Genomic DNA, 68716 nt, shown 5'->3' on the forward strand with positions numbered 1-68716 from the left:
AACTTCAAAATGACGCTTGCTGCCTAGGCCCCCAGTTTAGGGGACTGGGATGGTTGTGTTGTACTGGGAGATGGGGAAGACTGTTGGAGTTCTGGGGGCCGATGGGGCATGTGGGGTTGGGGTGAGGGGCATCTCCAGCAGGCAGTGGAGATGGTTTCTATGGATCTAGAAGCTGTACTTTGGGGACCACGATGGAAGCCATGGCGTGGCTGAGATGGCCCCAGAGGGGTGTAAACAGAAAAGCCCAGGCAGTGCGCTGGGGAACAGGTGTGGGAAATAGAGGCGGAGGAGGGTGCACCTGCTTGGAGACCAGGAGGAGCAGCTCTCGGTAACCTGTCAGTCGGAGGGTGGCCTGTGGGGAACGCGGGGAGGGCTCTCGGGGTCCGAGGGCTGAGGGTCAGTAGGGCCAGGCTGTGCTCAGTCTCTGGGTGCGTCTGGGGCACAGAACCTGATCTAGGGACAGAAGGAGAGCCCCTGATGCAGAGAGGGGCCCGCACTCCACATCCAGGGCTTCACGGGGATCTCCTGGGAGAAAATCCCCTCCCTGTGCCCTGGACTTGCCCCCATGGAGGCTTCTGAGCCTGAATTTGGCTCTTCCAGCAGGATGGAGGGAAGTGACTGGAACTGAAGCACGGCCCGAGGTGGTGGGCGGAGGCAGCTGTGCTGGGAGCCGGGGCTGGGGAACAGTCATCAGCGTCTGTCTGAACTAGCCCCTGAGAATTTGACCCCAGAGCCCAGTCATTCTGGAAGGACCGTGCCAGGCTGGGGACCAGACTCTAGTCACCAGAGACTGTCCGGAGCTGGCCACCCCTCTTCTGACAGCCCTAGGGTGTACTGCTGAGCCTGGGGCTGACCCAACGCAGGCTCCAGGGGCTCCCGGCGCCGCCTTCAGGGGGACTGCTAGGACACCCAGGGCACCCACTTTCACGGGTTTCTTTTTTTTTTCAATTTAAAATTTAATTAAAAATTCTTATTTCTGTAACAATTTATGAAGTGCTAAATCTGTGCCAGATCTTAGACTACAAGCAAAGACTTAGAAAATGTTGCCTATTATTTTAATAAAAGGTTAAAATTGTTATGAAGACATATTAATTCTGAAGTTATAGGCATTTGATGATATAGCCCAAAGATTCATAAAGCAAAAATCAAAAGCGACAATTATAAGGAGAACTGACATGTTCACCATCATTGTGGAAGAGTTAACATACCTTTCTCAGGAGCTGACAGATCAAGTGAGACAAATAAAAACAATCTGTAATGATATAAAAGATTTAAGCAGCAAAGTTAACATCTTTGATTCATCAGACATGCGTGGAATTCCGAATATCTGCACATTTATGAAAACAACGAACCTCGTGCTAGGTTCTGCATAAAGCAAGAATCAGCAAATGTAAACGAATCAGTTTGATGCAATCCATGTGCTTTGATGAAAATACCATTAAGAAAATAGTAAAAAAAAAGATAACGATCTTTTTCCCCAGCATTTGGAAATTAATAGCACACTTTCAAATAACTCGTTGATCAAAAACACTAATGAAAATCTTAAGATGCTTAGAACTAAAGCATGACAAAATATCACGTATCAAAATTGTAAGCTGGGGTAAATGTTATGTATACTTTACCACAATTAAAAAAAAAACTATAAGTTGCAGCTAAACTAATATTTGAGGAAAATTTATTGCCTTAAAAGCTAATATTAGTAATAAAACAAGGCTGAAAATTCATGAACAAAGCACTCAAAACTGAGCAGTAAAATCAGAATGATAGAATAAACCCTAAGGAAAAAAGAAAATAAGTAATAAAGATAATAACAGAAATTAAGTGGAAAGATTATACAGGAGAAAGGATAAATAAAGCCCAAAGTTGGTTCTTTGAAAAGATTAATAAAATTAACAGACTTGGGGGTCGGTTAAGAACAAAGATTGGAGGCAAAAATAATCAATATAAGATGAAAGGAAGAGATATAACAGAAATTTTAAAGCAGAGATTAAAAAGATATAAAGTAATACTAGAGTAGCTTTATATCAGTAAATTTGAAAAACCAAGCAAAATAGAAAAATGCATTAAATATTTTTATAAAAATATATAAAAGGTGACTCAAGAAGTAATAGAAATTCCAAATAGTCTTATATGCATTAAAGAAATTGGTTTAGTAGTTTAAAGTCTACCATTGCTTCCTCCCACATAATCCAAAACCAAGCCCAGATGGCTTTACAAATATTACAAAATATTCAAGGAGGAGATAATTCCACATTATCCAAACTTCTCTAAAAATAGGAAAAAGTTACATCAACTCATTTAATGAAACTAGTCTAACTTTGACCCCCCCAAAAGACAAAGACAAGGTGAGAAAGGAAAATTACTAGCCAGTCTCACTGATGAACATGGGGACCCCTGCATCAATACTGGTGATTTGAAGCCAGCAGTGTATAAAAGGCAATCACCGTGACTGCGTTTGTCAGGGTATCATTTAAGCTGCTGTAACAAAAAGGCCCCAAAACTCAGTGGCTTAAAGAAGACAATGTGTATTTCTCTCTCACATCCAGAGGTGAGTGGATCCCCCAACATCCAGGATCGCACCAGAATTTCTATTTCCTAACTAGTGGGGAGGGAAAAAGATGTACAGGACATGGGGCATAAGCCTTCAAGGAGATGACAATGGAAGTTGCACTCACCACTTCCATTCTTTCTCCCCGTGTAATCATGGGGCCACACCTTGCTGCCAGGGACACCGAGAGATGTGGTCTTCAGCTGGGTGAGTGTGGGGCTGGCTGCTAGTCTTGGAGCTCTGTTCTTAAAAAAAAGAAGTGGAGAATGGCTGCTAGGGGACAATCAGCAGCATTCCCCACAATGACTAAGTTAGGTTTACGCAGGAACACACGGGTAAGTGAACATTAGGGAATGTATTAATGTTGTTCACAGCATCTCCATAGATACAGGAAAAAAAAAAGCATTTAATAAAATCAAACACTTATGATCAAAACAGAACTGTTGTTACTAAAAACAGCATGGAACCTTCTTTAATTGATAATAATATCTGCCAAGAGTCTATATTATATTAGATGTTAAAACACTGGAAGCATTCTTTTTAAAATCAGAAATATGCAAAGATGCTCGCCATCACTGATTCTATTCCACCCAGGGAAGTACATTATAAAGTATGTTATAAACAAGCCAAAGAAGGAAGAAATAAAACTGTCATTTTCCACAGATAAGAGTGTCTACAAAGACAGTCTTAGACTTGTTAGTAGCAAACTCTCTAGATAAGTTATAATTAGAATTTCCATCCAGGTGGCCATATTTTTAAGTCCAATCTGCAACGTTTGACATTTTCCTAAATTTAAGCAACAGAAAATGCAATTTAAGAAGGTGTTAGTTACAGTGGCACTGAAAGTAATAAGGTATCAAGGAATAAATCTTATGAAAAATGTACATGACCTTTCTTGGGGGAAATTATAAAGTTTTATTGAAAGATAGAAGAAATATGACATATTAAGGGGTAGGAAGACTGAATATTACAGTGATGTCAATTCTCCCCAAATTTGTCCATAAATTGAACAGAATTCTAATCAGAATTCTGACAGGGTTTTTCTTGGAACTTGACAAGCTGATTCTAAAACTGATACGACAGAGAAAATGGTCTGTGACAATTGTAACAGTCGTGAAAAAGTTCAAGAGAGGAGCATTTGCCCTGCAGGATGTAGAGACCTGACATGGAATTTTGGTAATTAAGGCGGCATTGTGCAGGCTCAGGGTGGACAAATAGACCGATAGACAGAGGAGAAGCTGAGAATAGACTCCCACACGTATAGACACACTTGCCGTGAGACAGCTTGGCTCAGTGGGGAAAAGGCAGGCAGTGCTCCTCAGTCAATGGTGCTGGAAAAATTGGTCAGGGAGATGATAAAATTAAATGTTGAATCTCACAAAAATGGAAGAACTCCTATCTTACCATGCCTTAAAATCCAACCCAAGTGTGTAAAGACCTGAATATTATGGAAAACAAAACTTTAAAAGCCTTAGAAGAAAATGGAGTAACACATCTTTATGAATTTGGGAGTAGGGAACAATTACTTTCGTAAGCAAGACTCATTCCAGAAGCACAGGCCATTAGGGGATAAATTTAAATTAGATGACGTTCAAATGAGAATTCTGTGTACTAAAAGTCACAGTTGATTAAAAGACATCCCAAAGACTGGAAAAAAAGATTTGTAACACATATGACAAATTTGAGTTTGGAAATCAGAATATAAAAAGAACTTCTCCAAAGAGGTATCAGACAGGAGAGAAATGAACAAAAGAGACAATTTATGGAACAGGAAACACAAACATGCAATAGATACTTGCAAAGCTACTCGACATCACCAGAAAGAAGTTAATGTAAATGAAAATCACGAGATGCCAATTCAAGCAAGTATAAAGCCTTATGAGGCCAAGCGCGGGCGAGGGTATGGACCGCGAAGACCCCTGAAGAATGACTTCTCAGTCTATATTCAGGTGCAAGATGTGAGTGTCCTACAGCTCTGCTGTCCCACTTCTAGAGAAACCTCACCTGCTCCAGGAGTCCACAAATATTTGCAACAGAACTGTTTGTAAAGCAAACATCGCCAGCCTCATGCATATCCATCAACAGGAGATTGGATAAATGCATTTTGGTATATTCATATCAAGTGATATTACACACAAGCAAAAATAACTGAACTGGAGCTGTCAGTTAAACATTTACCAGCACACTCCTTGGTGGAGACTGTGCTTCTGAACCCTGAGGCCCGTGGGGGGAAGGTGGGGGCTGACTGATCTGAGTGGCCCCTGGATGAGAAGTAAGACCTCTGTGGGCACAGTCTAGGGAGGCAGATTGGGCTGAAAATGAGGAAGGGTGTTCCAACAGGCCCAGCTGCCCAAGGATGGAAGACTGTCTCCTAAGGGAATGATTTCCCCGTCATTGGAGATATGTGAGCAAGGGCTGGGCGGCTGCTTTGTGGGCAGTGAACCAAGTGTTGGATACCAATGGTACAAAGGCAGGGTTGGATAACGATGGCCTTTATGATCCTTCCACGCATGCCCAGAGGCCCCGTGCTTCTGTGATTCAGTGAGTTGGCAAAGTGTGGTTAAAGGAAGATAGGACTGGATGAATAACCAAACTGTGACACATCCCTGGACGGAACGCTGCTCACTAATGAAAGGGGATGGACCACGGCACATGCAACAGCACAGAGGGACCTCAAAAACGTGCCGAGTGCAAGAGGCTGCATGCTGTGTGATTCCATTTATGTGAAATTTGAGAAGATGCAAAGTCATCTGTCATGACGGAAAGCAGACCAGAGCTGCTGTGTGCGGGGGTGGGGGTGGGGGGCTGGGCTGAGCAGGGGTGTGAGGAAACTTTCCATGGCAATGGGAATGTTCTGGAATGTTCTGCATCTTGACAGTGGTGGAGGTTTCATGGGTGTGTATTTCTGTGCAAACAAATGGAACTGTACACTTTAAATGGATTCATTTATTGTATATAAACTATATCATAATACAGATATTTTTTAAGAAGAAGAAAAAGAAACAGTGAAGAGGACTGGACAGGAGGCCAGGGCTGTTGCATCTTGGCTTTGGTCTCAGAGACATGGGCCTCAGTTTCCCCATCTGTGAAATGAGGGTATTGAATAAGGAAACCTATATTTACTTCCAGTGTGGTGGCTACAAGTGTGTCATCTGGACAAGTCCATGAGCCTCTCTGGGCCTCGGTTTCCTCATCTGTAAAATGGGGGAATAATAGAGCCGTGGTGCACGGCTTGGCCCCGTTCAAGATGCTGACAAACTTCAGGGCTGGCGCTTGAAAGAAGCTTTTCAAGAAGATAAGGTGTGTTTGAACATGTGACGATTGACATATACAGAATAGAGGTTTTGGCTTTCTTTGCCCCTTTCATGGCGGTAGCAGGGATGAACTTTTGAAAAGATGCCAAATATCTGTAACAGCATATATCTGCCCCATAAAAAATGTCTGTAGAATTCAATTCTATCATTTAAAATCGTTTTTCTTCCAACCAGCCCCAGCCTGAAGCTTGACACAGTAACTGGATTGATGTAGTCTACAACTACCGTAAGACAACTTTGTTGATCACTTTAATTTTAAGTCCCATTTCTTTTGACTGTTTTAAAAATTATATGTTCCAAGGAATCCTTTTAAAAACTTTATGTGCTTACAGTTTTTTTCTATAATAGATCATTCTAATGATTAAGTTTGGTCCCTTTGACAAATCTATGGATTCCTAAGGATCACGGAGTTTATTTGCAAAGGGCTTGGGGGACTTTTGAAGAACTGTTCAATACTTTGATTATGGTGGTGATTGCATGTGTCAAATTTGGGGGTGAATTTTACTGAACGTAAGTTCTACTTCAATAAACGACTTTTAAAACTTAAAAAAAAGAAAACAGAGCCACCACTGACCAGGGCTGAGAGCAGCGGTCGCTGTGCTGGAAGCACCCTGAGATTGCTACTATCCTTCCAGCCCTGAGGCCACCGGCTGCTGTCATCCAGCCTCCCTCCCCATCTTGTTCCCCTCCTGACCCTGGCCTCTCCTCACAGCCTGAGGGCCACCTGCAGATCCCAAGATGTCCTGTGAGCCCACAGGCCCTTATGTAGCTCTCCTTACAGGTCACCAGTTCTTCAGGGGCAGCTTCTGGTCTCCTTGTTTTGTAACCACTGCAGTGCCAAGCCCAGAGCTAGATATTCAAGTGGTGCATAATCAGTGCATGCAGAATGAAGGAAGGAGTCTGGTGGCTGTAAGTCAGCGAGAATTTTTCTTGGGCTGTCCTGGAAGTGGCCTTCTCAAGATGGAGGGCAGGTACAATTCTAAGGCTGTCGTGGCTGTGTACGGTTGGGTAGGTTGTTTACTGCACAAGGAATCTCCACCCCAGGCGGCTAATGGGGAATAAAATCCAGTACATATATCCCTTAGCAAGTCATGTGACCATATTCATTGGCTGTATCTTCCCAAAGAGGTGCATTATTCTTTTTTTCTTTTCCTTTTTTTTTAATGAACACCTTATTTTGGAATAGTTTTATATTTACAGAAAAATTTCAAGGACAATAAGAGAGCTCATGATATCCTTCACCCAGTTTCCCCTATATTCACAGCATTTACATAACCAGAGTGCATTTGTCAAAACGAAGGCATTAACCTTGGTACAATACCGTTCTCTAATTTTAGATTTGTCTTGGACTTCACTACTTTTCTCACTGACTCCTGCTCCAGGATCCAATCCTGGATCCCACATTGCACTTAGTATATTGTTTTTGTTAGATTAACACAGAGGTTGCCCTTATGGGATCACAGCGGTTGGAAAAAAGAATGTGGATGCAGGGGGAGTAGCCAGAACAAGACCTTAGGTGGCCTGTGAGGCGCCCAGGTGGGTCACCAGGGGGACACTTAGCCTCCTGACCCTGGCCAGGCGCTGTGAAGTGCTCCCCACTATTTCTGCTCAGCCCATGCAAAGCTCAGAGCAAACACATCAAAATTATTGGCAGATCTTAATCACTGGCTAGCCAAAGGTTGGAGCAGGTCCTTGGGGAGGCAGCATTTCCCTTTCTGCAAACCCTGCAGCTTGTGTGGAAGCTCTGGGAAGGCTGGGCTTGGGTGCTCCCACCATGGGGAGTGGGAGGGGCACTGGGCGCCCAGCACACCCAGCACTCCGCACTCTCCTGCCAGTGTCCCAGTTTGTCCTGAGGGAGTCTGGGGTGGGTGACCAGCGGCTCTGCCCATCCCCTCCTCACCCCTCACCCTTGAAGCCGGAAGGGTGCTGGGCATGGGGGAGCCATGGCAGCGAAGAGTAAGACCTAGGTGAACTTGGAGCCCCCTGCAGAGACACAGTGCCTGCTCAGATCCGGAGTCTCCCTGTGGCTGAAGAGGGGCACTCGCCCTCCCCACCTGACTGCAGAACTCAGGCTTTGTCCCCCGAATGGCAGCTGGGGTGACAGAAGAGTTGGGAGTCACTTGGCCCCGGAGTTGATTTCAGCCTGGGCAAGTCTAGTGAATCAACTGACTTCTCAGATCCCGTTTTAGCATCGTTAAAATGGACACGGTTCCTGAGCAAGTGTGCCCGGTCCCCAGGGCTGCCTCCAGTGGAGGGCCGGGCTGGCATGGGGCACTGCCTGCCACTTCCCTTCTATTTCCCCTTCTCCATCAGTGCACACAACCCCCCACTCAGTCCCTTCCTGCCTCATCACCCTCCCCCTGTGTCTCTCCCATCCTTCCACACTCGGGGGACCCACACTGACCCCTCTGTGACTTGCTCAGAATCCCTTCTGGAGTGCCCTCTCTCTGACCCCAGCTTTCAAGTGCTGGCTTAAATGCCACCTCGCAGGCCCCAGCTCACCCTCTGTGTAACTCTGAGGTCCCCTCCCTGTCAGTCCTCCGTGGTCCCCCATCACTTCCTGCCTTGTTTTGTGGACACCTGTGATGAGCCTGTATCTTCCCAAGGGACCGGCTACAATTCCTGCATCCTGGACTCATCGGCACCTGATACCGTGCCTGGCACACAGTAGGTGCTCATTAAATGCTTATTGCTTAGAACTAAATTCTCGGAAGCCTCAAGTTCTTGGAGAACAACTCTGGCCCCGTCCATGGAAGTGAGTCTCCCGCTGGTGCTCCAGAGCCAGGATGTCTGTAGGGGTGGCCCAGCCCAGCCCAGCACCTGAGGGCCACCCCACCCTTGAGCTGTTCTGCCAGACCACATGCTCCGCCTTCTGCAAACGGCCGTGGGGGCAGCAGCTTGGGTAAGTTCCCCTTCCGCTTCCTCCTGACTTCTGTCTCGCTGCTGCTGCTCCTCGGTCAGGGTGCCTGTCCAGGCTCTCATCACCCCCGGTGCCTGCAGAAACGCTCCGTGCCCTGAACTGTCACCACCACCGCCCCTCAGGCCTCGGACACGATGCAGGCCATCAAGTGTGTGGTGGTGGGAGATGGGTAGGTACCTGGCTGGACTTGCACACAGCTCCCTCCTGGGGTAACCCTGAGACCCCCGCCCCGGGCAACTCTGGGGAAGCCCCCTGCCCTGCAGATATAGGAGTCCCTGGGAGGCAGCCGGAGGAAGGGCTCCCTTTTTCTCTCAGGGCCCAGAGAGAACCCCGGGGGTGAGCTGAGAACAGCTCCACTGTTGCTGCCTATCTCACCCCAGAACCTGCCAGGTGGAGGGTACAAGGACTGTGGTTGAGGGTGCCTGGGGCCGCTCTCTCCTGGATCCTCAAGTCTTCTACTCTGTGGATGCTAGTGAGGGTGGGTCCCCAGGCTGACCTGGGCTTTAGTTACTGGCTTTAGTTACTGACTTGCACTGCTGTGTGGCCTTGGGCAAGTCACACTGCCTCTCTGAACCTCAGCTTGGCAGTCTGGGAAGAGGTCCACGCTCTCAGGGTTGATGTGGTGTCACTTGAGATGTTTGGAGCGGCTGTCCTGCATGTACACACATACTCAATAAAGGTAGCCTCCTAACGTCAGCCTGCCTGGTTGGGGAGGATGTGTGGGGGATGAGGAGCAGAAGGGGGAGGGGCGTGGGACACAGAGCTAAGAAGGAGCGAGGGGGCGGGAGGGTGACTGTGGGGTCAGTGCGGGCCAGGCTGGGCTGAGGGGCCTACTCAGCTGTCAGATCTCAGGGACAACCTCAGGTTGTCGTGTCCCACTACAGACCTCAGTTTCCTCATCTGTAAAATGCCAGGTTCAATATGCTAATCTCTCCAGCCTCTCCAGCCTGGCCAGCAACGGTGTCTTGGGGTCCAGCCCCCAGGTACCTCCTGGGGTTTCCTGTAGGTGCAGCCCTGGCACCCCAGCGTGTTCCAGCTGGGCAGGCCTCTTATCCAGCCCTCTCATCCTACAGAGGGGCAGCCTGAGGCCTTGAGACTCGATTTTCCTGTCCTGGGGCGGGCTGGTTTATCAGGCAGGCCTCAGCTGATTCTGATGCATGGCTGCCCGTTATCGGCCCGCCTGCCCAGCCCCGCTCACTTCTGCTTTGTATCTGATCTGAAGAGGGGAGGGCGGAAGCCAAGGGCAACGTTCCAGTTGTTCAAAGTTACCTTGGTGGCAGGCCCTGGGGAGGGGTGAGGAGGAGAGGGGGCCAGCCCCCTCTGAGCAGGAAGTGACAAAACCTGGTGGAGCAGGGGAAGGCCCAGAGCTACCTGCACCCCCTCCCAGCCCAGCAGGCTGAGGGTGAAGACAGCACAGATAATGGCGGCCATCCCTAATTTAGTACTATGTGTCAGACCCTGGGCTGAGTCACATTTTCTTTTCCCACAAAGCCCAATATTAGACCCATTTTACAGGTGGAAAAACTGAGGCTCAAAGAAGTTAAGCAATTTGCCAAGACTTCACGGGATTTGAACCCTGGTCTCTCTGATTCCTGAGGCATAGGGAGGTTAAGTGACTTGCCTAAGGTTGTACCACTACTGGGTAGGTGGTGAAACAGGAATCTGAATCCCAGGGGAGTGATGGCAGCACCCTGGTCAGGCACCAGGGGCCTGCGGCCTGGTCCATTTCAGCTGGCCTCCTGGGCACCTCATGCTCTTAACCCTCTGGCCCACATCCATGTCACCTGGGGACAGCCTATTAAAAATACAGATTCCCAGCTCCACCCCACACCCATGATCCAGAATCTTGGTGGTAGGACCCCGAAGTCTGCCCTTTAGTGAGCACCCCAGAGAAGTCTTCTGACTCCCAGGTGTGAGAAGACGGATACAGGGAGTCTCAGATGGGGACACAGAGGCCCAGAGGGGTGGACTTGGGTCTTCCCTGAGGACCGGGCTAGGGAACCCAGCAGGTGCCCAGAAATCTCGTGGTGTCTCAGGCAGGGCCCGTGACAACTGGCCTCTCGAATTTCCTGTCTTTCAGAGCCGTGGGCAAGACGTGCCTGCTCATCAGCTACACCACCAACGCCTTCCCGGGAGAGTACATCCCCACTGTGTGAGTTCTGAGGGCAGGCTGGCTGCTCAGAGGACGGGGGGTGGGGGGGACATGCATCACCAAGCCCACCCTTTTCAGGCACTTCCTGTGTGCCAGGCGTGCGTGCGTGGGCACTTGGGGTCGTGCCACAACCAGTCTGTGCCCGGCACAGCTGCCTGCTGATCCAGTAACCAAAGCCAGGATGGTCGCCGAGGGCTCCCAGGGGAGCGGAGCGCTGGCCTGAGGCAGCGCAGGGTAGAAGAGGGGCTGGGTCTGAGGAGTGGCAGGATAGGGGTGGGGTGGGTGGAGGAGGAGGTAATTGAGGGCCTTGACACAGAGAGCCGAAGTGGGGCACACGCGTGTCCCGGGGGGAAAGGGCAGTGCCTCCTGGAGGCCAATCGGAGGCCTGCCCTCGTGTTGGGTGTGGAGGCAGGGCTGTCACCTGACGAGTCTGTTCATAGGAGAACGTGGGTGTCAGACTCAGGGAAGGGTAAACCGCAAGCACCAGTCCCTCCCTCACCAATGCTCAGCGGGCCCCCATCCCTCTCAGGACAGCCCCCCAGCTCTGTAGCTCGGCATTCAAGGCTCTGTGGGACCTTCTCTGGCTTCAGGGCTCAGCACTTCACTTCCTGTTCTGTCTGCTTCCCGCCCCCTGGTCACCAAACGCTCCCTGGGCATTTCTACCTCAGGGCCTTTGCTCCAGCTGTTCCCTCTGCCTGGAGGGCCTTTCCTTCCCGCGTCCACATGTCTAAGAGCTCATGTGCCCCCTCCTCCAGGAAGCCTTTCTGACCCAGCTGGAGGGAGTCTCATTCCCCAGAGTGACTTTGTCTGATCTTTCCCAAGACCATGAGCTGATGGAAGGCAGGGGCCGTGCTTGGTTCTTTTCAGGTCTTCCCACTGTCTTAGGAGAGTGTCTTATGCACAGTGTAATCTACACTTTGTCTTATACACGATACACGTGTTTTGAGTTAACCTGAATTGAACATCATGGGGAGGCCCTAGAAGGACGGATCACAGCTACCATCTATTGAGTGCCTACTGTGTGTGGGCCCTGGATGAAATGTCACACACGGGTCACCTCGTTTGACCTCACGGGAGGTGGGTGTTTTTATACCCAGGGTGCCCATCGGGGAAGCTGAGGTTCACAGCAGCTTGGGGGCCTGTCCCCTAGGTGGGCTGGGCTCCCTCTACTTACAAATCTCCCCGGGACACTGATCCAGGCTTCAGTTGCCTCAGGGACCCCAGCCTGAGGAAGGAGAACGGCAGGCAGCCAGGAATGGGGCAGAGAAACCTGAGTAGGAAGCCTGGGAAAACTGATTCCTGCCCCAGTTCAGTTCCCAGCTTCCCAAAAGGCCTGGCGCCAGGGCCCCCCCCACCCCCTGCCCTTATCTGCACACTCACCATCAGCCATCAAACATTTCTCAGCACCTTCCAGCGCCGAGGGAAGGGAGGCAGGTCCTGCAGAAGGTCATCGTCACCAGGGCTGTGCTGGCACTGCCTGTGCTCCTGTCTCTGCCTGTCACAGCAGGGCTGGAGACCCCCCTGACTCAAAAACCTTAGACCAATCGCTTCCCTTCTCTGAGCCTCAGTTTCCCTTTCTTTAAGAGGCGGTGTTGGGCTGAGAGACGCTACGCTCATCGCCTGGGCGCCTTCTCTGTGCAGGGAGAGGGGAGGCGAGTTCTCTGGGTGCAAGATGGCAGGACTAGAGGGGCCGGGGTAGGGCCAGTCGCTCTCAGCAACCTGGAGAGACTGGCCCCTGGTGGCCCCGAGTGGATTTGGTTTTCCTGGGCAACCCTGCAGATGGACAGAGAGGACTCTAAGGAGTTGAGTCGGGGAGAGGGCTGGCTTCTGGGTGGGCACAGCACCCCACAGTCTGAAGGGTCCTGCACTTGGTTTAATGCTCTAATGTCCCCATCCTGAAATTCTCTTTTGTTGGTGTTGTTTTTTATTTGTTTGCTTTTTTTACTGAAGTATAGTTGATGTACAATGTTGTGTTAGTTTCTGGTGTACAGCACAGTGATTCAGCTATACGTATATATATATTCTTTCTCATTATTAATTATTACAAGATATTGAATATAGTTCTCTGTGCTATCCAGTAGGACCTCATTGTTTATCTATTTTGTACATACTGAAATTCTTTTTTTAATAAGGTTTTTTTAATTAAAGTATAGTCAGTTTACCATATACTGAAATTCTTAATGTTTGAACACGGGGCCCTGCATTTTTGTTTTGCATCGGGCCCTGCCCAGTACGTGGCCAGCCCTGCACCCCACCCTCTTTGCCTTCCCTACAGAGTTGCTCAGTTCTGTACCAGCTGCTGCAGGGCCTGCACCCCTGTGACAGGGAGGGGAAATAAGTCACACTGAGCCCTCGGCACTGGAGGGTGGCGGCAGCCGGGCAGAGTAGAGTTGGGGAAAGCAGGCAGCTCGTGATCTCTGGCACAGAGATAAAGGTCCAGAGAGCGCTGGGGCCGGGGATGGGACGGTTTGGTGGGGCCAGGAGATGCGGGCTGGAACAGATAAGAGGGAGAGCTGGACTCAGCTTGCTGTGAGGGTTGGGGGATAACAGCCCGTCTCACAGGCGGGGAGACCGAAGCCTGCTCTGTGGATGGTCCTGTGCTGGGTGTTGGGGATACAAAGACCTGGCAGGAGACCCTGCTCTCCGGTGCCTGTGACATTGGGGGGGAGGTCCTCCCTGACCTGCCCTCCTTTCTTACCATCATTCTCAAACGGAAGCCCAGCTTTCAAATCAAAAATTAGATGGAGCCACATGTTGACCCAAATTCCTCCCTTAAAAGCCATCTCTTAGCCATTCCACTCTGGACTCCCGGCTTCCTCAGGGACCAGACCTGACAGCCTCCCCTAGGCCGCTGCGCTCCCCACTTCTCCACCTAGTGCCCTGTTCAGGTATCCCCTCCCTGACCCCCACCTCTGAAGCCGCTCCACCCTCTCCCTGGGCCCTGTCCATCCCTCCCCCCTCCTGAGGGTCTGCATAGCCAGTCCTGATCTGACTTCCCCTGCTGGGATGGGAGCTCCATGAGGACAGAGCCCTGGTCTGTCTAGTCCACTAGATCAGCGCCGAGCACACTGAGGGGGCTCCGAAGTGACCCGACCACCTGAGCATGCTCCAGCCTGCCCTGAGAAGGTGCTGGAACCCAGCCACCAGCAGGGGCTCAGCTCTGTGGGGCTTCTCTCTGGGAAGGAAGGATGCATGTGGTTAATTTAGGTCAGATCAGCTGGTACTTAGTTTTCACCTTCCTTTGTAAACTGGCAAAGCAAGCAATTCCCATAGACAGGGTGCCCTCCAGCCTCTCGAGCTGGACGCACCAGGGGTCCTGCCGAGCTGCCCTGCTGGCCTCCCGACTCCCCTGACCCTGTACTCCTGCCACCAGGCATGCTGGCCCCGCACTGTGTCCAGCTGGCTCAAGACTCCCCGCTGCTCATACACCCTTTCTGTCCCCTCGAGCCCTATCTGGGGCCCCTCTTCGCTTCCCCCATCTCCTCTCTGTAGGAGCCTCCCATGGCTCTCCCGGCTTCCCCTCTCACCCTTCTCCAAGACTTCTCCGGCCACCGGCCAAGAGGGCCTTTTCCTAAATGCAGAGCTAATCACGTCACCTCCCTGCCTGGATGGATCCCCACTGTCTGGAGAACCCTGACCTTGAGACAACAGTGGTCCACGCCCCACCTGACCTGTCAATCCTCCCTGGCCCCCAAGTCACCAGACAGGCACACCCCCTGGTCTCTGTGGTCTGTGAGTGCCTTGGCGGGGGTCAGGTGATGCCTGGTGCTGAGCCCCCTTTCATGTCCCCCATCCCCCTCCTCCACTCCATGCCAGGCCTGCAGCCCTGGTGGGAGGAGGGGGTGCAGAAAGAGGCCACACGGACTCTGGGTGAGAGCACTCCAGCCGTGTGGCCATGAGCACTCTCATGCCAAGCGTCTCTCTCAGGCACTGGATCTTAGTTTCCTCATATGTAAAACGGGCACAATGATAGCATCCTCTTCCTGAGCCCACTGAAACCATCTCAGTTTAAGAAGATCATTGAGCTCCCTGCCCTCTCCATGGCTCAGGGTCAGCCCCCACACCCTGGCTCAAATGCCACTCAGTCCCCAGCCAGGAACTGGGAGTGATGCTTCCACCGTGGGCTTTTCTGAACTGGGTAACAAGATCGAGCCCTGGCTCTGCCACCAACTGATTATGAGATCTTGGGCAAGTCCCTTCCTGTCCGCGAGCCTCGGTTTCTCATCTGGAAAATGGAAGTAAGGGTTAGCCATGGTGGTGGTGTCAGGTTCCTCTGGTCCTGGCTGCCAGAGGGTCTCCGAAGTAAGGGGGACACCGGGAGTTTTGGATCATTGTCCCTGCAGTGACCACTCAGGCTCTGGCAGCTTGTCCCCTGGGGAGGGGCCAGGGATGGGATGTTTAGGGATGAGAATGCTCAGCTTCTCAGCATCTCCCCATGGGGTGGCTTGAACATCCTCTGTCCCTGGATCCTCCTAATGACCCCAAAAGATAGGGCATTTTTCACAGTGAAGAAAGCGAAGCTCAGAGAAGCTGGGTTGCTCACCCAGAGTCACACAGCCAAGATGAGGCTTCACAAGGAATTCTCTGCTCTCTCCCAGCTCTGGGTGGCTAACCCCAGGCGAATGAACCCTCCTGCAGTGCATTTGTCTACTTGCTCTCTCACAAATGAGTGTGCAGAAGGAGCCAGGCTCAAATCCTAGCTCCTCTCCTTATGAGCTGGCTGGCTTTGGACAAGTTATTTGACCTCTGGGGGCCTAGGTTTTCTCAACTGTCTAATGGGAATAACTTGAAGTTCTTTTGTCTTGGGTCACATGGTCCCTAATGTATGTATGAAGGTCCCTGGACCTCTGCCCAGCCCCAGAGTAGGTGCTCAGTGTTGCTATACCTCCCAGAAATCAGCTCTTTCCCCATTGCTACTGGAGGTGGCTTGGAGAAGACAGATGCTTTTGGCTCAAGGAATCTTGGGGGGCTTTTTGGCGCTAGAATTTCAAACTGGACATTAGAGGAAAATGTTTCTACATCCTGAGCTCATCCCAGAGGAGTGTTTCTGGCCAAAGCCAAAAAAAACCTCAGGCACTTCTTTTCCCATCATGCCCAGTGGTGTCTCCCTGGACAGCTCCTTCTATCTGAAATCCCACGGCGATATGAGTGGTACCCAGAGTAGGTACACAGAGCACCTACTATGTGCCCAATGCCATGCTGGCCTCCAGGGGCAGTGAGGAACAAGCCAGGCTTGATGTCTGCCATTTGGGTGCTGAATTTACCAAAGATTTCTGAGTTGGGATTGGGTGGGGGCCCCGAACAGGCTGGGGCTCAGATCAGTCTTCCTGGAAGAGGTGACCTTGAAGTGGGCTAGACTGGGGATGAGTAAGAGTCAGCCTAGCACGGCGAAAGAAGAAGAGTGGGAAGTCAGGCGTTTGCAGGAGCTTTCCAGGCAGGAGGGAGCAGGGCCATCTGCGGAACCAGGGCTGAACGGGCACAGTGTGTTAAACACGTCAGACTGCCCACTCTTTTTAGGGGTGGGTGCCTGTCTCAGGACAGATGTCTTTGGAGTTGCTCTGAAATATTAGGGCTTCTGCAGCCTGTCACTGAGCAGCATTCTGTGAGGGCTTCGTGGAGAAGGTGGCACCCCAAGGGCTTCAGTTCGGTTTGGTTTGACTCCGATCCACCTACCCTCACTAGGTGCCAGTCCTGAGACATCAGAGGTGAAGCAGACATGGGCCCCGCCCCCACAGAGCCCACAGCCTGTGGCAGGAAGGAGACACACTAAATGTTGGCTCATAGTTGAGTCAAAGCAGTTGCCTGAGGGTGGGGACGACAAGCTCTTTCCAGGTGGGGGACAGGGAAGGAGGTGACTGGGAGTTTTCCCCACAAAGGAGGGACTGCTTGGGCAGGGTTTTGAAGCATGAATAGGAGACAAAGGTGACAAGGGGGTGAAAGGGTGTTCCTGAGAGGGGCACAGACAATAGCAAAGGCTGGAGAGTGCGGAGGACCACGTGGTCTGGGTACAGGCAGGGGGCACATGGTGAACAAGCTCAGGGAGGCAGGAGGGGTGAGCCTTACCTGGAAATGGAATGGCTTGGCTGGTGTGTGAGGGGAGGACTAGGAGGAGAAGGTGGAGGAGCCTGAGGTCTCAGTGGCCCAGCTTAGAGGACAAGGAGCAGGGCCTCCGTGGGTGACCTCAGTGAGGAGAGAGAAGGTGGTGGTCCCCAGCCCATCTGTGGCAGCGCAGCTGTGGCAAGGGGCAGGGAGCACTGGATGTGGAATCAGATGAAACTGGCTCCTCACTTAGTTTGGTTGCTCACTGGCTGTATGGCCTTGGGCCAGTCACTCTACCTCTCTGATCCCAGTTTGCTCTTCCAGAGTATGAACCAGCTTCTCCCTCTTAGGGATGTGTGCAGTGAGAAAACTACTGGACTGAATTCAAAAAATCTGGAAGCTTGTTTGATTGCCGCGGAGGCCTCTCTGGTACCAGCAGGGAGATTTTAGCATCTGCCCCACCCTATCCCTTAGCAAGAGTCTTTCCAGTATGTGCCAGTGCTATTTCCCGAAATCTTCCATGACTGACAGCTTTTGGCACGTGCTCAGGGTGGGCTGGAAGGCCAGGGGAATTAACACCCCAGGACATCCCTCTGTCAGTGCGTGGTGGAGATGGTGGGTGAATACCCTGGCTCCCTCCTGCATCCTCTGGGGGACGCCCTGAGCACAGTGGCACCAGCAAAACCTAGTTCGAGTCCCTCCATGCTCTCCCCCACCCCCGCCAGTAACAGCTCAATAGCATGTTCTATATTGGCTGCTGTCCCTTCCTCTTCCCCACTCCCTTTCCTCGGCTGCCCGGGGTCACTTCCAAATAAACCACTTGTACTGCTTCCTCATCGCTGGGTTTGCTTCTGGGTGACCCCAACCTAAGATGGGGATGAACACTCATTCAACAAATACTGGGTGACTAGCCACAGCGTCCAGCCTAGGAGGCAGGTAAAGTTTATTCTCATCATGCCTTGGTGGGAAAGTTGTACAGCCTCGAAAAATCATCTCTCCCAAGGATGAGTAAGGGCAGAAAATAGCTGATGCTTGCTTAGCTGTGTGTAAAATTATTTAATGCAATGAATCAGTATTTCAAAAAAAGAAAAAAGAAAACCCAACTGCATAATGCTGTGTGACTTGGGTCCTGTTGTAGCCCTTCTCTGGGTCTTGGCCTCTGCTGTAGGACCGTGGACTGCAAGTCCTCAGACTCTGGGACTGGAGACTGACCCTTCTGCCTTGCCTGCTCCCACAGGTTTGACAACTATTCAGCCAATGTGATGGTGGACAGCAAGCCCGTGAACCTGGGGCTCTGGGACACGGCTGGACAGGAGGACTATGACCGCCTCCGGCCGCTCTCCTACCCGCAGACGGTATGTTGCCCCACCCCGTCTTTGTGGTCTTGGCCTTTGCATTCCTGTTCCCTCTGCCTGGGATGTCCTTTGCCCAGCTCCCAGCTCGGCCTGGTGAACCCTGACCCTCTCCTTAAGGATGAGCTGGAGGAATCCCTGCACTCCCTCCCAGCCCTCCATCAGCCCCTGTCATCATTCTGCCCATCTGTCCTCCCAGCCCCTCTGCTTTAGGGGCTCTGGCACCACCTGGTTCTCAGTGAGTAGGGGAGGCAGATCCTGGACAGGGACCCACTAGGGAACTCAGGATGGTGAGCCCTGGGGGTGCTGGGGTGGGGAGGAGAGAGGTGGGTACACCTACAGTTGGCTCTGTGGCTGCTAGTTTCTCCCTTTGGGATAGGGAAAGGGCTGGGGCTGGTGATCAGACGACAGGGTAGTGAATGTCTGGTGAGGAGTGTGGATTCTGGAGTTCCAGATAGCAGACCCTTTAATCCTTATAAGCCTCACTTTTCCCATCTGTAGAATGGGGCTTTAGCAGTGCTGCTACAGCGGTGTGTGAGGGTAAACTGCTTAGAACAAGCCCTGGCTTTTAGGAAGGATTGTTCCTTCCTAACAAGCAGCAGCCTGGTAGCAGAGGCAGGAAAGGAGTCCCTTCTCCAGTGGATCCTCAGTACCCAGCATCCCCCGGGCTATTCCAGCCCTCAGTGGCTGCCCAGGTGTGGGAGGGCCCAAGGGGGATGCCTCCAGACCTCCCTTTAGGAATGACCCTTGCCTGATCCCCCAGGATGTCTTCCTCATCTGCTTCTCCCTCGTCAGCCCAGCCTCCTACGAGAATGTCCGTGCCAAGGTGAGTGGGACGGAGCAGGAGCTTGGGGTGATGGAGCAGGTGACCCTGAGGGAAGGAGCATGGGAGGGAGGGACTGGAGCAGCGATGGTATGGGCAGAGAGGGTCCTCCGTGCCAACAAGGGCTGGTGTGGGGCAGGGGGACTCAGGGGATGAGACTCAGAGTCTCAGCGGGGGCTGATACATTGCACTTTGCTTTCTAACTGTGTCTCCTCCCCTCCTCCCACATCCTCATGCCTGCCTCTTTTCTCTGCACAAAATCTGGCCTCCTCTTTTCCTGCAACCACATGTCCTGGGCCTTGCACACGTCTCTTCTCACACCCTCACACCCCCCCCATCTTTTTCCAACTTGGTGCCCCTCTTCTCCCCCACTCTCCCGCTCCCCTGCTCCCTGCATGAACCCCGCACCCCACTCCCCGGCCCAGTGGTTTCCTGAGGTGCGGCACCACTGCCCCAGCACACCCATCATCCTGGTGGGCACAAAGCTGGACCTGCGGGACGACAAGGACACCATCGAGAAGCTGAAGGAGAAGAAGCTGGCGCCTATTACCTACCCGCAGGGCCTGGCACTGGCCAAGGAGATTGGTACGAGGCTCGGGCTCAAAGAGGGGAGCTGGGTGCAGGGGGAGCCCCGACTCTGCCTGGTGGTGATGGCAAACACAGGCTTCAGGGCCAGGCTGTGAGCTTCCCACCCTGGCCCTGCTGTGGAGTAGCTGTGGGACCTGGGCGGGTCACTTAGCCTCTCTGTGCCTGTATTTCCTCAACAGTGTCAGTTCTGGGTGGTTGGGAACATTAAATGAATTCGTACCCAGGAGGTTCCTAGAGCAGCACCACCCATGGGAAGCACTCTGAGTTAATTATTATTAGCAGTATAATCCATAAGCAGGTGTTGAGATGAGTGCCTTTTGACAGACAGAAGCAGGGGTGTGCTGTGGTTGCACAGAGCACCGGGGAGGCTTCCTGGAGGAGGTGCTTCTGCTTGGGTTTGAAGGGTAATGCCTTTTCTTCTGCCTCCTTCTCGTCTTCCTTTCCCGACTCCCACCATCCCCCAGCCCCCGCCCCAGCTTCTCAACCCAACTCCTCTTTGCTTCTTGATCACTGGGCCACAGAAGTGTAGTGGCTTCTCAGGGTCACGCAGCTGGTAGGTGGCAGAACCAGGATCTGAACACAGGACAACAAACTACTGGCTTGGGGGCCTCCTCGTGGTGGCTCAGGGCTGCCTGCACCATGGAGGTGATGACCGATGGGTCTGGCCTCTTCCATGGCGTACAGGCCTGCTGTCCTTGGTCAGGCCCTAACCTGCCTACAGCCCAGGGATGGGACACTTGTCCAAGAGCCTGGGACCACCAGCTGGATTTGGCCACTCTGAGCAGCGACCTGCCTGCCCAGGATACTCTGTCTCACCACAGGGTCCCGCAGGCCCAGGGTTTGGCCCCCGAACTAGTTGGGCCTTCCCCAACCCATCCCTGCCCCAGCCTTACCCTTCTTCCTTCCGCCGGAACTGGGAGGGCCCTGGGGACTCACATCTCTTCACAGGAAGAGAAACCGCAGCCGTCACCTCCCCCTTCACATGACTAGCCCAGTGACATGGCCATCTGTCCCAGGAGCCCCCACTGCTGCTTAAACCCCGGCCCTAGGCCCCATTTTAGGGGCTCTGGCTCGCAGCCCCGCTGGTCTTTCCTCATTAATGCTGGGGACTGCACGCCTGCCTGCTCATCTTTCTGACCAGCCTGTCCTCTCTGGACTCCTTCCACCCAAGACAGTGACTCTCCAGCTGCATCTGATCCTTCCTTTTTAAAGCACAGGATTTGGTATAAGACAGGCCCTGGAAGCCTGGATTCTGCTCCCAGCTCTGGCACTGACTGTCTGTGTGACTTCGAGCCAGTGGCTCTCCCTCTCTGGACTTCAGTTTCCCCATTGACACAAGCCAGCCTACACACTCCCCAAAGGTCCCTTCTCCTCCGTGAGGAGATGACTGGGGGGGTCCTGCCTTGGCCCCCAGCCAATCCTTCCTGCAGCTGATCCCAGGTGGGGATGGGGCAGGGGAAGTGACCTTGAACTTGCCTCAGACCAGCCCAGGCCAAGGGGGAGCCTGAGGGACCTGCGGGCTGATGAGCAGGACAGCTGCTTCCTCTGCCCACCAGCCCAGGACGATGATAAGTTGTGGGGCAGCTCTGATCCCAGCTGCTAATCATGGGCGGCATAGATTGAGCACTTCCTGGGTGCTGGGCCCGTGCATTCTCCCACTTCACTGTCATAGCAACTATGAAGGAGGGACTCTCACCACCTCACTTTACAGGGGAGGAAACTGAGGCTTAGGGAGGAGAAGTTACTGTCTCAATGCCATCCAGCCAGGATGTGGCAGAGTCTAGACTCGAACTCGGGCTGCCTGGCTCCCTCAGTCATGACTGAAATCATCTGTTGCCCCCACAGATGAGAGACTGAGGCCCAGAGAAGGGGACTGGCCAAAGTCCTGGAGTGGCCAGGCCCCCAGTCAGGACCCTTTCTCTGGACACCACTGAGTCAAGAAGCAAGAGGGTGGCAGGTGCCAAGGAGTACGCAGTTGGTGGGTGTGGAAGGAACAAGTGGTCACTGGCTAGGGTCCCTTGCAGGGAGACAGTGGCCAAATGCCCAGTGACACCCTTCTGGGCACAGAGGGTAATAGTGACGAGACTCCTGGCCCCAGCTGGGGATGCTCCGCTCCTGCCAAATGAGCCCTGAGACCACTGCCCGTGCTCCCCGGTGGAAGAATGTTCCCACAGGCAAGGGGGACATCCAGTGTGGGACGCTGGACAAGTGACATCTCCTCTGAGTCTCAGTGTCCTCTTCCTTGCCCCACCCTTTCCTTCTCCCAGCCCCAGGCATTGGCGGGCTTCCCTGGTCCCCAGGCTGCCCCTCCCTAGAGCCTGGCTCCCCTCTCCCAGCTGTGTGTCTCTGGGTCCAGGGCTTCCCCTCTCTGGGCCTGTTTCCTCACCTGGGACGTGGGGAATCATAGTATCTCTTCACAGGGTTGTCGGAGGCGCCCAGCTCAGTGCCTGGCAGGGAGCAGGTGCTGATCACCGTCCATCTGCTTCCTTCTCCCCAGCGAGGAGACATAGTTTCCCCCTCTCCCCTGGCCCTCTCCTTCCTCTTATTTCTGAAATCAGCCCCCAGGCCTCTCTCAGGGGGATTTTTTTGTTGCTCACTTCAGGGAAACTGCTTGGGTTGTAGTGAACACAGGAACTCACACAGATTCCTTCCAGAAGGCCATGGAACACTGGCCCTGGGAGTCAGGGCTCAGCTTGCCTTTCTCGCTGGCTGTGCCCCAGGCTCCAGCCTTGAATGGTCACATGGGAGAAGTCTTGTCCCCTCCTGGGGGAAGGGGGGCTCCCTAGTCCCCATTCTTCTTGCTGAGGGCCCCCAGCCACCTCTAGGGGGAGGGGACATGTCTAGCGTGTGACTTTGGACAAGCGACTTCTGAGCCTCAGTTTTCTCATCTGTAAAATGGGGTGATGCTAAGGACCAATTAGGTGACATTTGGAAGGGCCTGGTGCGTGAGCCGTGGGTTCCTCAGGCCTCCCAGGGGAAGCGTGGAGGTAGGTATGTGGCGATGTTCTTGAAGAAAGTGAGGTGCCCATAGGTTTAGTCACTGTAGCTTGAGCTCCTTTCTTGCCAGGAAAGTATCAGAATTCCTGCTGCCTTCTGCAAACTGAGGGCTTCCCTGCCCAAGAAAGACACACACCTGCTCTCATGGGTCTTAACTTCTCCCTCTGAATTCAAGCTCCCCATTTCAGACATGAGGAAGCTGGGCCCGAGGGGTGAATACCCTGCCCTGAGTGACACTGCCCAGGTGGGCCCCACAGCCTGGCGCAGTGATGTGGCTTGGGAGGGGGCTCTGCCCGGCCCTGACCCAGGCCCCTACCCTCTTTCTGCCCTGACCCAGACTCGGTGAAGTACCTGGAGTGCTCCGCCCTCACCCAGCGAGGCCTGAAGACCGTCTTTGACGAGGCGATCCGCGCTGTCCTGTGCCCCCAGCCCACACGGCCGCAGAAGCGGCCCTGCAGCATCCTCTAGGGGTGAGAACCCCTCCCCTTCGGCTTCAGGACCCTCTGTCCCCTCCCCCGCTCCCCACACCACTTCCCACACAGAGCGGGCTCCAGCTGGGAGGGAGGCCCCTGCTCAGGGGCCCTAAGTTTCACTGGGATGGCATTTAAACCAGGACAGATGAGGGAGCATCAAAGAGGCGTCAGTTTCCCCATTTCTCGGATCCAGTCCCGCTCTGTGAGCCCAATTCCCAGAAGGAAGGTCCAGGGTCTCAGAAAATGCCAGGAAACCTGAGCCAAGGCGTGGGGTCAGTGAGCTCCCACTCCGCGTCCCTGCAGGAGGGCGGGAGGACCAGGGTGCAGATACCTTGGCCCCTGCCCTTCAGGAGACCTGAGCTGAGCCAGGAAGGCCTGACACCCATATATAGGGGTGAAGCAGGGCAGCCTGAGCTATGATGCTGCTGGGGGCAGAAGATGGGTGGGTGTGGGTTGGAGGCAGCCACAAGGCTTCCTGGAGGGGGGACAAGAAGAATGGAAAGGATTTGGCAGACCTTGAGCAAAAGCTGGGTGTGGGCTGTGGATTCTGCTTGTCCCCAGATTCTTACTGCCTGCCTATCTTCCTTCCAGGACGTACCCAGCCCTCCCAGCCATGGGAGGTGCTTCTGACCCTTCAGGGCCCCCAGCAAAAGCCCGACGGCACCCCGACTGGCCATGCTGTCCCCTCCCTGTGGCGTCTCTTAGCAGATGGCTTCAGAGCTTGGTTGATCATCTTCTCTGTGCTGGAGGCCCTCTGGGGCCCGAAGGGTATGAATTTGTAGGCGCTGCATCCCCATCCCCTCATGCTCCTGCACTCCCAGGGGCCAGAGGGGAGCCCCAGGACCCAATAAACCACCCCTGCGTTGCTGCGGTCAGACGCCCCCACATAGCATCATCTACCTGTATATGCCTTCCATCCAATGCCTGAATCCCCTCTGGAAACGTCGGGCCAGATGGTTGCCAGCCACCACTTGTGTATGTTCAGGGACAAGTCTCTCCCTCCTGAGGCAGTTTACTCCAATATCGATGGTTTTTCTTGTCTGAAAGTTCTCCTACTGAGCTAAAATGTCTCAGCAGTTTACTTCTCTGGTCTTAGTCCTCTTTTGGGACAACATAAAACATTCATATTTTCTAAAATGTTTGCGGGCATCTGCCCAGCCAGTCAAGAGGCTGGGTCCGGCTGACTCCTGCCATCTCAAGCCTTTCTGCTCCACTCACAGGATCCTGAGCTGCATTTACTTGTGAGAGTCTTAAGACTTTCAGACCCTGCCAGTCAGGACTTTTGCCATTGCAAATAGAAACCCAGTTCAACCTGCTTAAGCAGAAAATAAATCTATTGATTCAAGGTTGGAAATATCATGACTTCAGGTATAGCTTGATCAAGGGGACTCAATGGTGTCATCAGGGCTCACTTTCCTGTACCTCTTTGCTCTACCTTCTGCTGTCTGGTTCATTCTTAGGCAGGTGACTCTTAAGGCTTCATCCTTCCAGGTTCAAGTTCAGTTTAAAAAAAAAAAGCAAGTGTCTGCCGCAGGCTAAGTTCTGATTCAGGCTCACTCTGATTGGACTAGCATAGGTCTTGGGCTGTCCCTTCAACCAATTATATTTGTTAGGAAGATGCTGTGGTCCGATTGGTCAAGTCTGGGCTACATGCTGCACAGAGCAAGGAGTGGAGGCAGCCCCGCGCCAAACCACACACTCTAGGTGAAGGGGGGGGGGGTGGCTGGGTCTGAAATGGAGACTGAGAACCTTACCGGAATTTGGGAATCTGGGTGTTAAGCAACCAGAAACCCCCAGTCGCCACTATTGGAGGTCCCAGGAAACTGTCTGAACGGTGTAAAGACGCAATGCCGGCCCCAGCAGGCCCTAAGCACAGGCAAGTTTCTTTAAAAGAGAGATGAGGCTGCGGTAAGGACTTAAGAAGTTCATCCGAAAGGGTCATGGTACCAGGTGTGGAGCCTGTCCCACCTCAGTGTTCACTAATTCATGAGTGCCAGACTTTCCCATCCTGAAGACGATTACGCTTCTCTGTCTGAGCTTCATCCATTCATTCAACACAGGTTTACTGAGCACCTGCTCCTTGCCAGGCACTCTTCTAGGTGCAGGGGGCCAGCGGTGCACCTGAACTCTTGCCCTCAGGGGCTGCCACTCTAGAGAAGCTAAAAGAAAGGAATGAAAACAGAGATCTAAGACCCCGTTCCTGACAACACAGAAGTCCCCCAATTCCCAGCCAGGGAAACACTGTGGGCTTCCATTCCCCACTCTCCCAGAGCTCCCGGCCACCTCCACTGCCCTCCTAAGTCCTGAAGTTCCAAGGCAAGACCTCAGCTTATTTGCCTCCCAGGAGACCCACCCTCTTGAAAGGGACAGGGTGCAGGGGGAAACCCCAGGGCCTTTCCTGGTCTCAGCTCAGACAAGATCGTTGTGTTTTTAAAGTTACTTCTCCTCTGAAACAAACCAAAAATCCACTAACTCTCCCCATTCCCACCCCCATACACACACACGACACATGACACAGACACAGATGTGTAGGGGTCAGACCCCATACATTAATATGTTCAGTGTTTAAAAGCCCCAAGAAACCCCTTCCAGTGGGCCAGAATAGAGGAGAGCCTCTCTGCTCCCTGCTCTTCTGGGGCCTTGAGATAAATTGAGGACCCTCCTGGTGGCCCTGAGGCCTGGCCACACCCCACCTCCCTCTCTCCTGTGCTCACACCTGCTCTGCCATGTGTTTCTTCCACTGAGCCCACCCCAATGGACACAGTCCTTGCTCTATACCAATAATAATGTCAGTAAATAAATTCTCTCACCATTGCGTGGTCTCACTGAGCACACACGATCTCATTTAATTCTAATGTAGGTACGAGCTGGTCTGGTTTGTAAAGAAAGAAATAGAGGCACAGGAGTTAGAGCTCGGCTCAGTAAAGCAGACACTGTACTTTTCCACCCACTACCACTACTCCCATCCTCCTTGCTAACAGGACCCTAGTTTTGTGCAGAGCAGCAATCTATCTAGCCCCAGACACAAATATTTGTTTTCCCAGGCTGCTTTGCAGCTGAAGTTCCAAGTTTGCACAGTTCTGGCCAACAAGACCAGAAAATCAGCTGGAATCAAAAAAAGTTTTTGTTTTTTTTCCCATAAAAAACGATAGAGCCAGCCAATGCTACCTTTTGTCCTGTCCCCTTCCCTGATGAACACTGATGAGATGTCTGGAGCTGCAGCAGCCACATTATGAACCTGAAGCCACAAACTTGAAAATACAGCCTAACATGTTAAGAATAGAAGAGCAGAAAGATAAAAAAGCCTGGATCCTTCCCAACTTTGGTCGACAGCTGAACAAATGCCAATGGCTGCCTTGTTAAGGCAATAGAGTGAAAATGAAACCACCTATCTCTTTATGTCACTGTTAGTCAAGCTTTCTGTTACTGTTAGTTGACAGCAATTATAACTGAGATTTTAGGACTCCTGGCCTAGTGCTCATTCCATTGTATCATTGTGTCCAGAACTCACTGGACATGGGGTGAGTAACTCGTTTCTGCTCTGAAAATTGGCTGAGGACCAGATCCCCTTTAGGTAAGAAAGAAAAACCTTGAAGGAAGTGGGTGAGGGGTTTTGAAACAGGAAGAAATGTTAGTTGTGGGCAGGAGCTGACAACATGATGATGCTCACTCATTCGACAACAGCCACTCCCCAAGCACCCACCTAGTGCCAGTCCTGGGCTGGGTGGCAGGGCTTGGGTGCATTAGATTTGGCCCCTTGCAATAACATCACTGCCTGATGGGTGAGGAAAGCACCTGCCAGATAAGCCTACTTCATTTGGGGCTCTCTGTCTGGCTTCTCCATGGGCCTTCTCCCAAAGCAGAGGCCTGGGGTCCCCCTGACTTCTCCCATTCTGTCACCCAGCATTCATTGGTCACCAAGCCTGGAAAATTCAGTCTCCCAATATCTGTTAAACCCAACCCCTCATCTGCCACTGCTGCTCCTGGCTCTAAGCCTTGCAACCATCCCCTGGACAGTAGCTACAGTCTCCTCACTGGCCTCCCTGCCTCCACTCTCCCTGCCTATACTTCAGCCTCCTACCAGGCAGCCTGGGGGGTCTTCTTCATTTAGAAACATAATTATGCCACTCAGATGCTACAGTGTAGGGCCACCATGATCCACTAGTACCTGCGCCTAGTGGACGCTGGGATAAATGTTTGTTGTTTATATAATTGAATAAGCAGATGAAAGAATGGACTTTAATGGAGAGAGAGACCCAACCAGTCTAGTGACCCAGCTGAGCCCAGCCTTCCAGCATTCTCACCCAGGCACCAGTCATATGCATGAGCCATCTTGGATGTGCCAGTGCAGTCGAGTCCCCAGATGACTGCAGCCCCAGCCAACAGCAGGTGGAGCAGAAGAGCCACCCAACTGAGCCCAGCTAACTCACAGAATCATGAGAGATGATACAGGGCTACACTGAAACAATGACTTTTCTGGGGCCAAAGTCTCTGCTGTCTCTTCCTTTGACCTCTTACCCCTCCTCCCTACACTCTTAACTCCCTCATTGCCCAAGAAATAGTCATCCCTGGGGACATCTGACTATCTAGGCCTTGTGGGATGTGGGTGGCAGGGCAAGGTAGGCTCTGGGGAGGGTGACAGATCTAGGATAGTTCTAGAGACTTCTGAAGCCTTTGAAGAAGTGAAAGGATGAGCAGTCATCCATATAATCTAAAGTTCAGTTCAATTCAGTTCCCATGTATTAACAATACACTCTATGCCAAGTGGTGCTTGGAGGCAGGGGTGAGACCCAGCCGTCTGCTCCCCAGGGGCTCAGAGGCTAGTGGGAGAAACAGACGTGTAAATCAACACCTGCCATGGGGTTTGATCGACATACCACATAAGTGCATTCAACAGAAAAAGGAAGAGATGCTGGCCTCAAGGTGCCAGGTAGAGATGTTTCCACCCCCTCACCCCTGGCTGAAAAGCAGCCCAACAAGAAGAAGAACATGAAACAGAAACACAGACTCTCGTCTTCAAAGAAAGCCGGAGACACCTGTGACCCCAAACCACAGCACAGAAGCAGGAAGAGCAGATGGAGGGGTGGTAAATGATTTAACAGAGCCTAGGAAAGACAAACCTAAGTGTCTGCTGTTCTGTGGTGGATGGGGTGGGGGCTTGGAGATGGGAGAGATGCAAACCTACTGGCCTTATGGAATCCTGGGGGGCTCTAAAGTAGGGGATCCAGACACAACAGATGGTGAGGCAGTAGCCTGGAAACAGAGGGGTTGTTTGGAAATCTATTTAAGGAGTACTTAGACTCCCCGGGTCCTCCCCACTATGCTAAGCAGCCAGGCAACCACCCCTTCCTAATGGGGGTAGGGAAGTCCAACCAGAGAGTTCTGGACCCAAGGACATTAGCTACACATCAGGTTGGGGTGAGGCCCCAGACTGATTCTTGGGGATGTGGTAGACTTAATTATGCTTAGCAGGTAATCACTCTCTCCATCCCCTACCTCCAGGGAGGAGGGTACTTTCCCACTCCAGTGAGGCTGTCTTGGCCATGTGACTTGCTTTTGGCCAATGGGATGTTAGCATATGCACCACAAGGACAGACTTGATGCACTTGCACCATGTTCTCTTGTGCTGACAAAAGAACAAGCCTTGGTAAACCTGCTGGTTCCAAGCGTACAAAAGAAATAGGGAGCAGAGGTATCCAGCTGACCTGAAGACCTGCAGCTCAAAGGAGATCAGCCTAGCTAAGCCCAGCCTAGATCAACCAATCCCAGCTGACCTGAAGTTGTGTAGTGAAATAAATGCTTATTATTGTGCACCACAGAGATTTTTGTGGTTGTTTGTTACACAGTAGTAGCTGACTGATACAGGGGGGTTCAGTGAAAATCTGAATACTTAACAGACTGTCTTCAGCGCCTTTCCCTGGCCCAGTTTAGGAATGCTACCACCCAGGAATACACTCATCCCAGACAGGAAACTGGGGACAAGATCCAACCACTCCAGTGAAAAGTTTTACAGATGCTGACATCTGGTGACACCTGGATGTCCTTGACAAAACATCCAGCTGTACCTACAGAGATGTCCACTATTTTGCAAGCCCTGCCTTCCTACATGGAGTTTCCAGTCTGATTTTTAATGCTTCATTCTGAAAAATGAATGGAAGGCAAAAGATGGCTAGTTAATTGAGGAAAGCCCTAACATGAAAGAGACCCAGTCAAACGAAGAACAAAAGGAACTAGCAAGAAATAGAGACAAGGCAGTAATCAGAAAAAAAATTTTTAAAGAAATCATTATTGCTATCCTTACAGATATAAGGAAACGTATTATATCCACAAATAAATACAAAATGCCATACTGGAGGAATAATCAGGAAACAGAGAAGAGCTCTTAGAAATTAAAAATATATTGATTAATTTTTTTAAAAATGGAAGAGTTGGAAGATAATAAGAATAAATTTCATCTCAGAAGAAAATAATTCTATCTCAGAAGCTAGAAAAAGAGTAAAATTAAACAACAAGAAAATTAAAGGATTAGTCTAGGAGGCTAGTAGTAAAATAATAAAAGTTCCAGAAGGAAATAATAAAAAAAATCTTCTCCAGAACTGAAGAACACATCTCTTCAGCTTCAAATAGTTCACTGAGTTCCCCAAACACTTGGTGTTGGTGAGCGGAACATGACCCAGGCATTATAAAATGTCAGAAATGTAAGGATAAAGCAAAGATTCTAGAAGCTTCCAGAATAATGAAAAAAGCTATCTAGAGTTACACACAAAGGATTGAAACTAAGAATAGGGCTAGAAACCAGAGACATGGATGGATGTCTTCCACCCTCTAAATCAAAGTCTAGCTTCTCAACCTGGAATTCTACACCCAGCCAGGCCATCCACAAGGGTGAGAGGAGAATGAATTTCAAACATGCATAATCGCTCAGGAAGTTACTGAGGATGCACGCCAACAAAATAAGGGAATAAACCATTAAAGAGGAAGACGTGGGATTCAGGAAACTGGATGTAACACAGAAAACACTGAAGGGAATCCCTGAACTAATGGTGGAGAGAGAATCCCAGGGTGTCAGCTGCGCCCAGGCAGCGGGGGACTGCGGGGACAGACAGGAGGAGTTTAGAAGTCTCCAAGAAAAAATTATCCCTGAGGTTAGCCCCCGGAAATGCCACTGTGAAGTTTTTATGAAGCCGTAGGTGTGTATGGAAGTAGTCCAAGAAAACGAAGGTATTTTTTTAAAAATCTAAGCAAATGAAGAAATGAGGCAATTATTAACCCCTGGCTGAGCAGGAGATAATATCTACATTGCATTAATAATGGAAACATTGAATATGCATTTAACAGAAAATTTGTTATTTTGAGAGGAAGAGGAAAAGGGACCAGAGTGTGTAAGAAATCTAAAATCCTCATCTACCATAACAGGAAGTCAGTAGATGATGGGTAAAATTGAGGATCTGAGAGACAGAGAAACAAACCCGATTTAGCAAAATGGAGATAAATACAAGGAGAAGTAGCTAAGAGGGTGAATATGCCTCTGGGACACGGGGTGGGCCAGGGCCTTGGGAGGACTCCTGTTTTTTTGCTCTTCTAAGTCTTTTTAGCACTATTGGTTTTTAAAGCTTATTTGCAAAGAGTACTTTGAGAAAAGCAAATCAAAAATAATTTCATTACAGATAGAAAGGAAGCCCAGAGGAGGGAGTGGCAGAGAATGAAAAGGCTTCAGAGAAAGCTTCCCTGAGCAACTGATGCCTAAAACTATTGAAGGATGAAGAGAGGGCCAAGGGACAGCCTGTGCAAAGGGCCTGGGGCATGTGTGAAGTTCAGCCTGAAGGCCAAGGCAATTAGAAAGAGATGAAGGGTGAGTGTAAAGAGAAGCAGGCAAAGGCAGCTTACATGGGTACCCAGCCATGGGAGGGATTGTGGATTTCATTCTACAGCAACGGGTGGCCCTAGGATGGTCTCAAGGAGGAAGCAACTGGTGTGACTTATTCTTAACAGACTCTTCCTACTTGCTGAGGAGGGGGTGAGGGCAGAAGCAGGAGGACCAACAAGAGGTGATGGTGGTTTGGCCCAGAAAGGAGGCTCCAGGGATGGAGAGCAGTGGACAGGTTAGAAAGAAGATTTTGAAGTAACAGCAATGAGGCTTAATGCAGAGAGAGGCGGGCACCAGCTGACAGGAGTTTCCTTCGTTTGACCTTCACATGAAACTTGGGGGCTGGGTGGGAATGGGGGCACATTATACTGAAGAAGAAAGTCTGCAGAGGAGTTTCACAAAGTCGTGCTGCTTGACTGAAGCAGAACTGGGGCTCAGACTCACCTGCCCAGTCTGCTAACCCACCTCCCTCGAATGCAGGAGGTGTCCCTGGGAACTGCTGCTGGGAAAAGGGGTTAACTAATTCTAATTCCCAGCAATCCTATGCAGTAGGTGTTGAGGATGAGGGATGGAGGCTCAGAGAGGTTAAGTCACATATCTAAGATCACACAGCCAGTAAATGGCAAAGCTGAGATTCAACCCCAGCAGGTGCCAGCAGGGGCTGATGAACCAGAGGACGTCCTTAACAGGGGCTCCAGTGACGGAGCCCCAGAGGCTGGGCATGGAAGGCTTTTTGGCTCTTCTCATCTTATTTGAGAAGAAAGACCTCAGCCTCACTAGCTGAGTCCCCAACCCTGCCCTCCAGCCTAGGCATTGTTGGGGCCGGGAGAGGTGGGAGGAAGTTTGGCCCTGGCTCTCGGGATGGGAGGAGGCTGAGCTGCAGCTCCTGGAAAGCCACCTGTCTGATGGCAGAGGCACAGTCATTGATCTGGGGAAGCCCTCCAATCTGAGTGTAGAGACACAGCCCTAGTCTTGAGGAGGCCAAGGTGTGATGGGGGAGACATAGCATTGTTCTGAGTTGGGGAGGTGGGCCCAGCAGCCCCTCCAGGACACTAGGCAGAGGTTACAGACTGAGGGGCCAGGTCCAGGCCTGAGAGTAGAGGCTCTCACTCCAGGACCTCAACGCCAGGCAGGGCGGGACCACCCCACGGCTCCCAGACACCCAGCGACACAGCACCCCAGAGTTCACAGGTATGAAGCTGCCTTTCCTCTTTCTGCCCCGCCATCCCCAGGAGGAGGGCTGATCAGGGGCCCCAGGGTCACTTCTGCTGGGCCAGGTCCCTGGGGCGGGGGCTGGTGTCTGACTCAGATCACACCTCCCCCAGCCTGATGCCCAGGACCCGTCACCATCTCTCCAGCCTCCAGCTGACATTCAGCAGATCACAGCCTCCCCTCCTTTGCCACCTGGCAGCTGACCATCCATCCACCCTCTTCTCCTCATTAAATGTGCGGTGCCGTGCTGGTGCCAGGCCTGGGGACACGGAGGGGAGACCCACACAGAGTCTGCTGTTCCGGAGCCCACAGCCTAGAAGAGGACACGGCTGAGTCTTGCTGAGCCTGGATTAGAGGCCGTGTGGGGCTTGGGGCTGGGGGGGTGGGTATCCTGGAGGTCCAGGGGAGAGGCCTAGCTAGTCCAGGGCAGGGGAATTTTCCAGCAGGAGGCTCTCTGAAGGAGGACTCCTCACGGATGGGGATGGAATGGGGTGAGAAAAGTGTCCCAGGCAGGGGACACAGACTGTGCAAAGGTCCTGAGGAGAAGCAACACTTTCTCACCAGTTCCTGACTGGTGAGCCTTTGAAAAACAAATCAGGTCACGAAACTCCTCTGCTTGCACCCGGAGGGGCTCCCAACACTCTGAGCCTAAGACAACAAGGCCCTCCATGGCCTCGGTGGTCTCCCCACCTCCCTCCTCTCTCCTGGTCTCCTCCTCGTCCCTCAGATGCACGCTGGTCATCACCTCAGTGCCCAGCACGGCCCTTCCCGATCTTCCCAGATATTTTCTCCGTCTCTCTGACCTCCTCAGAGAGGCCTTCTGAGGTCATCCGGCTGATGAATGAATGATAGATGAAACAAATGAATGAATGAGTGAGGCTGGGTGTGCCTGGAACACAGACAGGTGAAGAAAATGAGCAGAGGAGGAGACATGAGCAGGTGGTGAGGCTGGGAAGGTGTGAAACCCCTGGGAATGCTTCAGGGGGGGGACTTTACTCTGAGCTGCTGAGAAGCCCTGGAGGGTTGGGCCGGAGAGGGACAGTGCCCCTGAAAGCCCCCTCACTCCCAGGAGCTGCCTCAGAGCCCAATTACTCCTCGCAAACTTGTGCAGACAGAACCCTGATGCCTGGAGGCAGGGCCTTGCCAGAGAGATGGACGGGGCAGTGGGGAGGCAGGGAGGGGGGCTCCAGGTGGAAGTGGTGTGTCCCTCCCTAGTCCTACTGTGTGCTGCAGCAGCCAGAGCACCCCCTCCGGAAAAGCTGGATTCCCTGCTCTCTGAGGGCCTACCACATGGCAGCCCTGGGGACCTACTGACACAGTAGGTCCAGCCCTGGTCCTAAAAAATGGCTCAGTACAGAAAGGGGCTTGGATGGTGCCTGGCACACAGTAGGTGCTCAACAAAGACTCATTTCTTTTTTCCCTCTGTTCTCTGATTGTTACCTCCTTTGCCTTTCTGTGGGCAAGGTGCTTCAGAGCACACCTTTGGCACAAAGCCGTCCCACCTCTCCACTCACTAGCTGTGTGATCTGAGTAAACTGCTTGCCCTCTCTGAGCCCCAGCTTTCCCATCTGAAAACCGGATACACTAACTCTGCTGATCATAGGTGGTGTGGTGGCCATGAGGCACAGTGATGTCCTTGAAGCAGCCGGCTCCGGGGGAGAAGGCTTCATAAAAAGGCTGCCATTACTAATTGACTCTTAGGCGCTTATAATGCTCATATTGAAAGAACTTAGGAGTGATCTAGTCGACCTCCCAAAGATCCAGATGGGATAACTGAGGCTCCGAGAGGAGACAACTTACCCACAGTCACACAGCTGGTCAGCACAAGCTAGGGCACGGCGTCCAGGGGCAGCCAGGCCTGTGCTCAGGCCCCAGGCAAGGGATTTTAAACCAGGGGTCTACCAACCTGGCCAGTCTACCGCACTGCCTGGTTTTGGACAGTCTGCCAGCTAAGGCTGTTTTTTTTACAGAAGACTATTTGCAACTGATTTGATGAAAGGAAATACTAACTTTGAACTCCAATTAAGCAAAATGTTACCCCATTCAAAAAAAAAAAGAATTCTACTCTTCTCAGTAGTAGATCAGATTACCAAAAAAGTCCTCAATTATTAGTATTAGGTTTGAAATTTGGTCAATTTATAAATATTGGAAATTTGTTTCCTCCTGTATAATAGCTTTGATTTTGCCTCTTGGCCCCCGAAGTCTGAAATAGTTCTTTTCCCTGTTCTAGTCTTCACCCTTCCGGGGGCTCTCCAGACCCATCTAGACTGATAACCCCCGCCTGGCTTTCCTCTGTGGCTGACATCCAGCCCCTGGGCGAGGAACCTAGACTGCGGAACTGCGGACTCCCTGCCCAGTGCTCGTCCGATGCTCCCAGCCCTCCTCGCAGCACTGGCCTTGGGACCCAGCTGTTGCTCTGGGGGATGTGTGCCCACGGTGGCCTGGGAGGCGTCTGGCCACTGGCTCTCAGCCCCCAGCAACCCTGAACACCACACTCTCATTTCCAAGCCCCTGCGGAAGCCAAGGCCAGCGTGGGTGGCTGAAATCTCCCCGGTAACAGGGTCTGCCCCCCTTCCAGCCTCCTCCCCTAACCTGCCGCCCCTCCCCGCACCGCCCCCCCCCCCCCCGCCGCACCTGCGCTCCGGCCCCTCCTCCTGGCCCCTCCTCTCAGCCCTTCCCGCACCCCCACTCCTGCTCCCTCCTTCCCTGGCTCTCCATGTCACCATCTGTGGCACAATCCCTCTCTGTCACTCTCCCTGCCACCCCCTCCTTCTCCTTTCTTCCCTGTGCTCTTTCCCTGCATCTCCCTCTGCATTCCTCTCTCTTGCCCCTTCTCTCACTCTTTCCTCCTCTTTCTCTTGTCCTGTCAGGCAGGCATTTCTCATCACTCCCCCTCATTCTGGCTTTCCACCCACTCACCGTCTTCTCTCTCTGGCTCTTCCTTTCTCTGGCTCTTCCTCTCTCTCCACCTTCAACCGACCCCGCTTTTCCCTCTATTTCTATTGGTTTCTTAGAGTCCCCTCTTCCCCATTTCTCTTCTTTCCCTTAGGAAGCTTCTCCCTCCACCCCCACCCCAGGCTCCTGCCTGCAGACCCCCTCATCTCTGCCCCTACCCTCCCACCCAAGGACGTGTCCTGGAGATGGGGGGGTGATGCACCAGGCGCCGGTGGGAAGTCAGGGCTGGAGACCAGATGGGAGCGGCTCTGTGGGCAGACGTGGCTGCCGCAGGCCTAGGAGGGGGCCCAGTTCCTCAAGCAGTGTAGAAGTGGGCACTGTGTGGGGACCCCGGCTAAGCGGTGCTCAGTGGGGCCTGGGGACTGGACAGGGAGAGGGGGCAGCAGAATGATAACCAGCTTGGCAGCAAGGAGGGGAGCCCTCAGCCCGTGGGCAGGTAAGGAGGCTGGGGCCCTGATGGGGTCCCAGAGGGTGGGGTGCTGGAGCCCACCCTCTGCCCAGGATAAACTTGGGAGGCTGGAGCTGGGGGCTGGGAGAGGGTGGGTGGTCCCAGGGAGGAAGAAGGGCTTCCTGTGACCTCTTGGTGGATGGCGGGGGCTTGGGGAGTGGACATTAATCTCGGAATCTCATGCCAGGATTCTAGAATCTAGAAGTCACGTAACAGCAGAATGTCGGAGCGGGACGAAACCAGATGCTCATGGCATGGCATGTGGCCTCCTTGGTTCAAGTGCCAGCTTTCCTGAGCCCCTCTCTGTGCTGGGCTGTGCTCAGCATGCTCCCCTTTAATCTTTACAGCAACCCTGGGAGGTGGGTATGCTTGTCTTCATTTTCATAAGAAGAAACTGAGGTCTAGAGATGTGAAGTGAGTTGCCCGAGGTCACACAGCAGTTTGGCATCATCGCTCTTTGGCAGAGCCCCAGCCCCCAGCCTAGGATTTGTGGGCTTGCGGGCTGTGTTTCTAGGGGTCAGACCCCGGGTCTGAGGTGGGAGTGAGGCAGCTGGCACTGATCAGCACAATCTGGGCCTCGGCCCTGGGGCCGACCCAGGGGAACAACAAGGAGCAGAATGCACAGTCAGCCAGGGAGATCAGGGGCTGTTCCAGTCCTCATTTTCTTTTAGTCTGAGGCCCTCAGGGAAGCCCACAGGGCCAGGAGGTACTGATAGTTTAAGAATGGACAGGACTGGGTTTGAATTCTGACCTCCTACTCATCAGCTGAGTGACCTTGTATAATTTACTGAGCCTCTCTGAGCCTCAAATTCCTCCTCTCTAAAAAGCCTCCCTCTTGGGCTTGGTGAGGATCTCATGGATGTGAGTCCGAGGCCTCTGCCCGGGAGCGCCCTCCCACCTGGCTGGGGCTTCTTCTCGCTGAACTGCTTGGTCTGCTCCCATTTGCAGATGTCCTGGGTGCCATGTTAGGCGCTGGGGTTACAGAAATAAATAACTCAGGGTCCTGCACCCAAGAACCGACACTCTAGAGGGGAAGGGGTGGGAGACAGACAAACGGAGAATGACTGGGGTGTCTCGCATCCCTGAGGGGCCGTCCTGAATTGCTGTGGGGCTCAAGACAGCCATTCACCCTCTCTGGACCTCTGTTCCCTCTGGAACAGTCCTCTGAAGAGTCCGCCCCCGGCTTCCAGGCAAGCTTGTGCCAAAGATAAACCAGACAGGGAGAAAAAGGCCCTCCTCCCCAAAGGATGAACTAAATCATGCACAGTGTTCCGGCTCCTTAAAGAAAAGACGGCATCTAAATTGCGGGTCTGACCTACGCCCATGGAAAGCTGTAATTTCCTCGCTTCTGGCACTCCGACCCGTTAAACTTTGATGGGGAAGATGAGCCCAGATAAGGGTGCAGGAAGGGAGTCTTCCAGGGGGGCCAGGGGCTCTGGAGGGGCTATTTCATTCTTCTGAACAAAGGCAGGGCCTGGCTGGTACACTGCGTTCCCATGGCCATGAGTGTTAGCACGTGTTCGTGTGAGTGGGTACACACGTGTGTGCCTGAGCTGGAGGGGCTGTGCTCAGAGCTTACCCTCAGGCTTTGCCGGGGGGCATCTGTCCCTGCAGCCTGGAAATTAGGTTTGCCTGGCTCACTGCTCCTCTCCGGGGAGCCTGGTGCTCCCCTCCCTCCTCCAGCCCTGGGTTGTGATTGGCCGCCTGGCGAGGATGCTATAAAGGGGATCTGCACACAGGGAGGCGAATCAGATGGATGGGTGACGTAGGGCTCCCTGGCTGAGGAGGTCTGGACTGTAAGGTCCCAGGTTCACAATTCCAGGTCTAAAGAAGGCTGATTCCAGCATTCTGGAATTCTGACCTTTTCCAATTCAAAGACACAGAGTCTAAAAATCTATGACTCTACAACTCAGTTCTAAGATTCTAAAATTCTATTTTTAGGTCTCTAAGTGTCTAGGGATTTGGGTCCATGATCTTAATAGTTCAAGAGTCTGAGAAGCAGTGAGGAGAGCTCTGAATAGACTGGTGGGAGGCGTGGATGCCAGCTGGGGGCCCTGACCAGCTATGACACTTAGATGAGTGCCTTCTTCAGGACTGGCCTCAATCCACCCACCTGTGAAGTGGAGGGGTGGGGGATGGTCTTAAGAATCCTCGCAGCTTTGCCCCTTCCTAGCTGTGTGACCAGAGTGCATGGCCTCAACTCTGTTCTTTGTCTGTATTGTGGGGACAACACTAGTGCCTCATGAAACCCTGTAGGACGGTGCACATCACTCCTTAGCCTGGAACTTGACAGTCAGGGCTCAGTGACAAGGGGCTGGCAGCACTGTTGGGATCCTATGAGTGCACTGTCGACTGCTCCTCCCTTAGTGCCTGGGGTGAGGGTGGGTTGAGGGCTCTCATCAGGCACGGAAGAGCCCGGAGGGGATGCTCTGAGCCTGGCCAGCCTGCGGAACCATCAGGAGGAGCCAGGGCCAAGGGGTTCTTTGCCACTCTTGGCGTTGCCTCTCCTGGCTCTTGAAGCCCCTGGAAGCCCCAGGTCATTGCGCAGGATCAACCAGGCACGCTCACTTACTAGAAGCATTTCCTCTGAGTTGGGGCACCTCCCCTTTCCAGGAGGTTCACATCTGAAAAGTGATGTCCAAACAGGGCAATGCGGACCACAGGTCCCACTGGAGGCACTTCAGATCCAGTGTTGGGGCAGGAGGATGTTGGAGAAAGGAGCCTCTGAGAGCCTTCTTTTTCCTTTGGAGTCTCTGTAGGAAGAGTCAGGGCAGCCAGCCTGCAGGAGACTGGTGACGAGGGGGTCATTGGAAAGAGGGGAGGAGGTCTAGGCCCCAGAGGAAGCTCCATCTTTTAGCCTCGGCCTCTAACTGGGTTTCCTGAGGTTCTGCTGAGGGAGGCTAGCAAATCCTGAGGTAGGGAACCTCTCGTAGCAGGGCATGAATTTCCACAGTCAGCAATCCATCCTCCCTTTGCAACCAGATTTGTCCACCCAGGTTCCTCTGATTCCCTCAATGCCTCAAACATGGATGCAGAGCTTGTGCTTGTGTGAAAGGGATGAGGAAAAGGGCCAGAACTGAATCCTGGCATCTCCACACTTGAGGAGAGTCAAGTCCAGCAGGGGAGCCAGGAGGAGTCCCAGCTCCTCATCACACACGGGAAGTGTGGTAAGAAGATGCCCTCAAGGGAATGAGGGCTCGGGTTCCCATCGAGCTGCTGGGCAAGCTCTTACTTTCAAGATCCACTTGAAGGGTCCTCTCCTGGGAGGAGCTGCCCCACCAGCGCGGGGGGATGTGGTTGTTCTTGTACTTACCGCCTGCGTGTTGTGAATTGCACCAGTCGTCCTCTGGGGCAGAAGGGGTCCCAGCCGCCCACCCCCCAGGTTCACAGCCAGTCATCCTGGGCAGGGCCTTTGTGGGGACGCTGTGGGACGGCCGGGCCTGAAAGCAGGCCCTCAAGGGCTTTGATTCCCAGGGGAGGGCACACCTCTGAGCCAGTGGTTCTAAACTCCATGCAGAATCTGAGGAATGTGATGAACACACATGAAAAAAACAAGGACACATTAACTTTCACGTGAGTTTGGGGGGTTTGTGGATCCTCTGATGCTCATATAGGGACTGGGTTCAAGGTTAAGGACCTGTGATATGCAGCAGAGTTTTCAAATGTGAGAGCTGAGACCTGTAGGGGGGTGACCTGTTGGAGCGTGTCAGTCTGTTTCAGTTGCTGTAACAGACTACCACAGATTGGATGGCTTATAAACAACAGAAATTTATTCCTCACTGTTGTGGAGGCTGGAAAGTCGAAGGTTGAAGTGTCAGCAGATTCAGTGTCTGGTGGGAGCCTGCTTTCTGGTTCATGAATGCCTGTTTCCTTGCTGTTTCCTTGCTTGGTGAAAGGGACAAGGGAGCTCTCTGGGGTCCCCCTTAGAAGGGCACGAATCCCATTCATGAAGTCTCCACTCTCATGACCTAATCACCCCAAAGGTCCCACCTCCTAATGCCATCACACTGGGGGTTAGGATTTTAACGTATCAGTTTGGAGTAGGGGAGGACACATTCGGTCTATAACAGTGGGTGATCCACTTGGGGCTATGCCAGCTGGGCAATCATATGTAGAAAAGGCAAGGATCGTTTTATGAAGCAATGTGACCTCACCGGGTTGCAAAGTAAAATGCAATGGTGTCCAAAACGTTTAAAAAGTGCTGCTGTAGAAGAAAGGGCTCATGTTGTCATCAGCTGATTGGATGCTCCACTCAGCCGTTTACTGGACATTTGTGGAGCCCTCTTCCTGTGCACAGGCGAAGGGACACAGTGCGGCACCAGCCAGGGCTGGTTCCTGCCCTTTGGAGCCAGGCAAGCCCGAGTCTCACGCCATAGCCCTGCTATGTGGTACAGGGCGGCCACTTCACCTCTCTGAGACTCAGCTTCCTCATCTGAGAAGTGGGGATAACTTGCAGGCCACCCTTACTGTTCTGTGCAGAGTGGATGCGCTGTGACAGGTCAAACTCTGGCCAGGTGCCCAATAAGTCTCCAAGTTCAGTGTGATGGGGGAGGGGCTGTGGAGAGAACACCATTCCTTGCCATGACCAAGCTGTGTCCTCCCTCCTCCAGGCCAGTAGCTGACTGCTGACCACCCTCCCTTGGCCATGGACACCCCTGGCTCTCCTTCTCTGGTACCCACGACCTCGGACCCTGGGAACACCTCCTCGGCCTGGTCCCTGGATGCCGTCCTTGGAAACGCATCTGCAGTGCCGAGCGCAGCAGGGCTGGCTGTCAGCGGCATTCTGATCCCATTGGTCTACTTGGTGGTGTGCGTGGTGGGCCTGCTGGGTAACTCACTGGTCATCTACGTGGTCCTGCGCCAGACGGCCAGCCCGTCCGTCACCAGCATCTACATCCTCAACCTGGCACTGGCTGACGAGCTCTTCATGCTGGGGCTGCCTTTCCTGGCTGCTCAGAATGCCCTGTCCTACTGGCCCTTTGGCTCCCTCATGTGCCGCCTGGTCATGGCAGTGGACGGCATCAACCAGTTCACCAGCATCTTCTGCCTCACCGTCATGAGCGTGGACCGCTACCTGGCGGTGGTGCATCCTACCCGCTCAGCCCGCTGGCGCACGGCGCCTGTGGCCCGCACGGTCAGTGCGGCCGTCTGGGTGGCTTCGGCCGTGGTGGTGCTACCCGTGGTGGTCTTCTCTGGTGTGCCCCGTGGCATGAGCACCTGCCACATGCAGTGGCCCGAGCCAGCAGCAGCCTGGAGGGCTGGCTTCATCATCTACACAGCCGCACTGGGCTTCTTTGGGCCACTGCTGGTCATCTGCCTCTGCTACCTGCTCATTGTGGTCAAGGTGCGCTCAGCTGGGCGGCGGGTGCGGGCACCTTCGTGCCAGCGGCGGCGGCACTCGGAACGCAGGGTCACACGCATGGTGGTGGCCGTGGTGGCGCTCTTCGTCCTCTGCTGGATGCCCTTCTATGTGCTCAATATCATCAACGTGGTGTGCCCACTGCCCGAGGAGCCCGCCTTCTTTGGCCTCTACTTCCTGGTGGTGGCACTGCCCTATGCCAACAGCTGCGCCAACCCCATCCTTTACGGCTTCCTCTCCTACCGCTTCAAGCAGGGCTTCCGCAGGGTCCTGCTGCGGCCTTCCCGCCGTGTGCGCAACCAGGAACCTCCTGTGGGGCCTCCAGAGAAGACTGAGGAGGAGGACCATGAGGAAGAGGATGGGAGTGGTGATAGGAAGGAGGGGGCAGGGAAGCAGGGGGAGAAGGAGATGAATGGCCGGGTCAGCCAGATCACACAGCCTGGTTCCAGCGGGCAGGAGCAGCCACCCAGCGGCACCGCCAGCAAGGAGCATCAATTCCTCCCCCAGGAGCCCTCAGCTGGGGAAAAGTCGGGCACGCTGCACATCAGCTATCTGTAGGAGACTGAGAAGGGCCAGGGTAGCCCGAGGACAGGGCAAATGTGGGTGCGCTAGGGCATGCTGCCCAAGGTGCCAGGGGCCCGTGATGGGATGTTTGGAGGCCTGGGCTCTGATCCCATTGCTGCCGAGACTTGCTGTGTGACCTCAGATAGGTCACTTTCCCTCTCTGGGCCGCATGTTCTCTGTGACTCAGGGATGGGCGATATCCTCCTGGACGAGCTTTATCAGATGAGAAGTCTGGAGGGGCACCCCTGCTGGGCTGATCTTTCTGAGTAGGGCCAGGTTAAAGGGGTAAGTGCAGACTGGCCTTCCCCTTCGGAGACAGAGCATCCTGGTGCAGCAGCCTGAATCTTGGCCCTCAGAGGGATAAACCAAGGCCTGGATTTCCTGGGCTCAGAGTCAAGTTCACAAAGGAGGGATTGGGGCCCCAGGTTCATGGGGAGATTCACTGCGGCCCCGAATAGAAGAAAGTATTTTCTGGCAGGAAGGAGGGGCTGCTCAGGCCCCACATCTGCCCTCCTCCTCTTGCTGCAAGGCCGTGGGCCGGCTCTTCTCCTCTCTGGGCCTCTGGCCTTACCCGCTGACCAACCCAGCAACCCCCAGGCCCTCTTGGTCCAGATGGTCAGTGCCAGGACTCCTGCATTCCTGGACAGGAGGAGAAGAGGTAGATCTTCCAGGAAGCTAATTAAGCCCAGCTTCAAGGTTCCTGACTGCGTGGGCCCCTCTGAGGCCCTGAGTTGAATTTTGTACTTGTAAATTTGTATCCCATTTCTCAAAGAGGGACCTCAACTTGCTCAAACTTAGGCCACCCAAAGCCTAGCTCAAGCCCTGTTGGGGGCAGCTGACCAATTCTCAAAGCAGCTCGCTCTGTGTCCTGTGGCTTGAGAGGGTCTCTGGGTCTTTGAGGGCTGCAGGATCCTCCTTATAGGAAAATCCTCCCTGTCCCTCCCTCCCAGTTACGAAGGCAGGGACCTGGCCCAAGCAGGCTGGCGTGGAAAGGCAGAGTGTCTAAACAGGGCTGAGAGGAAAAGGCAGATGATGGCGAAGGGAGAGAAGGGAGAAGAAGGAGGACAAGAAGGAGGTGGAGACCAGATCTGTCCCATGACCTTGGAGCCGACCTTGGCCCCTCTGGGCAGAGCTCAGTTGCAGCATCCATGAAACTGGATCGCTGGTGCCTGACCTGATCTGATCAGCCTCAAGGAAAAGATGCCATCAGGGTGGAACAGCAAATGCTCTGAAAGGTATGGGGCCAGGCCCGTTGGGGGCCCGCAGTGCTGGTAAGAAGGGCTGGGTGTTGATGGAAGCCTGGGGGCAGAGCTGGGAAGCAGGGCCTGGCTCCCTGGAGAGGTTAGGAGGAGTGGTGTGGCTCCAGCAGGCTTCTGTATTCCCTAGGGCGACAGGTTGGGAAGGCCCAAGGAAGACAAGACTAGAGGAGTCTGGAGGGAGACCATAGGGAGAGGCCACTGTGCAAGGCTGGGCCTGGACTCCCTCTCAGCGGCGACCCCTTAGAGCCCCAGCAAGACTGGTCTTGGGGACGGTGGTACCTCTGGCTAAATCCCTCAACCCGCGGCCCCACAGAGGGTAGGATGTCCTCAGGGAACGCGTGTGAACCACACGTTGGGGGACCTAGATCTTTAGCTCACCTCTGGATCCTGTCTAGCCTTGACCTCTCTGGGCTTCAGTTTCCCCAACATAAAATGGAAGTGGTTGTCCCAGCTTGCCTGCCTCCTGGGATTTGGGAAGAAAATGAGTCATTTGGGGGCACTGCCAGGCTCACTACAATGGGTGGGGGTAGGGCATAGCAGATTACAAAGTGGAAGCAGCCCCCTGCCAGGCATGGCCTTCACCTCCTTCTCCTTCAACAAGTGGCCTCTCTGTCTCCAGCTCTTGCGGGTGAGGACACAGCAGGACATGAGAAAGGGGGAGTTGGGGGTCAGAGACCAAGGATCAGGGAGGCAGGGCGTGGGGTAGAGTGAGGGCCTCTCAGGGGGAAGGAAGTTTACAAAATCGAGCTTGTGTGGCGGTTGGAGGCTGGAGGCCCAGTCCTCAGTCTGGGGTTCCCCTCAGGAGGATCTGGGGGTCTGACGGAAGAGGGCCCCTGGCATTCCAGCATGCCCTGCTTTCCTGATTCCTAGGGCAAGTGAGCCTGTTCCACAAGGGTGGCTGGGAGGCCCCTTAGGGAAATCCTTTGCTGTTTCTGACCCCAGCTTTTGTCAATAAAGATGGTAACACATGACAACTGGCCTGGGCCAATTTCTCTGCCAGGCGCTGTGTGTTAGATCAGTGTGCTTGAGTGGGGGTGTGTACAGGCACCCATCTTCATCAGGATGCTCCTGTCTCTCATCGCTGCATGACCAGACCTCCTTGTATATAGCCTTCCATAGTCCTGGCCTCCAGGGATCGTGGAAGATGCTCCTGACAAGCCCCAGACTACATCCTTACAGATCTGGATCCCAGAGCATAGATATTCTCTCTTCCTGTGTCCAAATATTAGATCTCATGGAAGAGAGTTGATTGGCTCCAACTGGGTCACATGATGGCCCCTTGGGCCAATCACCAAAGACAAGGTGATAGAATGCCATGATTAGCTAGGTGTGGGTCATGTGCCCATCTTTCCAGTCAGAGAGAAGGTGGGACACTGTGATGGACAGTTTGGCCTTACCAGTGGGGTAGGGGTTGGGTCAGGGACAGACTCCCAATGGCAAGGAGAGATGAGCCAGGAAGCAATGAGAGTAGGAATGGGGAGAGGGGGTCTCAGCACAGTGCAGGGCACATAGTAGGTGTGCAGGTCATCTCAGACATACCCGTGAGTGAACATGTACTGGCGTGTAACACCTAGGGCCTGCTGTGTGTGTGACAGGTATGCACCGAGTGGGAGCAGAGAGACTGCTGGCAGCCGAGGTGGCGTGGGAGCCATGCCTGGGCCAAGGTCCCCTCTCTGGATCCCACGGCCCCCCTGCTTCCCCACCTCACCGTGTGTCACTGCCTGTGCACACTCATGTGCCTGTGTGTGGGGGTGTCCCACGAGACTTGTCCTTCCAGGCAAGGACTGCGCCCAATGCATCTGGGTTCCCAGGGCCTGGCAGTGCTGGGGACTCTTCATATGAGTATTTGGAATAAATGAACGAATGGGGGAAATTCCATTTCACAATTCCAGGGGGAGATTTTCACACTGTGACTCTAACCTTTGGATTTGTGCAATGTAGTGACCCTGAATACTTGGGGGAGGATCGGGGAGTGGAAGGAGTTAGATGGGGGTTTGGGGTTGGAATATGTGGATTATGGGAGCCGAAGGGGCTGTGAGGTGAGGGGAGGCTCTGGGGCTGTGAGCCTGAGCAGGCAGGAAGGGGTGGTGATGACCCTTCTTGACTGACTCCTTCTCTCCAGACATCTGAGTTGCTCAGACCCAACACCTTCCCTTGAACTTGTCTCTCAGAGGCTGTTGCCAGGCAACAGCCCATGGCCACCAGGCCCTGGACCAGGACTTAATGCATCTGCTTCAGCATTAGCGGAAAGGAGCTGGGAGTCTGTATGGCCTGGGTTAGGAGAAGCCAAGGTCCCAGGGCTTCAGGCCTACCTCATCTCCAGAGAGTGGGGGAGACAGGCCATTGTCCCATGGGGAGGTGACAGCCTGGGCTCCACAGGACTCCAGACACAGAAGAAAGCATCTAAAGGCAGAGAGGACCCCGGGCTGTAATGAAAGGGGCTCTCCCTGGACTCTTGCAAGGCACGGTCTCACCAAGATCTCAGGATGCCCCCCGTGCCACCGTCACTGGCAGGCCCTGGTGAGACTCTTGGCGAATCAACTGGAAGGCCATGGGGCAAACGCATCCCCTAAAAGTCACGAGAGCTAAACTCAGGAGGCCTGGGACCTACGCCATCTCTATCATGAAACTACCGCACGGCCTTGACCATTCACTTGACCTCTCTGGGCAAATTTCATTAAGACAGCAAGGATATGACCGAGCATCCACTGTGCGCAAGGCCCTGACACTGGGCTGGGAGCACAGTGGACGGAAACAGACACAGTTCCCATGCTTCTGATGCTCACAGGCAGCCCCACAAGTAAAATGTATCACTATCTGGCGGGGACAGAGGTGCAGTGCGCTCTGAGGGGAGCACAGCGTTGGGGAGGGGCCATGGTGGGAGTGGTACCAAAAGCAGAGTGAGCCTGGGAGTGCCTGGCAAAGGGGCTATATGTGCTATGGCCCTGTGGCTGGAGGAAGGCGGGGAAGGAAAGGGAGAAAGGCAGAGGGGAGGCCCAGTTTGAGGACAGAAGCTGTGTCAGACAGGACCTCCTAGGAGGTTAATTCCTGCTGTGCATTGGATTGTGTGCCCCTCAAATTCATAGGTTGAAGTCCTAACATAGGTTGAAGTACCTCCGGATGTGATCTTATCTGAAAATAGAGTCCTTGCAGTTGGAAGTAGTTAAGACGAGGTCACCCTGGAGTATGTAGGGTGGGCCACTTTTCTGGTGTGACTGGTGTTCTTAAGAAAAGATTTGGACACAGACATGGACACAGAGAAAACGCTGGGGTGATGCTTCCAGCCAAGGGATGCTAAGGATGGCCAGCAAGCCATCCCAAACTGGGAGAGAGGCCTGAAACTGACCCTTCCTCACAGCTCTCAGAAAGAAGCAACCTTGCCTGACACCTTGATCTTGGACTTCCAGCCTCCAGCACTATGAGCAAATTAATTTCTCTTGTTTAAACAGTCTAGATTGTTGCACTTTGTTCGGGCAGCCCTAGCAAACGCATACAATTCCCACCTGCAAAATGAAGCCAACAGCCCCTCCTCTCTTAGGTCTCCAGAGGACCTTGGACAAATTCATTCATTCTTTCATTCAACAAGTGTTTCCTGAACAGCTGCCAAATGCAAAAAGAGGAAGGCAGAGAAGTACCAGGCCTGTCTTCAGGGGTGAAGGAAGTCACATTGAAGATAAGCGATAAAGAGGTGGTTCTTTAGCCCCTGGAATCTGGGACTTCCTGGGTTTGAATCCTGGCTCATCCATTCTCTAGCTGTTTGATCTTGAGCCAGTTCATTAACCTTTCTGTTCCTGTTTCCTCCTCTTGAGATGAAGATGAGAGCAGATGTCTATTGTTAAGAGGTTTAAATGAGTTGATACTTCTAAAGAGCTTAGAACAGTGCCCTGTGCATCGTAGCTGCTGTATGTTAAATAAACATTTAACAGAAGCAAGAATCCATCCATGGGTAGGGGTGGAGGTCTCCCTGGGAGAGGTGACGGCCCAGCTGAGTGCCAAGAGGAAACTGGAGTTGTGCACCAGAAAGGAGGCGTGAGAGATGTTCAAGCTACTAAGAACAGCTCTGATACCCATTTTACAGCTGAAGACAGTGAGGCCTGGGTTGGTCATGTGATTTTCCCAGAGTCACAGCACCAGAGGCAAGGCCAAGAGCCCCATTTTCCTAGCCCCCAGTCCAACGTCTATAGTTTTTAAAAAGTACAAAGATGAGGGCCAGGGTGGAAGGAGTTATTCTGGAAGTGGGAAGAGCTTAGAGGCCACTGGTGCCAGCTCCTTGGTGGCCACTGAAGGTGACAGATGATGCCCTTGGGCAAAATTCCACAGGCATGAGAGGCAGCCCAGACCCCATGGGGACCTCAGTTGTTTCCTAGAGGCCCCGCCACCCTCCAGCGAGCCCTGCAGCCTCGGCACAGGCTTTCCTGGCAGGCTAAGGTGGTGTGCACACTGAGGTGAATGACAGTGACACACTCGTGCCTACATGCGTTCATGGAGGGCAGGCCAGCCTCCACTGTTTCACAGGCTCAAAGAAAGGGCCCGGGGTCACGCTTTGCCTCCTCCAGGGTCCCAGACACCTCAGGTCCTGGCTCGCATACCCTAGGAACACAGCCTATAGACAGCCAGGAGCTCCTGCCTTCTATGGCCATATTGCTAACAGATAGGAAAATGACCCTGCAGTAGCACATGGCCTCTCCATTCTGCCATCTGCTTTAATGACCAGGAAATATGTCAATATTTGCACATGGGAATTGCAGGCCCTGCCGCCCTTGGTCAACGTGTCCAGAGTCTGCTTGGTTTCACTGTCTGGAGGAGGGGTTATCTCTGTGCTCCGGAGCGGGCGGCTCTTCAGACAGGGCGGGTCCCTCCTCCTCTCTGGACATAATAAATGGCAGCAATTATGGGGAAAACAAAGCAAAAACACAATGTCCATTGACGTGCGTGGCAGTAGCAGGTGAGCTCTCTGCCACACAATCAGTTTCGAACCCCACAGCCACCACTTCTTAGCTCTGGGCCAGTCTCGAAACCTCTTGAAGCCTCAGTTTTCTCATCCATAAAATGGGCTCCGTAGCCCTCTCTCACAGGACTGTCGCAGGTCGGGGAGGCGGTGGGTTGGTTCTGGCCGAGGCCAGCGCGGTGCTCTGTGTCCGGCAGGGGGCGCCGCGGGACCTCCCCCTTTCCGCTTGGCGCCCTCCCGCAGCTCCGCTCGGGCCAGACTCAGCTCTATTCGGCCCCACTCGGATCAAACTCGGTCAGACCCGGCTATGGTCGGCCCTACACTCTGGGCTCTGCCGGACTCGGCTCTGCTCGGCTACCCTCGGCATGACTCGGCTCTCCTCGGCCAAGTTCGGCCTTGTTCGCTTCTGCTCGGCTCTGCGGAGAGCCGGACTCGCAGAGGCCCCGCCCCGGCGCCGCAGCGGTTCCTCCCGCCCGTCTAGCGTTCGGCTTCCGGGATAGAGGCGCGGAGGACCGAGCCGAGCAGCCCCCTCCGCCCCGACGCCGGCAGGTTTCCCCGCGCCGGAGGTTTGGTCTAGTTAGGCCCTGGCTCGTGCCAAGAGTGGCCGCGGCTGGCGGCAGACTTTTTCCAGGGCTTGAGGCCGAAACGGGTGGGGATGGAGGGGCTCCCCGGCCTTGGGGGTGGGAGAGTCGCTCCCCTTACTCTGCCTAGAGAAGCGGAGAGGATGGCTCTGGCATCCCGCGTGCCTTGGACCCTGTCGTCTGGCTCTGCCACTAGTCGACCATGGCGAGGGAGCCAGTTGCTGCACCTGTTTTCCCTGAGCTTCAGTTTCCCACTCTGTAACAACAGGGTCATCGTCAGAGTCCGGGGGAACTGTGATGGCCCTGGTTCTTTCCTTCTCTGGGCCTCTTGGGGATTCAACTTTCTCTTCTGTAAAGTGGGATTAAACTCGCCCAACTTGCATACTCGCCCAACTTGCATTAGCACTTTAGGAACAGACGTGGGTTGCAGAAAGACCAGGAAGGAGAAATTGAGCCCAGAGAGCGAAGGTCACCCAGGGTCACCTAGCTAGTGGAAGGGAGGGGCTCCGCAGAATTAGGAAGCCAAATGAGCTAGCTCCTTGGGAAAGGGAGAGTTCTGTTGGACCCTCTGCCCTCTTTGCCGGGAGTGGGGTTTGGAGAAAGCAGTGAGAGAATGGGCGCTCCAGCCAGCCCGTGGCGCGTCTCAGTGGGCCCTTCAGCCTCCTCCTCCTCCTTTCCCTACCTGCTTAGTTCCCTAAGAAGGGGGGGGGGGGGGCGGGAGCATCACAAGCTGCGGGTGGGATGGGGTGGGTGCCAGGCGCGATGGCTCTCCCCAGTAGGTGGCGCTCACTGTTTCCTTTGTTTAGTGTCTTAGTTGGTGACTGTCCTTGAACAATTAGATCTGTGACTTGCTGTTCACAGCTTGCATCTCTGACTCCGGAATCATGTTTTCTGTTCTGTCTCACTTTTTGACAGGCACACATTTTACTTTTTAAACACACGAAGGGTTCTTGGCTCTTTGTAAGCACTGACTAAATGTCATTATCTTCATACCTTCTTCCCAGCCCTGGGTGGGAAGGTGGATGTGGCTACGAGCTTGGTTCTGGGAGTCAGTGAATCTATGCATCTTCATCATCTGTGTGCAGAAGGAGAATGAGCTCGTATTCATCACCGTGTTCAGGGTTTAGCCAGGGAGAAGCACTGATTAGCGGCCAGTGTAGAGTACCAACACTGGATATCGCACCGGGACGCTCGGATGGTCTGGTCCTCCGCATGTCCCTCTGCCCAGGGACACCAGAGCTCAGAGGTAGGGAGACTTGCCCAAGGTCACACAGCTAGAAGGAGGTGGAACTGAGACGTAACCCAGTTTTGTCTGCCCCAAGCCTAGGGCTCTGTCTCCAAGCTACCTGGCAGGCCTGCTGGGGAGATCCTCAGAATGGCTGGGAGACCAAGGGATGATGTACAAATGATGCACCAGTGGAGGAGCTTTGGTATGGTGAGGAGAGTGGGAGGGAAACTATTAAAGTACTGTATAATATTCCTGAGCCCGGCTCTCTTGTCTGGCCTTTCCCGTCAGCTGCCTTGGACCAAGGCGGGAAGGGGGCCCTTTCCTGGGGGATTGATGTGGCTGGAAATCAAAGGAGCTGCTGGCTTTAGAACCTGGTGAGAATCGTGTGCTTTCCAGGTCTCAGCCTCCTCACTTGCTAAGTGGTCTGAGCGGCCTTCTCTGCAGAGGGGCTGTTGAACGTGCCTGGAGCACGTTGCCGGCACACAGTAAGCCTTGGACCAAACCATTCCTGTGTCCCCACCCTGCTTCTCCTATTCCCCCACCCATATTCCCTTCCCTTCCCTTTTTCTCCAATGCTAGGCTTACTAAGCCAGATGGCTCAAATACAGCCAGGAGCTGTGTCCCCTCCGATGCTGCTGACTCAGCCCTTTTCCCTCTGGTGGCAGCAGCCAGGGGAGGGTGGGGAAGGTGGCTCCCCTTGCCTCCCTCCCTCTGCTGGCGCTGTGCCCTGGGAATGCTGCCTGGGGCCAGGCCACAGAGAGGGCACAGCCAGTGTGGACCTGAGAGTTTTCCCAGCGACCATGGTCCTTTCAGCTGCTTTCCTCTGGGACTCCTAAAATAGGCCTCGGGGAATCTCAGTGGGCTTGGGAAGCAGAAACAACACAAAGCAAGAAGTTGGGAGAGCCTGGCTCTCATCCCAGCTTGGACTCCAGGCTGCTGTGTGACCTGGGGCCAAAGATTTGCCCTCCTGGATCACAGCGTCCCTGTGGGACAGATTAAGGAATTGGATTAGATCATCTCGAAGGGATTTTCCAGGTCTGGATATTCTGCTGTGTGATTATCCCCCAAACTAAAAGGAAAACAGAAGTGCAGAGAGGAGAGCTGGTCAAGGTCACACAGCCAGGGCTGTTACACCCTCCGCACTTGGCCCAGCTTTGAGTTAGGACTGGGGTTTAATGCCCAAAGACCCAGATTTCAATAAATCCCCCTGAGGTCTCTGCACTCCTGTGCCTCCGGAGGGTGAAAATGTCACCACCTCTTGTTGCCCAGGGGATGGACCCTGAACTGCAGCCTTTGCCCCGAACCATGCCCAGTTGTGCCATCGTGGGAACTCTGCTGGGGTGGAGGGCACTTCCGTTCTGTAGGGTCGTGGTTCCTCTTCACTGTGTGACCCTGGGCAAGTCACATCAGCTCCACCCTAGCTTCCTTTCCCAAGGCGGGGGTAAGATTAGTAGAAATAAAGGATGTAGATACCCTTGGGGTACCAGAAGCCCCTGCAAAGATAAAGCCTGAGCTGGGTGGTAAATGTGCAACAAATGCAGAAAGAGAGGGGGCTGGAGGGTGAGGGACATTTGAAAGAGCCTCTGCCCAGAGGTCTCTGACCCCAGGGAACCCGGGCTGCAGCCTTTGCAAAACTTCCTGCAGCCTAACCAGAAGGAGACTAAGGCAGCACCCTGCCCTGGGCCCCGGGGGCATCTGTATGGGCTGCTCTCCTGTGAACTTCTTGGGGGTCATTTCTGCAGGGGGATTGGCTCTAGAAGGCTAGGAAGATGGTTCATCCTGGCAAAATCCCAGGCAGAGGAGGAGGAGGACTTTGGTGTCCCTCGGGGGTGGAAGTGTTGCCCAGGCCACCACCCTTACGTAACAGATACCCGAGAAGATAATGCCCTCACTCAACACACATTTACTAAGCCTCCCCTTGTGCATGGATGGGGCTGGAGGCTGGAGTTGTACAGACAACTAGGGTCTGAAGGAGAAGGGACAGAGAAGGGACAGGCCAGTGGGTGCCAGTGCCAGGATTTGAACCTCAGGCTACTGGGCTTGGTGTTCTGCAGCTTAGGCTGGAGGCCACCCCCCCCCCCCCAGCACTGCCTCCTTCCTGAGCAACTTACGGGGCTCCTGCTCTTCTCCCTTCTTGGCTCAATTTCCCAGCCCCCACATCAGCCTCAGACCTCTTCCTGACTTGATTGGGTCTCTATTAAACAGGACCCTCTTGGACCACCAAAGAGTTAAGCAAAGGAAATCCATAGTTCCCTTTATCTCCGAAGAACCCAGAGGCTGGAGGGGAGGGAGCAGGGAGGAGGGGAAGCGGGAAGCCAGCTCAGCCCGCTCCCTCCGCCCTCCCTACCTCCCTCCCTCCACTCTGTCTCCATCCCTCTCTCTGTCCCTCCTCAGCCAGCCAGCCAGCCGGGCCTGGGGGTCTGGGCCAGCAACAAGTTATTATTGCAGACATGGACCAAGGAACCAGAGGCCGCCCAGAGGCCCGGGGTCCATGAGCTGCTGTTGGAGGCTGCAGGACACTGGGTGAGTGATGCGAGGTCCTGCAACATTTTCCAGCAGGGCCGAGGGGGTTGGGGTCAGAGCCTGGAATTCTTCTCCTTCGCCCTCTCTTCCTGGATACATCTTGGACCCCACTCTCTCCCTTTGACCTCGGTCAGCCCCTCTAGGCTCTCCCCTCCCAATTCCCTCCTGTGGCTGGGACCTTAGCCCTGGTGAAGGGCTGCCCTCCGCTGCTCCCGGCTTGTGCCCACCCCTGCCTGGACACAAACCAACTCAGCTCAGCAGCGCCTGGCTCTCCCCCCACCCCACAGAGGTCCCAGCTCCCTAGTGGAGGCAGGCGGGACCCCCAAATCACCCCCGTTGTGGCATGGTCCTGCACACTTGATCTCTGCCCGACACACATCCCCCCCCCCATCCCCAGAGGCCAGTCAGTGACCCGTGGCTGTGGTTATTATTACTTTTGTTAAAGGCTGCTTTGCTTCCTGCTTCCTGCACTCCCCTTCCCCCAACCCACCAGCCCCAGGTCACAGTTCTGTGTCATAGATCTTTTGATTCCCAGCAGGCTGGGCCGAAAGAAATGTCCCCAGACCATGCCAGTGCTCTGGGAGAAGTCCTCCTATCTCAGGCAGGCCCTGGGAAGAGGTCAAGTTGGGCAGCAGAGAAAGGAACAAACTTTTTATTGAGTCTTTTACAAGTCAGGCATTTCCCCTGCATTTAAATCCTCCCAAACAGCTTGGTTGGGAGACGGTGTTGTCTCCTTCCAGTAAGTGTCACGGAGCAGGAAGCTCAGAGAGGTTAAGCCACTAGCCTTAAGTCACACAGCTTGTAAACTCTGCTGGGATCTCAGGTCTAACTCTAAAGCCTCACCTTTTCCCATGAGGTCACATCTACGGCCAGGAAAAAGAGGGCATTTTGCTCTTCCGAAAACCACTGGGATGTGTAATTTACAAATAAAAGTTAAGGGTGATCATTTCTGACAGAGGGGAGTTGACCTCTGAGGATTTGACCTGCTTTATTGAGCAGAACTAGGAAACCAGACCGGTGCAGGGTGTGTGTGGGGGGAAGGGGCATAGAGGAGCTTGGGACCGGTCACCTCCAGGAGAGGGGTGATGGCTCTGCAGGCTGCCTGCCCACCCCTCCCTTCTCCTGCTGCTACCGCAGCCTCAGGGAGTGGGGAGGAAGGAGGGTGTTGGGGGAGGGCTCCTGCCCCTTTAAAACTCAGCGCTTAACCCCAGTGCTCAGGTTAGGATAGAATGGCATTTAAAAAAAAATAATTTTACCTTATCTACCTGTATTAACCACAGAAAAATATTTTTGAATTGTACTAAATGTTAAAGGAGAACAAAAAGGAAATAAACAGAAGAAACGCCAGAAGTGTAAAACCCAGTCTGGTTTCAAGAGCCGAGTTTCTGATCCTGCGATAACTCAGGTGCCAGCCCCCAAAGACTGCCACCACCTCAAAGGCTCTTTGCCTGGCTTCCTGCCCACCCAGCCCGGCCTGTCTCCAGTTGCTGCTGTCCAGTCTACTTCCTGCCCTTCTTCTGGAACTCTGGATCCCTTCTTGGCCAAGGCCAAAGACAGATCCTCAGAGACTCTTGGCCTTCCCAGTTTCTTTTGAATTTTCCCCGACCTCCTGGATCTGGCCCCTTAGTTCCAATTTACCACCTTGGCAGCTGATTGGCAGGCCTAGGATGATTGACATAACCACCTTCCAATGACTTGACGCTCTCCTGCTCGGTCCCTGAAGGGCTTCCTGTGTAAGGCTGAGTTGTGTAGGTTGTTGACTGCCCAAATATGCTGGACGAGGAGGTGCGCTGACCCCAGTTACACACCTTCAGTGTTGCATTCCTGCAGGGACTTCTTTTGTTTGTTTCTATCTTGTCCAGCCCAAGTTAGTGCCGCCTTCTACCTTGCACTCCAGGGACACTGGATGGAGTCAATGGCAAGCAAACAAGCCAGAGGGAGGTTGGGAGGGTGAGAAGAGCATTTTATAGTCTCATTGGCAGCTGGGCATCTTCCTCACCCGCCCCAGCAACGGCCTCTTGGGATGCTCATCTGCGCCTGGCTGCCGCTCTCCTCGGTGGGTGGTGGTGGTCAGGAGGGGATCCTCCTTCACGGGCCCACATGTGGCAGAAACTCCCAGGGTCTGGATTCCAGGAGACAGCCTCCAGGTCCTGCACTACAGTAAGTCTCTTTGTGACCTTGGAGAACTTGCTTCCCTGGGTAAGCCTCAGTCTTCCTGTCTATTAAATGGGGCTCAAGTGCTCCCTCCCCAAGCTATGTCAGGAATGCACTTGTGCTGCGGGTTGCTGCGTCATCTACCCTCGGGTTGCATCATCTACCGTCGGCATCGGGCATCGGCAGAGTGTAGTTGTTAAGTTCAATGTATTTCTGTCCCTCCTTCCCTGCCAGGTCGCCATGGGGATAGCTGCCCTAGGCCTCCTCTGGGCACTGCTCCTGCTCCCTCCCTCAGTGTCTGGGATCCCCACTGAGGAGCCCACTGCTGGGGAAGCCGTGGCCTTGAGTTCCTCTGGGAACTGTCGACGGTGCTGTGACTCTGAGGACCCCCTGGTCCTCGCTGATGCTGCAGATGCATCCTCCGCATCTCCATCCACCCTTCAGTACGTGTTGCCTGAGGTCAGGCCCTACATTAACATCACCATCCTGAAGGGTGAGGACCCATCCGGGGCTCAGGCTGGACTGGCCTGGCCTGGCCAGGGACCGGGAGGGTATGGGGATCTCTTCCTGAGCTGGGGGAGGTGAGGTGGAGGGAGCAGGAGAAACCAGGACAGAAGACTGTCCCAGACCCTTTCTTTCATTCACACATTTAGTGAGTCCCCACTGTGGGCCAGGACTGTTCTGAATTCTGGGATGGAGCGTGGACAAACTAGATAGAGATGTTCTAGTCAGAGAGGCAAACAGTAAGCGATAAACATACTACCCAAGTTAATGAGATGGATTGTTGGATGGTGATAAGTGCTATGGAAGGGAGGAGGTGGAGCAGGGTAAGGGGCGTTGGGAAGGTGGGTGTGTGGGGGTCAGGTTGCCTATTAAATGGGGTGGTCAGTGTAGGCCTCACTGAGAAAGTGGGGGAGAAGCCACATGGATATCTGGGGAAGAGCATTCCAGGCAGAGTGAAGAGCAAGTGCAAAGGCCCTGGGGCAGGAGTGGATCTGATCTGTTGAAGGAGCAGGGGGCAAGGGGAGGAGCTGAAGTTAAAGACAAAACAGGGGCCAGATCAGACTTGGGCTTCTCCTCTGAGTGAGATGGGGAGCAGGGAAGGATTTGAGCAGAGGCGGGACCTGATCCAACTTAGATTTCAAATGGATCCCTCTAATTTCTCATGGTAGGTGATGGGGGACAAGAGTGAAGTAGGGAGACATGCAGGGGCCTCTTGGACTATCCAGGTGAGAGCGGGGTGCCTGTCATCTAAAACCAGACCTGAAGGAAGCTACTTCTGCTGTCAGGGGCTGTGAATGGCTGGCTGGTCCTGGAGCCAGGCCTGTGACATCCTTAACCTCCATCTTTGCTCAGAACAACCCTGTAACGTTGGTACGTCATTCCTCCCACTTTGCCGATGGGGAAACTGAGCCTCCGAGAGGTGGGGAGCTCTCCTGGAGTCACATGGCTGTCAGGGGCAGAGCTAGGATTTGTCCCTGAGGTCCTCATCCCACAACCAGGGGTCAGCTGGCATCTGAGACCCTCCAGCCTTTGGATTTTGTGGGTGAGGACACCTCCCTTCCTCTCCCCATCTTTCCCCACTGCCTCACATATCACAGCTTCCCTGAGGCCAGAAGAACCCCCGTGTGAGGTTGATCAGGTGCCTGGATGCTGACAGTGTTTCCCACTCACAATCCTCCTTAAAACTCCCTGTCACCTTTCCTGGACCAGGCTAGCTGCCTGCCGGGCGAGCGGGCAGTCTGTAGGGGCAGAAGACACCTGGATGGCGTCAGGAGTCCCAGGTCCCAGCCCAGCTCTTCAGCTCCCTTGCTGTGTGAGGCTGGCTGGTCTCTCCCTCCCTGGGCCCACTGACTGACTCATTTGTAAAAAGGAGAAGGGAACCCCCTCCTACACCCCCCTTTACCCCCTCCCTCAGGGCTGGGGCAAAGCAAATGCTCTGCAGACTGTGAAGTGCAATGCATGTGATGCGTTTGTTAGTTGGCCCATGAGGCCACTGAGGAAGACCTCCCCAGAGCCATGGACTCCCTCCTCCCTGCTTCCCTCCAGGCTTCTCCTCCGAGGGCCTGCGCCCTCCTGCCTGCCCTTTCCTCCCCTCTTCCCAGCACTATTGCCATGGTCATAGGGGACCTCAGGAAAACACAAGGCCGTCCAGTTTGTTCAAAGGGACCTGGCTGAGGGTATGATTTCGGGCACTGTGACAGGCAGCAGGGGACTATTTGGGATCTGGTCCCTCAAGAAGTCGGTGGTCACCTGCTTGTCTTGCGTTCAAGGTCAGCCTGGAACAGGGGCTAGGCAGAGGTGTGCCTGCCTGGGGATGAGGGCAGATGCTGCCATAGCCAAGGGCCCATGGAGCCAGGCTGGGCAGTGCTGAGTGAACCAGCCCACCTCCTATCTTCAGAGTAGGCTGAGAGCTTTCCCATAGGGCTCGTGAACGCCCCCGTGAGGTGGACATTATCCTCTTCAAGATACAGACCAAAAAATCCCAAGACCCCAACCACGAATGCCCCTGGTCATAGAGAGGCAGTAACACCCACCAAGGGCTGCCTGGCTCCAAATCTGGACGATTCTGTCCAGGTGATTCCTTCTCTGGGCTGGAGACGCCAGGTGCGTCCACACCACATCCTCCTGGAGCCCTGTTGGGTGCAGTGACCCCCCCAGAGCCGGGTCTGGTCTCAGAAGGGAGGAAGCAGGCCGCTGTGGCGACAGACTGCAATTGGAGTCCTGCCTCCCCTGCTTCTGAGCTGTGTGACCCGGGCGAGTCCCTTCACATCTCTGTGAGTGGAGGTGGACACGGAGTGTCCTTCAGAGGGGCGTCCAGGCAGCGTTGCCTGGCATGTAGTCGGTGCTCAGTGAGTGCTGGCTCCTCCTCTAGCCTGCCTTCTCTGGGAGGGGGCAGAGCCTTCTGCAAACACGCGCAGGAGCCTCCTCGGTGCAGGCCTGGGTGGCTGTCCTGACGTCTCTCCTTCTTTTACCCACAGGTGACAAAGGGGACCGAGGCCTGCTGGGTACGCCTGGGAAGCTGGGCAGGGAGGGCCCCCGGGGGGAGCGCGGCCCCCAGGGCACCAAGGGCGCTAAGGGGCAGGCGGGCAGCCCCGGTGGCCCATGCCAGAGGCGCTTCTCGGCCTTCTCCGTGGGCCGCAAGACGGCCCTGCACAGCAGTGAGGGCTTCCAGCCGCTGCTCTTCGACACGGTCTTCGTGAACCCAGACGGGCACTTCGACCTGGCTGCTGGCCACTTCATCGCCCCCCTGCGTGGCCTCTACTTCTTCAGCCTCAATGTGCACAGCTGGAACTTCAAGGAGACCTACGTGCACGTCGTGCACAACGAGGAGGCGGCCGTCATCTTGTACGCACAGCCCAGCGACCGCAGCATCATGCAGAGCCAGAGCGTGATGCTGGCCCTGGCGCCCGGCGACCGCGTCTGGGCGCGGCTCTTCAAGCGCGAGCGTGAGAACGCCGTCTACAGCGACGACATTGACACCTACATCACCTTCAGTGGCCACCTCATCAAGCCCGAGGACGATTAGTGCCTCCAGCGGGGCAGCTCGGGTTGGGGGTGGCTGCGGGCAGGTCTGTCCCCTGCAGGGCCTCAGTTTGCACATCTGTAAAGTGGGCCGCAGGACCTGACATTCTGGGCAGCCTTCCTCTTCTTTCCTTCCCTCCATCACCCCTCTCAGGCTGTTTCTGCCTCTCTCCTCTCTTGGATGAATTTTAAGAAACCTCCTAACCTAATTCTTCTAGAACTTTCCCAACCCTTTAGACCAGCACCTCTCAAACTCGAATGTGCGTATGCATCACCCAGGGACTGTGCTAAAATGCAGATTTGACTCAGCAAGCATGCAGTGGGCCCAGGGTTCTGCATTTCTAATTTCCGGGGTGACGCTGGTGCTGCTGGTCACCCGACACCACTCGAGTAACCAAGTCCTATAACTTTCACAACATTCTAGTACTTTCTGAACATTCTGGAATCTTCCAAACACCCTGAAATTCTCTCATCCCTCTGGGACACCCCCTCCTCTGGTCTCTTGCCCCTTCCCCCTTCTCGTCTCACTCCCGTCTGCACCCTCACTTGTGTAGTCATGGTTCATTTATTCAGTCGTCAGACACTCACCGAGCCCTCACTCGGTGCCAGGTTCCGGGAAGGCTGAGGTGAATCCGTCACAGGCCCTGCCGTCAGTGGGCACCCAGTCCAGCCAGGGTGGGGACGCACAGAGGATTCTGAAACTAGACCCAAGGAAACACGTGGGGCTCTGATCACATAAGTCTGTGTTCTGGGCTCTCAGGCACTGTGGCCACTCGTTACCCACCAGTCCCCAAGGCTGGTGGCATAGGGTACCCGAGGTGGGGGATGGTACCCCCTGCCCATTCCTTGCTTTTCTGCCCAATGCCTGTCATTAAAGCAAACCCAGAGGGGCCTCAGTCAGGGCAAGGGTGTTGTGAGGAGAGGACCCAGGGGTTTGGGGACTTTTTGAGGTAGGGGGCCCCTGGAGAAGGGAGCCTAGACCCGTTTCTCCCCACCTGGCTCCTACCCTCCTCAGCACATGCCCTCCCTGCCCCGCTCCCTGGACGCCATCAGGGCAGTGCTCAGTCCACCCTGCCAAAGTTGCTTGGGCCTCAGTTCTCCCAGGCTCCTGGCCAGTGTCAGACACTGACGTCTGTCCCCAGGTGCTCTGACCTCCGTGGCCCCTCTCGCCAGCCCGGTGCCCCCAGCTCTCTGGGCTCTATTAAGGTGCTGAGGCCCTGGTGGGCAACTCCTGCCCAGCAGAACCTCCTCTGGCCTCTGCTGTTGTGACAGACGCTGCCGGGCAATGAGCCAGGACGGGAGGCCCCGGGTTTTGGACCCCCAGCAGGTCTGGGGAACCAAAGCGAGCAATGTTCTGGGTCAGTCAGGGGGCTTCTCCTCTGAGCCATGATGCCAAGGGAGGTAGGTGCTGGGAGAGGCTGAGGCAGTATGAGGGACATCAGGGCTTCTGTCCCCTCCCCCTCTCAGGGAGGACAGCCTGGTGGCCCCCAGCCTTTCTCTCCCCCGACCCCAGGTGGCCTGAACCTCTCCGCAGAGGGAGATGGCCTCGGCCCATTGGTGCTTGTGCAGACTCCGGGGCACAGCTGGCCCGGGTGATGGTCTCTGGTGCTTAGAGCCAAGGGAGCCGTGGCCACGTGGCTGGGCGATGGCGGCGGGGCCTGACCCAGTGCCGTCAAGGCTGGTGCTATACGGCCACCCGCAGCCCAGTTTGCCCCTGTCCTGCTTGTCCAGCGTGATTAAATGTGTGTCTTCTTAGCAGTTCAGGCTGGTTCTTTCTGCTGGGTTTTCTTTGCCCACCTTGGGAGAGCAGCCAGTCCTGGTTCTGCTGGGGCCTGAGCCCAGGGCTCCCTTCTATGTGCTCCTCACCCACAAAAAGACCAGCTCCCTCGGTCACTCACTAAGGAGTGTGCCTTGGAGGTATTGGAACCAGTCAGAGTCTGCTGTGCCAAGCCCTGGCTGTGACCTCAGGAAAAGTCCCTGCATCTCTGAGTCTCAGTTTCCTTGTCGGTAAAATGGGAATGATGATGATCTAGCTTACGGAGTAGCCATGAGGGTTAGAAGAAAGGTTGCCTGGTGTGCTGTGTCCATCCTTTGAACTGCACCTTTTGAGCATCTACTGTGTACCACCCCACTAGGCTCAGAGGCTGTAATGAGAGGCGTATCCATTACCTCGCCCTGGAGAACACCCCTGGAGTTTATGCTCCAGTGAGGCCCTTGGATGTGCTGAATAACCACAGCCCCGCAGCCTGGGCTCTGATCTCACGTTTTGTGTGTAGTATTTACCAGGGAACCACTGGGCATTGTCTGGAGGAAAGTGCTTTTCACCTCCAGTAGGCAGACTTGGCAGGTTCTGACTTTCTAAGCTAGCAAGGTAGCTACTCACCTACAGATACTTAAAAGGATCTGCGTCCACTCCCCTTCCTGGCTTGCTGGGCTGGGTGCCTCCTGCACTGCCTGCGGCTGTGTTTGCTGGCTCTCTGGGTACCACGTGGAAGAGGATGCTATAAAGACAGACCCACTAGAACTGCCCCAGGAGTCACCTGGACCTGCAGCCCAGGCAGGGGGAGACACAAGTCTCAGTTTCCTTGGGCTCCCTCTGGCCCCTGAGGGAGACTTCCCACCACAGCTGAAGCCTTGCAGCTCTCACCCAAGAGGCCCTAAGAGGTCAGAGGCTGCTCAGGGGAGCCATCTCATGGCATGCTTGTGGTCCACGTGCTGTTGAAGCCTCACTGGCCTAAACAGCAGCCCTGCTCCAACCCTGGTGGCAAAGGTTATCCCCAGTGCCAGGCAGAGCTTTTGGTCCCTGACATCACGAGGACTAGGTTTGCAGGTTACTGAGGCAGACAGGCTTTGGACACTTCTTGTCAAGCCCCTGTAGGAGGACTGAAGTTTGTCCTTTACAAACTGAGGCCAAAGGCCCCAGACGTTTCCAGGCCGTTAGTTCAGGGGTCCAAGACCGGCAGCCTCTGGGTCGTCTCATCTGACCTGCAAATACTTCTGTTCATGCTTCAAAGGCGCCCTCTGGTCTGTCCAGGCCAGTTGTTCCCACGAGGTCCCAGTCCCTGACTTGGTGGCTTATCATCCATGGGGGGTAAGGGCCACTAGATCTTTGTTGTGGACACTCTCCCCACAGGTAAGTTTTAGGTGGGGGTTGGGCAAGGGCCCTGGAAAACTGGAGCCCCGCCAGGCCCATGCCAGGTCCATGGGGATGACATCCTCGAGAGATGTGCAGTGCTTCATCCTGGTGACCCCAGCGAGCTGGCGAGATGCCCTTGCCACCTCCCCACGCCAGGGGGTGGGGTCAGTCCCTTTCTTGTCCCTAATGAGGACCGAATGTGATGGTGTTCGGTGCATTAGCAGTGGCTGGTGTGTCATCATGCAACCCTCCTGCTCCCTCCTGCCAGCTCCGCGGGCCTGTCCCAGTAGCCACGTAGTGCCACGTGTACATCTGGAGGAAGGGAAAAGCATGGGCAGAAACTCAACATGACCAGAAACAGATGTTGAGAACATTATGGGTGGGGCCGAGCCAGGGAGAGCCGGGGCCAGCCGGCATCAGCGGGAGCCAGAAAGGAAGGAGGGATTTCCATGACACGAGTCAAGAGTGCACCAGGCTAAGCCAGCATGGCTGAGAGCAGCTGATCTGCAAACCCAGGAGGCTGGGAGGCTGGCGTGGCCAGGAACCAGGCTAGGGGTTGTAGCGCAGGGTCAGGATGAGGTGTGAGGTCGCCTGGAGGTGGTGGCGTGGGCTGGAGGAAATAGTAATTGGTGAGGGGCACACAGAGGAAACAGTGCACCCACTGCGGAGCAGCAGCAGGGTAGGGGGTTGCTCGATGACTGACCTTCATCACTGCGGGGGACGAGCTGATGCTGCAAACTCAGATGTACGCAAAATAGAAATTGCTTTATTTCTGCACGACTAAACTTAATTTCTCTCCTGCTGACGTCGAAGAGATGTGATTTTGGCCAGTTGGGGTTCCTCCCCCACCACATTTCCCAGGGGGTTGCATCCAGGTGCCCCATCCTGGCAGTGGGAGGGGTCACCTGGCATGGCACGGCCACAGCACAGTGTCAGTATCCCCCCTGCTCTGGGCTCCTGGTTGTGCTCACATACCCGTTGAACCACCCGCATTCCTGCAGAGCCTCCTGGGTCCTCACCCGTCTTGGGATGTCCGGTTCCTCTCCGCACACATGCTTGTCTCAAAAATTCTGTATCCCTCAGAGGGCTGGCTAAGCCTGGCCCCATCTGCTGGGATGTACCATCAGACCATTTCTTCCCTGGGGTCTCAGTCACTTCCCCAGGGTTCTGCCCCAGGAGAGAGGAAAGGCTTCTCTCAGTCTCAGATGTCCCAGAGCTACTAGGGGTCTTTCCTGTGGCCCCTGACCAGGCTCAGCTGGGAAGGAAGGGCCAGAATCTACTTTAACCAGGAACCCCAGCACTGACACATCCTTGCTTCCCCTCTGCCTGCCTTCTGCCACCACCCCGGGGCATCTTGGGTGTTGTGGGGAGAGGGGACTGTGTGTCTACTCAGCACATCCTTTCCCAAAGCTCTTGGCTGGGAGTGTAGGCTCTTTCCTTCTTGTTTTGAGACTTAGATACCTGGAAAAGACGCCTTTCCTCTCTCTGCTTTTTGTTAGATATCCTTTCTATATTTGTCAGGATGATTTGGGTGCAAGGAACACATATCGAACATAAAGCATCAAAAGGGAAAAATCACCCTAAATCCCAGGTGGGGCATTCAGCACACTTACTGCAACAGCTTTGTTCCTAAGCTGGCCTCCCTCAGGGCCACAGGACAGCAGCCACAGGATGGTGGCCACAGGATTGCTGTCCCGGCTCCAGGTGTCACATCAGGAACTGGGCATACTCTATGTCTTTGACATTCATTATTATCACATCTTCTAGACAAAATTGCCTAGATTGTCCAAAATTTTTTTCCTTCTCTCTTGTTACTTTATTTAGATAAAGCCTTAAAAGGCTTAGAATCACATCTCATGTACTTTTATCTGATACTAGGACTGCCCTGAAAATTCAACCCTTGTGCTGACACGCTCCCTTAATTACAACTATCTGCGTATTTGTCCTACCCCCATAGTAAGAGACGCTTCCTTGAGTTAGACAGACTTCACGTCCCACACATCCCGTAACTCCCAAAGTGCCCAGCACAGGGCTGCCAGGAGGTGCTCAGTAAATCCCTGTGGGATTAATGAAGGGCTAAATAGACACCTTCTCAACTCCATGCCAAGACTTTCCTTCTTTCTATCCTTCCCTCTACTCATCCCTCCCTCCATCCATTCCTCCCTCCATCTACCCCTCCATCCATTCTTTCAATATTTGTCATTTGTGGATTTTTGAATGATGGCCATTCTGACTGGTGTGAGGTGATACCTCATTGTAGTTTTGATTTGCATTTCTCTGATAATTAGTGATATTGAACATTTTTTCATGTGCCTGTTGATCATTTGTATGTCTTCCTTGGAGAACTGCTTGTTTAGGTCTTCTGCCCATTTTTGGATTGGGTTGTTTGTTTCTTATTAAGTCGTATGAGCTGCTTATATATTCTGGAGATACAAGCCTTTGTCGGTTTCATTTGCAAAGATTTTCTCCCATTCCGTGGGTTGTCTTTTTGTTTTACTTATGGTTTCCTTTGCTGTGCAGAAGCTTGTAAGTTTCATTAGGTCCCATTTGTTATTCTTGCTTTTATTTCTAATGCTTGAGTAGACTGTTCTCGGAGAACATTTTTGAGATGGATGTGAGATAATGTTTTGCCTATATTTTCTTCTAGGAGGTTTATTGTATATCGTCTTATGTTTAAGTCTTTGATCCATTTTGAGTTGATTTTTGTGTATGGTGTAAGGGAGTGTTCTAGCTTCATTGTTTTACATGCTGCTGTCCAGTTTTCCCAGCACCATTTGCTGAAGAGACTGTCTTTATTCCATTGTACATTCTTGCCTCCTTTGTTGAAGATGAGTTGACCAAAAGTTTGTGGGTTCATTTCTGGGCTCTCTATTCTGTTCCATTGGTCTATATGTCTGTTTTGGTACCAATACCATGCTGTCTTGATGACTGTAGCTCTGTAGTATTGTCTGAAGTCTGGGAGAGTTATTCCTCCAGCCTCTGTCTTTCTCTTCAGTAGTGGTTTGGCAATTCTAGGTCTTTGATGGTTCCATATAAATTTTATTATGATTTGTTCTAGTTCTGTGAAATATGTCCTGGGTAATTTGATAGGCATTGCATTAAATCTGTAGATTGCCTTGGGTAGTGTGACCATTTTAACAATATTGATTCTTCCACTCCAAGAGCATGGGATATCTTTCCATTTTTTAAAGTCTTCTTTAATTCCCTTCATCAATGGTTTATAGTTTTCTGTGTATAAGTCTTTCACCTCCTTGGTTAGATTTATTCCCAGGTATTTTATTACTTTGGGTGCTATTTTAAAGGGGATTGTTTCTTTACTTTCTTTTTCTGTTGATTCATCGTTAGTGTAAAGAAATGCAACTGATTTTTGAACGTTAATCTTGTAACCTGCTATCTTACTGAATTCTTTGATCAGCTCTAGTAGTTTTTGTGTGGTCCTTTTAGGGTTTTCTATATATAAATACAATTTGAACACCTACCCTGAGCCACCCATGGTTTTAGATGCCATAGAAGCCATGGGACTCCGTGGACTTGACCTGTGACTTTGAGGAGCCACAGTCCAGCCAGGAAGAGAGACCCCAAGCAAATCTTTCATCAATGCCCAACCAATTACAAAGGAGAGCAAGTGCTCATGGGAGAAAGGCAGGTGCTGGGACCGAACAGGTCCGTGTCTGTTTTAGATGGGTTGGAGCGGGCCAGGGAAGGCCTCCCTGAGAGAATGACTCCAGGCCTCAGGGAGAGCTCAGTGGGAGCCTGGGTGAGGGCGAAGGCTGGGAAGAGCTCGGAGCCTTCCAGGAGCAGACGGGCAGCCAGAGGCAGGGGCGGCAGGCCTGAGGCTTTCAGGGCGAGGAGTGAGGTTGTTTCATAAGTGCAGCGGGAAGCCTTTGAGGGGTTTTAAGCAGGGATAGAACATTATCTGATTTTCATTTTAACAGGACAGCAGCTGGGGCCAGGGGTGGGACGGTGGTACTTGGGAGGCAGAGTGATGGCCGGACGAGCAGGGCAAGGGAGATGGAGAGCTGAGACAAGGGTCAGGGCTGGAGAAACCAGACTGTGAGTCCTTAGCACTCAGGGGTAGTTAGGGTTGGAGGTGGGGGTGTTGGCCATCACCAGGGCTAAGGGAAGGAGATGCAGGGGGAGCAGAGGGCCAGGGCCTGGGGCTGTCTCAAGAATCCATTTCTGATCTGCACCAACTAGAGGAAGATGAGGAACCCCCTGGGTAAAGCTCCCAGCTCTGAATCTGGGGGTTCAGTGGGATGAAGGCATCTGGGTGGCTGGAGGCCAGGGTTCAAACCTCTACTCTGCTGTGTGATCTAAGACTGATGGCTGCCCCTTTTTGGATCCAGACTGTACAGACCTAAAGAGCCTCCAAGATCCCTTGCAGGTTGTTGGTCTTGGCTTTCTCGTTCTTTGAGCTCCCCTCTGGGAGTCGAGGGTCCCTGCTTGCCTCCCCCTCTTGTCCTGTGGGCACCTGGAGCCCCCAGGGAGGAAACAGCTGCTGTCCACTTTGGACCACTCTCCTCACCTTCACCTCAGCTCCCTCCTGCAGAACAAGCCCTGTGTAGAGTCTGGGGAGAGGCAAGCATTGCCCTCTGGTGGTAACTTCTGGGCCCATATGTCACTGTGCCCTGCAGTGTTTTAACTAAAGTATTCTGAAAGCAATTCTTGAGCACCCTTTGTGTGCCAAGTCCCGGGGTAGGCATGGAGAGGTGGGCAGTGAGAAGACGCAGGGAAGGAACCCTGCACGTGGGGCTCTAGAGTCTCTGGCCGGTGCTCAGATCCCGATTACAAGGGAGTCCTGGGTGTCCTCATCGCTATGTGGAAGTCATGGTGAGGGAGGTCCAGTGGTTACAATGAACAGCATCCTGCATGGAGTGCGTGTCAGCCTTTCTTCTGGCCCCGGACATGCAGGCTGTGTTAATTACACGCACATGCTCAGTGCCTTCAAGAGAGACCGCCATCCATAGGGATGCGCTGCTGTGTGCGTGGATGCAAGAGCCTTGGGGTTCCTCCAGGCAGGTGGAGCTCTGCTGCTGTGGGGCCCTTTTCCAGTCCTCCAGTGGAGGGTCCCCCCAGAAGCTGCTCTGGGAAGGGAGCCTAGGCTGTGCAGGTCCCCGGACAGATACACTCCTGATTAATGGTGGTATTTCTAAGGTGCAGGGACTTCAAGGGCCTAAGGGTGTGGGGGCCTTTCAAGGCATCTCTCACTCCCCACGTAGCAGTGGGACCAGCTGGATCTGCACGGCTCAGGTGTGCTTGAAGGAGGCTCACCTGTACACAGGTGAACTGGCTAGAATGAACACACCTATGTACACCCCAGAGATGGCCTGGGCTTCCTCCTGAGGGAAGGAGGAAGTGTCCGGGCTCGCTCTGAGCTTCACAGCCGAAACCACACACCTCACAGCCTCCCCCGTCCCCTCCGCTCCTGCCGCCCCTGCTTCCTGCGGGAAGGGCACAGGTGACTTCAGCCAGGGGCCAGAAGCGCTTCTAGGTGAGAACCGCAGGCCTGAAGCTCTCAGCCACATCCTCCTGTTGGAAGTGTCCCTTGGCGCCCTCTTAGCCCTTCCCCCTTGCCCCCGGGCCCTGGTGCACTGGCTTGGCCTGGTTGGTTCCTGAGCCCTGGCTTTGGCAGGGGTGAGCTGGGGTTTCCAGGGGTCCCCTCTGGCAACCTGTGAAAAGTGGGTACACAAATTGCCTTCATCAGACAGGAGCGGGCGAGGGCCTCCCTGGGGGTACAGCCGGTTGCTGCCTGAGTTCCAGTATAGATCATTTCCCGGAGAGCAGCTCTGGGCCCCGAAGAATGAGCCAGTCTCAGCGTCCCTCCAGTCCTGCCCCAAGAGAGGGTGACACAGCCTGGGGCCCTTCACCCTCTGCTGCTTTCAGGTTGGCTCATGAGCTCCCTGGGGCCCATGAGATCAAGATCTCTGGTTCAAGCCCCACGTGGGGGATGGAGGTCAGCTTCCCTCCTTTCCACTCAGATGGCAGCCCTGACCCTACCTGGTTCTTTCCTAAGTGGGGGGCTTCAGGGTGGGTGTGCAAAACATCCTTGTGCCAGGAGCCCCTCCAGAGGGCTGGGAAGACCCCACCCCTGCTCCCAGGGAAGCAAAGTGCCTACTTTGGATTCCTCTAATCAGAGGAGGGCTTTCCCAGAACTTTCACGATCATCTGACCTGATCCCATCCTTGTAGGGCTGAGAGGCTGGGAAGATGGGCCCAAAGAGAGGAGGCCTGGAACCTTGGTTCTTGCTTGCTCAGCATTGTCTGGTCCCCTGTTTCTGGTAGGAGCACCCATTTTTCTTTGGAGATTACCCTCCTGCATTAGGTGAGGTCTTGGTAAACTTGTCAATCAAAGTACCTCATCCATCCCCTCCAGCCAAGGAGTGGGCATTTGACTCCATCACAGCCAATGACACTCTTTGAATTCTACTGAAATGAGGCCAGTAAACAGCTGGAGGTTGGTGCCTTGAGGGCATCTCCTTGCAGCCAGGCCCCTGCAGCTGCTCCCCTGACGCCTGGGTCTTTAGCTATCTCCAGAATCTGTGAACCACTCCAGATCCTTCTATTTCTGTTTGGCTCTTGGCTCAAGTTAGCCACAGCCTGTTTCTGTGGTCTGTAGCCCCAGAATGGTGATTACCGCAAGGAGGGCCATGTGGCGTGGGGGCTGGGGGCACTGCTGGGACCAAACCCTGGTCTCTAGTTTCCCAGCTGGTGTTCGTGTCCCCTGGGAGGAGCCCCTGGCCTGGGAGGAGTGGCAGGACTGAAATGAAGCAGAATCGAAGAGAAAACATGTGTGTTCTCAGCTACGGCTGGGTGATGGGTGGGGGTGTTAGTGGTTGATGGCTGGGGTGTGAGGAGACGCGTGGGGGTGGGAAGCTGTCAGCCCGCGCGGGAAGCTCCTTGCCGCCCTCACGTATGCCCCAGCCCCTGCCCAGCACCCTTGGCAAGTGAGAGAAACTCTGCTCCAGGTGGAGATGCCCCAAGGAAGGAGGATTTGGTGGTGCATGTGCTGACCTGGTTCAGACAGGCCAGGGTGGGTTTCTCACCAGGTGGAGTGGGCGGACTCACAAGGGGCCCTGTCTAACTCACTCTGAAAGCGAAACCAGCTACCCACCAAACACGGGGGCCTCTGCTAGTTCTGAAACCTCCGGCAGCCTGTCTCTGTATGAACCAGCACCCAAAGTGGAAAGCAGTCAGCAAGAGAGTCAAGGCCAGCCAGCCAGCCAACTGGGCTGTGCGTGGGCCTCCCAGGCCTTGGAAGTCAGACAGTTAACCACAGAGCTGGCCAGGAAGACATCTTTAGAGCCACCTACCCCTCAAGAACTCAAGGCAGCAGGAAGTTTTTGTCTCAGAGCCTCCTGTGTTGCCCCCCTAAGATCCAGTGCTCACGCCTGGCCATCAGGCCTGCATTATGACTCGGACCCTATTCCAAGCGCCCCAGCAGAGAAGAAAGCACAGGCAGGCACACTTCTCTTGTGCCCCTTCCCTGCATTCCCACCTCACCATCACCGAGGCTGGTCAGCCCTAGCGGAACAGTGGGGTGGGGAGCTGCTAATTAAAGACAATTTCAAGTCGTGATCTGCATGCTTAGTGACTGTTCCTGCCTGCTTGGCCAAGGCACGTGTGTTGGCCAGGAATCTCAGGTGCAAACCACAGAACCCAGCCTGGCCACTTTTATTAGAAACGGAACTGATTCAGGATGTTCTGCAGGTCAGGAGTGTCTGGCAGGACATGCAGCCCAGGCTTGGAGGGGTG

The 68716-nt window shown here is 53.9% G+C and overlaps 3 protein-coding genes across 9 annotated transcripts; all 3 read left to right on the forward strand.

Annotated features, from left to right (window-relative positions):
* The first annotated feature begins 8773 nt into the window (after positions 1-8773).
* Positions 8774-24560, forward strand: RAC2 (Rac family small GTPase 2). 2 transcript variants are annotated; one of them, XM_010994787.3, is made up of 7 exons: positions 8774-8951; positions 10863-10934; positions 18211-18328; positions 19089-19151; positions 19574-19733; positions 23071-23203; positions 23798-24560. In XM_010994787.3, exons 1-6 carry the CDS (start codon positions 8917-8919, stop codon positions 23199-23201), a joined length of 579 nt encoding a protein of 192 aa, XP_010993089.1. In that variant the 5' UTR covers positions 8774-8916; the 3' UTR covers positions 23202-23203; positions 23798-24560. The 2 variants fall into 2 exon arrangements, with proteins under 2 accessions (XP_010993089.1, XP_031319084.1); XM_031463224.2 differs by lacking the exon at positions 23798-24560 and having other exon boundaries at positions 8782-8951; positions 19574-19746; positions 23071-23146.
* An 8885-nt stretch (positions 24561-33445) lies between these two features.
* Positions 33446-43995, forward strand: SSTR3 (somatostatin receptor 3). 3 transcript variants are annotated; one of them, XM_064491477.1, is made up of 2 exons: positions 33446-34838; positions 40299-43995. In XM_064491477.1, exon 2 carries the CDS (start codon positions 40334-40336, stop codon positions 41603-41605), a length of 1272 nt encoding a protein of 423 aa, XP_064347547.1. In that variant the 5' UTR covers positions 33446-34838; positions 40299-40333; the 3' UTR covers positions 41606-43995. The 3 variants fall into 3 exon arrangements, with proteins under 3 accessions (XP_064347547.1, XP_010993087.1, XP_064347546.1); XM_010994785.3 differs by lacking the exon at positions 33446-34838 and adding an exon at positions 34941-35676; XM_064491476.1 differs by lacking the exon at positions 33446-34838 and adding an exon at positions 36476-38855.
* Positions 43996-48262: 4267 nt separating this feature from the next.
* C1QTNF6 (C1q and TNF related 6) lies at positions 48263-60091 on the forward strand. Of its 4 annotated transcripts, none has more exons than XM_031463222.2 (4): positions 48263-48384; positions 52022-52150; positions 54539-54797; positions 57286-60091. In XM_031463222.2, the coding sequence occupies exons 3-4, from the start codon at positions 54545-54547 to the stop codon at positions 57831-57833; spliced, it is 801 nt and encodes a 266-aa protein (XP_031319082.1). In that variant the 5' UTR covers positions 48263-48384; positions 52022-52150; positions 54539-54544; the 3' UTR covers positions 57834-60091. The 4 variants fall into 4 exon arrangements, with proteins under 4 accessions (XP_031319082.1, XP_064347548.1, XP_064347549.1 ...); XM_064491478.1 differs by lacking the exon at positions 48263-48384 and adding an exon at positions 48449-48467; XM_064491479.1 differs by lacking the exons at positions 48263-48384; positions 52022-52150 and adding an exon at positions 52646-53555.
* Positions 60092-68716: the final 8625 nt, after the last annotated feature.

The sequence above is a fragment of the Camelus dromedarius genome, chromosome 11, assembly GCF_036321535.1.
Source record: "Camelus dromedarius isolate mCamDro1 chromosome 11, mCamDro1.pat, whole genome shotgun sequence".
NCBI lineage: Eukaryota > Metazoa > Chordata > Mammalia > Artiodactyla > Camelidae > Camelus > Camelus dromedarius.

Bases quoted from the DNA above. Each gene is read 5' to 3' on its own strand.
- RAC2 (XM_010994787.3), top strand. From the start codon at position 8,917: ATGCAGGCCATCAAGTGTGTGGTGGTGGGAGATGG. The intron at 8,952-10,862 runs GTAGGTACCTGG...CCTGTCTTTCAG, and splicing joins TGTGTGGTGGTGGGAGATGG to AGCCGTGGGCAAGACGTGCC. The intron at 18,329-19,088 runs GTATGTTGCCCC...CTGATCCCCCAG, and splicing joins CGCTCTCCTACCCGCAGACG to GATGTCTTCCTCATCTGCTT.
- SSTR3 (XM_064491477.1), top strand. From the start codon at position 40,334: ATGGACACCCCTGGCTCTCCTTCTCTGGTACCCACGACCTCGGACCCT.
- C1QTNF6 (XM_031463221.2), top strand. From the start codon at position 54,251: ATGTGGCAGAAACTCCCAGGGTCTGGATTCCAGGAGACAGCCTCCAGG. The intron at 54,311-54,538 runs GTAAGTCTCTTT...CTTCCCTGCCAG, and splicing joins CCTCCAGGTCCTGCACTACA to GTCGCCATGGGGATAGCTGC. The intron at 54,798-57,285 runs GTGAGGACCCAT...TTTTACCCACAG, and splicing joins TAACATCACCATCCTGAAGG to GTGACAAAGGGGACCGAGGC.